Here is a 57700-nt window from a genome sequence, read left to right on the forward strand (position 1 = left end):
GATCTTCAACCCAGTGGCAGAATGAAAAGCAAAAAAGAACCTGGGCAGATAGGAACTGCACCAAAACTACATCTGTCTATTCCAGGATCTGTAGAAGCACAGGCCCTGCAAGAAATATCACCAGAAGATAAACTATACAAGGCTGTTATGCTTGGGCTTCCTGCTGTAGACAAAGGGAAGCAGCAAGAAGCTTTACCTCAAGTTGAATTTAGTTGCTCTTACTCAGAGTTGTTGAGCATCCCTGAAGAATGGAGAACAGCCCCATTGCCGTCTTCCAAAGTCAATGAAATGAGGCAGAGGTTTCCAGAGGAGTGGTACCAATTCATTTTGAGTCAGCTGGACTTTTTCCATCTGAAAGAAAAGCCTTCCAATTTACTTGAAGACCTTATGAAAGATAAAGCTTTGAAAGACTTATACATCCACGGAGTGTTGTCGTGTTGCTTTGGTTTGTTTGGACTGGATAATGCTGTGCCTGCCCCGAGCCACGTGTTCAGAGCCTACACTGGTGGTATTCCATGGTCTGTTGGTTTAGAGTGGCTAACCAGTAAACCAGAGCTATTTCAGCTGGCACTGAAAGCGTTCAGGTAAAAGAAAAACTTTCCCTCAGATTATAAAAATAACCCATAAAGAGTCCTGGCCTTTGACAAGATCATTTCACTAGTTCCTGTGCAGGGTGCTGCACTTTGGCTACAACAACCCCAAGCAGCACTACAGGCTGGGAACAGAGTGGCTGAGAGCAGCCAGGCAGAGAGGGAGCTGGGGAGGTACTGGTAGATAGTAGCTGAACATGAGCCAGCAGTGTGCCCAGGTGGCCAAGAGAGCCAATGGCATCCTGAGCTGTATCAGGAACAGTGTGGCCAGCAGGACAAGGGAGGTTATTCTGCCCCTGTACTCAGCACTGCTCAGGACACACCTTGAGTGCTGTGTCCAGTTCTGGGCTCCTTAATTCAAGAGAGATGTTGAGGTACTGGAAGGTGTCCAGAGAAGGGCAGCAAAGCTGGTGAGGGGCCTGTGAGGAGAGGCTGAGGGAGCTGAGGGTGTTTAGCCTGGAAAAGAGGAGGCTCAGGGGTGACCTCATTGCTGCCTACAACTCCCTGAAGGGAGGCTGTAGCCAGGTGGGGTTGGTCTCTTCTGCCAGGCAAGCAGCAAGAGAACAAGGGGACACAGTTTCAAGTTGTTCTGGGGGAGGTCTGGGCTGGATGTTAGGAGGAAGTTGTTGCCAGAGAGAGTGATTGGCATTGGAATGGGCTGCCCAGGGAGGTGCTGGAGTCGCTGTTGTCAGAGGTGCTCAAGAAGAGCCTGGCTGAGGCACTTAGTGCCATGGTCTAGTTGATTGGACAGGACTGGGTGCTGGGTTGGACTGGATGCTCTTGGAGGTCTCTTCCAACCTGGTTGATTCTATGATTCTGTGTTACAGCTGTATCATTTGAATGTGTTGGAGCTTCTTTCTACATAATATTGTATGTAACCCCAGGCAGTGAAGACTCTGGCAGAGTGATCCATTCATAGAATTATAGAATCAACCAGGTTGGAAGAGACCTCCAAGATCATCCAGTCCAACCTATCCCCCCAGCCCTATCCAGAATTCCTTTTTCCCTTCCCCACAACAGTTGGCTCCAGCATTGAAAATTCACTTTGTGAAGTACAGAAAAGGCCATTTTCACTGTCCCCATGATCTGAGAGAATTGTGATGGAGTTAGATGTTTGGCACTTCCAGTACCAGGCAGCAGGAACAGTGTTTGAGGTGGATGAAGGATTTTTAAGCTTTACATCTCAATGAGCTACACCTGTCTAGTGACTCAACCGTCAAGGAGTAACTTACAGAGCTGCTGGTGCTTTATAACATCTGATGGTGCCTCTGCACCTTCTGTGGCCTGCAGAGGCTTTCTTCTTGTCTTTTGCTGCACTACTGACTGTCTGGCTTCCTGTACCTTTCAGATACACCTTTAAACTTATGGTTGACAAAGCAAGCCTAGGTCCAGTTGAGAACTTCAAAGAGCTGGTGAACTACCTGGAAGAATATGAAAATGATTGGTACATTGGACTGGTGTCAGATTATGAGTGGCAGCAAGCAGTTCTGCAGGAAAAGCCATACCTTTTTTCACTGGGGCATGACCCAAACATGGTAAGAGGAAAATTTACTAGCAAACAATTTAGGAAATGGACATTAGGAAATGTTTTTTTGTTTATTACCTCAAAAAGGTTGTCAAGCCCTAGAATAGGCTGCCCAGGGAAGTGGAGTCTCCATGGTCTTGTTGACTGGACAGGGCTGGGAGATAGGTTGGACTGGATGATCTTGGAGGTCTCTTCTAACCTGGTTGATTCTATGATTCTATATATAGGTGTGGTGCTGAGGGACAGGGTTTAGCAGTGACTTAGCAGTGTTAAGTTAATGGTTGGACCCAATAACCTTCAAAGTGTCTTCCAACCTAGATGATTGTCTGATTTAAGCAAGATGAAAGTTTGGGTTTCTTCTCCACTGTTTTTTAATTTGAAATTGTCTTCCAAAACATGAAGGCTGTGCACATAAAAGTTTATGTTTGTATTGGCTCAATTCTTGTTGAAAAATCACACTGCATTGTTCTTCAGATGCATCAAAATTTCCTGATTATCTTCCTAGAGGGAAGAATTGAACCAAGGAGACTGCTTTATACACTGCTGTTTTTAAAGGGCAACAGCTCTAGAGTGTAGCCCCAAAGCTTCATTTAGTGCTTTGTCCCCAAAGCCCCTGTGAATGTTCCTGGGGAACATACTGAACATTCTGATCTGTTTGTTCTTAAAGGGAATTTACACTGGGAGAATCCTTACTCTTCAGGAATTGTTAGTACAAGTGGGAAAACTTAATGACGAAGCTGTCCGAGGTCAGTGGGCAAATCTGTCCTGGGAGTTGCTATATGCTACAAACGATGATGAAGAACGCTACAGCATCCAGGCACACCCAGTGCTCCTAAGGAACCTTACTGTGCAAGCTGCAGACCCACCTCTTGGCTACCCTGTGTATTCATCTGAGCTTCTGCATCTGCCTTTGCTGTAGCATGTCAGTAGCTTTTTTGGTTGATTGTTATGTTGTGTTTTCCATCTGCATGTTGGGAATCAAGGAGGTGAGCTACGTTTCTGCAATACAGGTAAGATCCTACTCTTGAAATGGTGTTGGCTGGGCAGTGCCAAGCCAGCATCTGTGATGTGCACAGAGATGGTGCTAGCCAAGCATGCAGGGAGTTTTGTGCTGTTTCCTTGCTGCTAAGACATGTGAGACACCATTGACTCTGTGGCTGACGAGCCAGGAGATGCTGAAATTCTTTTCTCCAGCATGATTCTGATAATTTACTTTTTTTTTTTTGTTGCATTCCAATGTTGATTTTATGTTGTTTGGTTTTTATGTTTTCTTGGACAGGTGACTTGCACTGACAGGTTACAGCTCACTTCAGTACCCTCAGTAACAGAGTTAGTAACCAAAGTGTACATAGGACTATTTATATGTTTGGGTTTCTTTTTTATTGTGGCCATTTTGTATTGGACCAAGTTCAGGTTTAGCATTTAGGACTTCCACTGATCTTCCTTAGCTGTAGTGAGTTACCAGCTATGCATTAACAAGGCTTTAAGGCACAGTTGTACCAAAGGACTTGTTTTGAGGGCCAAGAATTTCTGTGAAGCATTGTGCATTCTGGCACATTATTAGTGTCTCTGACTTACTGGTGAAAGAAATGAATGTGTAATTGAGGGAGAGAAGGAATTTAAGTCCAAACAGAGTAACTGTATCTTCTTCTAACATTCATATATATTGCATATGTATATGTTGCTTGCAACCTACATCCATATCACTGACCAGTCTTCCACAAATACAGTGATGGCCTGAGGAGGAGGAGAGAGGCAGAAATCCAGCTGCCTGTGCCATGTTGTCATGGTTTGAGGGGTTCTAGGTTATCCCAGGCTCCCTAAAAAACCTGCAGAGACCAAAATCCACCCCAGGGGGACAAACTGGATCCCTCAAACTACTACTGACACATCTTTTTGCTTGTTTTAAACCTTGCCACAGGTTAAAGGTGTAGCATTGGGCAATTGGATTGTAATATTACAGGTTTCCTTAAGAACAGGTCTGGGTCATCTCTCTAGTAGCTTATCTTGCTCATTACCACCAGTCATTAGCACAGATATCTTTATCTGTAGATTGGTGGTTAGTGTAGTTCCTGCTGGCATGAGCAGGGTGTCTGCCTTTAACCTGTAGCATCAATTTAAAACAGATGTAACTGAATTAGTACTGGCTTAGAATAACCAGCACCTTATGTTTTGGAGTATGTTGTCTTTTCATTTGGTCTCACTCTTTAAGACCTTTCTGTAGTAGGTAAAATTTGTCACGTGAGTATGTACTTGGCTCTTAGCTGCTTCCTTTGACCAGTGACCATAAATGCTTTTCAAGATGTATTCAGAAGGTAGAGTGGAATTCAGAAGTGGCAAGGAAAACACCTGTCAAATTCCAAAGTGTAACACTCTCTAACAGACAGGATGAAATTCATGCAGAATGTTAATGGAAGCAGCTTTTAGAAGATGGGTGGCTGGTGTGTAGGAGTGTAAATAAAGTGCTGATAACCTAAATTAGCTTGTTTGGCTCTCAGTTGTATCTGGAAGTACGGAGTTGCAGGAAGAGTGTGTCCAGCAGATGAAGGGAGGTTCTTCTCTGCCTCTACTCTGCTCTGGTGAGACCCAATCTTGAGTAATGCATTCAGTTTTGGGCTCCTCAGTTTAAGAGGGACAGGGATCTGCTAGAGAGGGTCCAGCAGAGGGCTATGAGGATGATGAGGGGACTGCAGGGCATGGCTGATGAGGAGAGGCTGAGGGACCTGAGACTTTTTAGTCTGGAGAAGAGCAGACTGAGAGGGGATCTAATAAATGTTTATAAATATCTGTGGGCTGGGGGTCAGGAAGGGGGGGACAGGCTCTGCTCACTGCTCCCCGGGATAGGACAAGGAGCAATGGACATAAGCTGCAGCATAGGAGGTTCCAGCTCAAGACAAGAGAGAACTCCTCACAGAGCACTAGAACAGGCTCCCCAGAGAGGCTGTGGAGTCTCCTTCTCTGGAGACTTTCAAGGCCTGTCTGGATGCGTTCCTCTATGACCTGAGCTAGATTGTATGGTCCTGCTCAGGCAGGCAGGTTGGCCTTGATCTCTGTGAGTTCCTTCCCACTCCTAACATCTTGTGATCGTGTGAATGGATCTGGAAGAGCACTGATTTTTAGCTCCCTCTCAGAAGAAACTACTCCTGACAAATGTATAATTCCATATAAAACTTTGAACACCAGGAGCATCATGAACTCACAAGTAGTTCACTCAGATTCTTGCAGCAGTTGGAAAGTTTGGGTTTTTTTTCCTCTATCTAACCAAGCATCCCTGCCTCATTGTTAGTCTCTTCCTGATTGTCTTCTGTATGGTCACAGAAAATTTAATTACCTGGGCTTTTTATTGCAGCAGCAGTCTTTTGTTTGAAGCTGGCTGTAATTTCTGCTCTCATTCTTCTGTAAGCTGAATAAACCAGTTGAGGAGAAAACTGCAGAGCGCTGTGATCCTTTTCCGTTGCTGTCCCCTGCTCCTCTCCATCTGCTACCCAGCCTTTTTCAAAGGTATTGCTGGTGACAGGCTCCAGCGTTCCAGCAGAGATCCCCATGGGTGCCAGATGGAAGAGCAGAACTGGTGATGTGCAGAGTTCTGTCTGCGTGCAGCAAGGTGGAGCTAGGCTCCACTGTAACATCCTGTCGCCTGCTAGGGCAGGCAGCGTGGCCACAGGCAGCGTGGCCACAGGCAGCGTGGCCGCAGGCAGTGCAGCCTGCAGCCCCTCGGTGGAGCCAGGTCACACATTGCAGCGCGTTTTGTAACAGCGTGACCCTGATTCAGGTTGTCATTTTCTGTAACGCTTTTCACATTTCGTGTTTTTGGCAGAAACATGAGTTACAGCCTCCTGTAGCAGATCTGTGCAGCCCAGCTCCGCCCCCCCCCCCCCCCCCCCCCCCCAATTAAGTGTGGTGTTTTGTCTGCATGCTCTTGAATTCTGTCCTCTGGTTTCCAGTGCGTTTCTGATTTGTTAGGAATTCAGAGCACCTTTGAAACCTGCTCTCGTCTGCAGCCCTCATAAACATGTAACAGAGGCTGCTATTTGGATTGCAGATGGAATCCTAGGGCCAGGCAGCGTATCTAGGACTGGGTTTACAAACATAGAATCATAGAAGCAACCAGATTGGAAGAGATCTCCAACATCATCCAGGCCAACCTAGCACCCAGCCCTAGACAATCAACCAGACCATGGCACTAAGTGCCTCAGCCAGGCTTTGCTTGAACACCTCCAGGGACAGCAACTCTACCACCTCCCTGGGCCAATGCCAGTGACTCTCTCTGTGGAGAACTCCCTCCTAACATCCAGCCTAGACCTCTCCGGGCGCAACTTGAGATTGTGTCCGCTTCTTCTGTTGCTGATTGTCTGGGAGTAGAGACCAGCCCCACCTGGCTACAGCCTTCCTTCAGCTAGTTGTAGACAGCAGTGAGGTCTGCCCTGAGCCTCCTCCAGGCTAAACACCACCAGGCCCCTCAGCCTCTCCTCACAGGGTTTGTTTTCCAGGCCTCTCACCAGCTTCATCGCAATGCTCTGCCCCTCATTTTTCCTATGTGACCACTGAACCACTCTGTCTTCCTAACCAGGTGTGTGCATCATCTTTAATTCTTGTCAACACCTGCTTGTTTTACAGACTGTGACCTTCATCACACAAAGGTAAGTATAGGACACCTTCACTGTGGTTTTGGAGAACCTTTATTTAACAAGGTCCATTTTAAAGAGTTTGAAGCTCTTATCAGAGGATTTTCATCCCCTTTTTTGAGCCTTTACCAAAAACATCAAGTCCTGGAGTCTGCCTCTGTCTCATTCATATACCATAAAGCAACAGGAATCAGTTAAAGGGAAGGAAGAGTTGGGGAAGTGGAAGTTAACAAATGGTAAATGCTTTGTCCTCTTTGGAAAGTTTCTGCCTTGGGCATGTTCCTAGAATCTTTGCTTCCTCTGAAAGTGCTAATTCCATCACCACCTGATCCCTATCATCTTTCCTGCTCCTCTTTCTGTGCTGATGGCAACAGCCTAATCCTCAAAGGTAGGTCTAGCAGCTGTTGCAGCTCAAGCAGAAGTGAACTTCTCTTTGAGCATGCACTCACAGGTTTCTCTGTCCCTACCACAGCAGTGTACATACATGGAGCGCAGGCTTTCTGCTGTATGCCATCATGCAGACTGCTGCTGCTGCTTGAGAACCTTTCACAAACAGCAGTGGGGAAACTCACCTGTTAGCAAGTGAACCTCCCCTTAGAATCACAGAATCAGTCAGGGTTGGAAGGGACCACAAGGATCATCTAGTACTGCAGAGTGAAGTAGAGGGGGAGAATCACCTCCCTGGCCCTGCTGGCCACACTTCTGATGCAGCCCAGGATCTGGTTGGCTCTCTAGGCTGCAAGTGCACACTGCTGGCTCATGTTGAGCCTCTTGTCCACCAGCACCCCCAGGTCCCTCTCCTCAGGGCTGCTCTCCACCCAGTCACTCCTCAGCTTGGATTTGTGCTTGGCATTGCCCTGACCCAGATGCAGGACACTGCACTTGGTGTTGTTGAACCTCATGAGCTTGGCTTGTGACCACCTCTCCAGCCTCTCCAGGTCCCTCTGGATGGATCCCTGCCCCCCCAGCCTGGCTGCTGCACCACACAGCTTGGTGTCCTCAGCAAACTTGCTGAGGCTGCACTCAATGCTTCTGTCCATGGCACCCACAAAGATGTTGAACAAGACTGATCCCTGAGGGATTCCACTTGTCACTGGCCTCCAGTTGGACATGGAGCCATTGACAGCCACTCTTTGGGTGTGGCCATCAAGCCAGATCTTTATCCATCTCGTGCTCCACCTATCAAACCCATGTGTCACCAGCTTGGAGACCAGGATGTGGTGCGGGACAGCATCAGAGGCCTTGCTCTGGTCTGGATAAATGGCATCAGTTGCTCTCCCCTCATCTATTAATGTTGTGACCTGTTCATAGAAGGCCCTTCTCCCAGAACAACATCAGATGAGACACTTCTCATTTGATTAGTCTTTGTTGTTTGTTTTTCACCTGGTGAACGTCATGTTAAAAATGTCACTCCTATCTGCTGTAAGCAGGAGGTCTTGATCAGTTATGAACTGGTTGTTGTTCTTTTATTAGCACTCAATACCACAAGTAAGAAATTTTCTTACCTGCATAGTGTGTGGCCATTGGAGCTTTTGTCAAGAGCAAGAAGATCACCAAGCTTTTAAGTACAGATGGGCTCCACTACGGAGGTAGAATCATAGAATCAACCAGGTTGGAAGAGACCTCCAACATCATCCAGTCCAACTTAGCACCCAGCCCTAACCAATCAACTAGACCATGGCACTAAGTGCCTCATCCAGTCCCCTCCTGAAGACCCCCAGGGACGGTGCCTCCACCACCTCCCTGGGCAGCCCATTCCAATGGGAAATCACTCTCTCTGTGAAGAACTTCTTCCTAATATCCAGCCTATACCTACCCTGGCACAACTTGAGACTGTGTCCCCTTGTTCTATTGCTGGTTACCTGGGAGAAGAGGCCACCCCCCACCTGGCTACAATGCCCCTTCAGGTAGTTGTAGACAGTAATAAGATCACCCCTGAGCCTCCTCTTCTCCAGGCTAAACAGGCCCAGCTCCCTCAACCTCTCCTCATAGGATTTGTGCTCCAGGCCCCTCACCAGCTTTGTTGCCCTTCTCTGGACATGCTCCAGCACCTCAACATCTTTCTTGAATTGAGGGGCCCAGAACTGGACACAGCACTCAAGGTGTGGCCTGAGCAGTGCTGAATACAGGGGCAGAATAACCTCCCTTATCCTACTGGCCACACTGTTCCTGATGCAGGCCAGGATGCCATTGGCTCTCTTGGCCACCTGGGCACACTGCTGCCTCATCTTCAGCCTACTATCTATCAGTACCCCCAGGTCCCTTTCCTCCTGGCTGCTCTCCAGCCACTCAGTCCCCAGACTGTAGTGCTGCTTGGGGTTGTTGTGGCCAAAGTGCAGAACTCTGCACTTGGCCTTGTTCAATCTCATCCCATTGGCTTGTGCTTTCTAACACACTGGCTAGGTACTTTCTAACTTGGTGCCAATGGGATGGTAAACAGTTTTTAACAGTCTAGTTCTCAGTTCCTTGTGGCTGTTGCTGTCCAGTATGTGGGGATTGGTCTCTGCTTTGTATGGAAGGGCCTGTTTCTGGCAGAGCTAGGAACTTGGCTTCTATTTCATGCTTAAATTGCCTATAATGCACTGTCTGCCTTAACTGATCTCTGCTGCCAGCACTGGTGTCTTGGCTGTAAGCAGTCTGCTGTGAAATGGGTTTCTCATTAATGCTGTGCCCCCTCTTGTAGCTAGAGGCTGTTATGCTACAGAAACATTCCCCTGCTCCTCTCTCTCTGATGCTCTACAGATTTAACATCTGCCAGGTTCACAACAAGGCTCACTACTCTCTACAACAAAGGCTGCAATTCTGCTATCGCAGAATTTCTTAGATTGGAAAAGGTCTTCAAGGTCATTGAGTCCAATCATGAGTTTCACACTGACAAGTGCTTGACTAATCCAAATCCCTCAGCACAACATCTAATCACTATGGTTGGAAAGGACCACCAGATGCTGTCATACTCTCCCTTCCTTACACTGCTGCTTTATGCACTGCTTCATCCTAGCCTTCACAAAACCAGAAAACTGAGGCCTGTGGTGCTAAGAGACCTGAAAATGAAGTACTTCTAAGACTTGTGCCAGTAGGTGAGGGATTTAGCCCTAAATACACCCGACAATGCTACACATTTTGTTCTCAGACCACCTCTACAGCAGCCTTGAGGCTGATGGTAATGCTGAAAGCCTGATCTAAGGTAGGGTATCCCTGCCCATGGCAGGGGGGGTTAGAACTAGATGATCCTTGTGGTCCCTTCCAACCCTGATTTTATGATTCTATGAAATATAATCTCCTTTTCCCAGAGGAACCCTTCACAAACAGAGATGATGCATCCTTACTCTTTATATCACAAGCTTCTATTTGTGGGTTTATTTTATCCAAGGTCCATTAGGAATGAAAGTGAGGGAAACAGGATCCCATGGGTATAGAATTTTTAGCCTCCTCACCAAGTGCTGACCAATGTTGTAGGAGCAGAAAAAGTAACACTGCTTGGCCTCTCCATCTCAGTTCTTCTAAGCATAAATAGTCAGCCTGCTGGAACTTGACATGAAACAGGTATGTTTAGAAAGCAATTTTTATTTACTCAAGCATGTCTACAGCTTGATAGATTTGTCAAGTTTCATGATGACAAAGATGCAACAGATAAAAAACCAAAGCTTGTCTTTTTGCAGTCAAGCATTATGAGAAGTTTCTCAGCCTTAGAAGAACAACAGCAGGATTTGGTACATGCTTGTCCTTACTTCTTCTTTCTTGAATAAGAGGAATCAGCATCCTGGAGTGAAAGGACATTAAATCAGCAATTTCCCCCTTTACTTAAGTCCTTTTCCAACATAGTTATTTTGCTTGAAAGAATCTGTGACAGCAGGTGGTTGCTGTGGAAGGAGGAAGTTTTAATGCTGCACAGGCTACCCCCCTTTTTTTTACTATTTCTTGCTTTTGGAGTGCTTTGATGTGGGGGTTTTGTACTGAGCTTGACAAAAACACAGCAAGAAAAACACCATCTAGCCTTCAGCACTGCAAACACAGAACTCTCGACATCTGTCTTCAGGGATAAAGATGTGAGTGAGGAGTCTCTGACAGCAGCATTGCTTAGCAGTTACGTGCCTGACAGAAGAACTAGAGACAAGCAAGGGAGGTGTTTTCAACAGCCTTCATTCCAAGCTGTATTAAATAATTTACACTCATGGCTTCTAGAACAGCTCCATGTTAATGCTGAGTTCTGAGCTCAGCCTGTGTGATGAAGATCAGAGCCAGACCTTTGGCACTACACAACGTTGTGACTTCACTGCGCTGTGATGTGACCACGCTGCAGTAATTCTAGACTACCAGGCATGCAGTGATGGGGTCTGACTTGGCATCAGCTGCTAGGGAAGCAAGGAGGGGAAAAAAAGAACCAGATCCAAAATGCAATCCCAACATTCCCATGGCTAAAGAGTCTGTCAGCAGAGTAAAAAAAGCAGCCAAGCAGAGGAGAGAGGAATAAACTTACCAGGCCACTCTTGAAGTTCTGTATCCTCCTCTTGCCCATCCTGTTCATCAGCCACCAAGCCCAGGTAGGTGCATACTGCCAGAGGTAGCAGACAGCCAGGTAGGGGTGGTCACTGATCCAGGCCTCCTTCAGGTCATTGGCTGTGCTCACCAGGGTGAGCCGGACACAGCGGTCAGTTGGCATCTTGTGAGACTGATCACCACTGTTCTCTATGGACTAGAGGGCAGAGAGAGCAAGGAGGGATCAGAATTGGATCTCTGTGAACCACAGAGGGAGAGAAAGGGCCAAGCTCTGGGCAGCAGGCATAAACCTTCCCAGCTTCTCCAGGATGCACAAATAGAGCATACCCAGGCAGTGCATCAGAGCCAGACTGGGGAACCCCATCCCACATGATCCTCTAGTGTTTGGTGTGGACCACCACCTCCCTCTAGCACCCCTGTGCATAAAGCATGGCTTCTACTTTACCCTGAAGGAGATTCACAGATTGAGTTGGGCTGGAAGGGACCTTGAAGATCATCTATTTCCAACCCCCTGGCACTGGCAAGGACACCTTCTGCTAGACCAGATTACTCAAAGCCTCATCCAATCTGGCCTTGAATATCTCCAGGGAGAAGGTATCTCATCTTGCTGGGATTGGTTAGCCTGGAGAAGAGGAGGCTCAGAGGAGACCTTATTGCTGTCTACAACTACCTGAGGGGAGGTTGTAGCCAGGAGGAGGTTGCTCTCTTCTCTCAGGTGGCCAGCACCAGAACGAGAGGACACAGCCTCAAGCTATGCCAGGGGAAATTTAGGCTTGAGGTGAGGAGAAAATTCTTCACTGAGAGAGTCATTGGACACTGGAATGGGCTGCCCGGGGAGGTGGTGGAGTCGCCGTCCCTGGAGCTGTTCAAGGCAGGATTGGACGTGGCACTTGGTGCCATGGTCTGGCCTTGAGCTCTGTGGTAAAGGGTTGGACTCGATGATCTATGAGGTCTCTTCCAACCTTGGTGATAGTGTGATCTTCCCTAGGCAAGCTGTTCAGCATCTCACCACCCTCACTTTAAAGAATTTCTTCCTAGTAGCCAGTCTAAATCTCCCTGATCTTCCATTTTCCAAAGCAAAAGCAATTCCAGCCTGGATTTGGCCTTTCTCCTGGGTCTTTTGCCATGCTGAATTGTGAAATGTTTGCTTGGCAAGCTTTCCAGATTACTCAAAAAGTCCCTTTTCTTTCTCAGAAGCATGAAGTTTTGTGAGCCAAAAATCATTATCAGAACTCAGTTCAACAGTGGGAGACTTTGCCTCTCCTTCTCTCGGCTTCTTCCTAGTGGGTCCTCCTGAGCTTTAAATAGATGGAATTTAGGACAGCTTACATTTTGATGTATCACATCAGCAATTTTTGCCAGCTACTTTGTTAGCCAGCTTTTATGAAAAGCAATTGTGCAGTTGGAAGGTTTTTCCTTTTCTCCTTGAACAATCACTAACAGGGAAAGAATGCATCAGCTGACTCCAGTGGCTTTGCCAGCAGCAGCGTCAACCAAAACAGGGACATTGTGGACACTGTGACTAGGGCAAACAAAAAGCTACCTGTGCAGAAAGAACAGCATTCTGCAGGCAGAACTGTGTCCAGAATATCCTGGCCTTTCCCCAGGGGTGGCTGGACAGTAAACCCGACTAGGCTTAGATTGTGTGTGTTAGAAACGTAGAATCAACCAGAGAGGAAGAGAGCTCCAAGCTCAGTCAGCCCAACCTAGCACCCAGCCCTAGCCAGTCAACCAGGCCATGGCACTAAGTGCTCCAGCCAGGCTTTTCTTGAGCACCTTCAGGGACAGTGACTCCACCACCTCCCTGGGCAGCCCATTCCAATGCCAATCACTCTGACAACTTCCTCCTAACATCCAGCCTAGACCTCCCCTGGCACAACTTGACACTGTGTCCCCTTTTTCTCTTGCTGCTTGCCTGGCAGAAGAGCCCAACCCCACCTGGCTACAGCCTCCCTTCAGGGAGTTGCAGACAGCAATGAGGTCTGCCCTGAGCCTCCTCTTCTGCAGGCTGCACACTCCCAGTTCCCTCAGCCTCTGCTCATAGGGTTTGTGTTCCAGGTCCCTCACCAGCTTTGTTGCCCTTCTCTGGACACCTTCCAGCACCTCAACACCTCTCTTGAATTGAGGAGCCCAGAACTGGACACAGCACTCCAGGTGTGGCCTGAGCAGTGTTGAGTACATGGGCAGAATAACCTCCCTCTTCCTACAAGATCACTGCCCTAGTCCTGCTTTAGGTTTGAAGGGCTTATCACAACAGAACTGAGTTCTTACAGGGACAAGATCACTGCCCTAGTCCTGCCTTAGGTTTGAAGGGCTTATCACAACAGAACTGAGTTCTTACAGGGACAAGATCACTGCCCTAGTCCTGCCTTAGGTTTGAAGGGCTTATCACAACAGAACTGAGTTCTTACAGGGACAAGATCACTGCCCTAGTCCTGCCTTAGGTTTGAAGGGCTTATCACAACAGAAGTGAGCTCTTACCTTTGCCAGGTTCTCCGTGAAGACATTCTGTATAATCTTGGACTGCACAGGTCCTGGGCAGATGTTGATAATGCTTATCTCAGGGTAGTCAGTCAGCTCAGTCCGAAGAGAATTAAAAAAACCCTGAAAGAAAAGACTGGAATGTGATGATCTTCCTGTGCCACATTCCCCACGGAGCACGGCTTAACCCATTACCTATTCTCCCACTGACTCTATGCTGTACGGGTAAGAGTATTACACTAAAAGCCACTCCTATTGCTTTGACTTTTTCACATTCAATGGCTAACTGAAAATGTTATCTGCAATTACAGACACTGATCTACAAACCACTGAGGAACCTCTCCCACACACAGCAGCTTCTCTAAACTGCAGCCAGATGCTGCTGCCCCTGTACCCAGCACAAGCCTTGCTGGTTTAGAACTGGAAGTGTCACCAGTTCTAAGAACTGCACCATCACATAAATTCTCTTTTGCAGGTGATTTGTTCTTTGTGCTGAGATGAAATACTTTGAATTGCTTCTATTAAGTGGTAAGTGGAGGAAAAACTTTCACCATATACATCAAAGGTGCACTCTAATATCTTACAGAGAAATTCTGCACCCCAAGATGCACTGCAGAGTTTGATGCAGACATAAATCTTATTTCAGCTCAGAAATAAGTTACCAGAGTATCTAAGGGAAGTTAAAATCACAGAAGCTGCAAGTATTTCTTTTATCTAATAGGACACAGCATTTTCATAGCTCTAACAATTTCAACAGCAACTACTCATGGGGAATATGACCAGTGCAGAAAGGTGTTCCCTCCCAAGGCTGATAGTGTAGAGCTATGATTTAGCAAACACAGCGTGTCTTACGTCCCTGTGTTTATTCTAATACATACTTTTGTGTCACAACAGTGAGCACAAGCTGGCAAACTTCTCCAGCTGTAGTACAAATTCCTAATTTTTGCTCCCATCTACTAGGGAAGAAGGCTGGCTCACTCTGAGGTCTGAACTAAATTGCAGCAGGGCTATGACTAGTCAGATCTGCTGCTCTGACTGCTGGGCCAGTCCACTAAAGCCAGTGACATGGGCTGAGTTGCACACCTATGAACAAGCACATCAGCTCTCACTTCCCAATTGCCAGACTCACTCCAGTTCAGACTGCCTGTGGGCTTTGCAGTTAGTTCTGTGGCAATGCTCATCGTGTACTGGAAGGTCTAAGTGCCTGCAGGCCCTGCATCTAACAGCAGACCTTCACAGCATGCTCAGTTGCAGCAGGGCTATGACTAGTCAGATCTGCTGCTCTGACTGCTGGGCCAGTCCACTAAAGCCAGTGACATGGGCTGAGTTGCACACCTATGAACAAGCACATCAGCTCTCACTTCCCAATTGCCAGACTCACTCCAGACTGCCTGTGGGCTTTGTAGTTAGTTCTGTGGCAATGCTCATCATGTACTGGAAGGTCTAAGTGCCTGCAGGCCCTGCATCTAACAGCAGACCTTCACAGCATGCTCAGTTGCAGCAGGGCTATGACTAGTCAGATCTGCTGCTCTGACTGCTGGGCCAGTCCACTAAAGCCAGTGACAGGGGCTGAGTTGCACACCTATGAACAAGCACATCAGCTCTCACTTCCCAACTGCCAGACTCACTCCAGCTCAGACTGCCTGTGGGCTTTGCAGTTAGTTCTGTGGCAATGCTGACCATGTACTGGAAGGTCTAAGTGCCTGCAGGCCCTGCATCTAACATTAGACTTTCACAGCATGTTATCAAAGCCTAAAGCTTTCCAACTTAGAACAAAGACACTTAAGTGCCTGGAAGTCTGTTCCTGGACACAGCAGAAAGCATCTCAGACCTGCAAACTACCCAGTTGTTCTGGATTAAAAACCGTGGCCCTCCCCTCCTGCCCTGAGAGGAGCCACCTCCACCCTGGTACACACCTTCAGGTGTGACACCAATACAGCTTTGCCTTATCCACCACACAAGGCTGACCCACAGCCCTGACCTGCACTTTCCACATCCTCTCCTATCCCTGAGGGGTTCTGAGCCCACTCATCTCAGAAGTCACTTAACCCCCAAGTTGTGCAGTCCCATCACAGAAGCTGTGCTGTCAGGTAACATGTAAGAAGACCCCAAATGGGAGAAAGCAGCATGTGGCATGGGCATGGCCAGGTGGGTGAGGGGAAGATTGGGACTGCTCCCTGTTCACACCTGTATCCTGTTCCCCTGGGCCATGATGGGAAGCCCAGGCTCTCCTAGAAATAGCTGCCTGTGCAGTGACCTTCCCTCCTCAGGGCAACCATGACTTCAGCAACACTCGACTGCATGGGCAGGGTTAAGCCAGAGCTCTCCCAGCCCACACTCCCTCACCACTCCCTTTGGAGTGGATTTGGGATGGTGAGGAATGGAGCTAACTCCCGCTCTGCCTGAAGGAGACAAAGTCAGGATGTACTTCCAGGAGTTGAGGAGATGGCAGGGTGTGTTTCTGGGTGTGTTATGATAGAAAGGGAGGGAAAAATACTGCTTGGTCATTTGTGATCAAGTGACTTGTGAGCAGCTGCTCAAGTGCTGGGAGGCTTCTGGGATCCAAGTTCTACCTAAAAATGGGCACCTGCCTGCAGGCCTCAGTAGCCTCACAAAAGCAGACAGCAGTAGCCAGTTCTGTTGGCAACTTCAGACACCTTCCTGCAGAAGACATTGTCTCTGGCACACTCCACTCAGACTGCTCCTTGTCTCCAAACACTATAAAGGGAGCCTTGTTGACCTAAGCAAGCTGCAAGATACCAAAAGCCAAGCACTGATCCAGTGAGTTTACATTATCTTTGGAGATCCTGTCTACACAGGGCCAAGCACAGGGCTGCTGAGGCTTTTCTCAGCCTGCTGTTCAAGTAGCACTGTCCAAGTCAGGCCTATTTCACTGATGGATTGCACAGGCCATCAGCATGAAGTACACACAACCAGAGATAACAGCAAGCTCCTGCTCTGCTCTGTGTCCATTTGGCTATACCACTCCATGCCAAGGTGTTTGTGTGGCACATCCTTCCCCTGTGCTGCAGTGCCAAGATTTTACACCATGGAAGATGTGTAGTTTTCACTGGGAACACAGGATGGCCAGGACACCAGCTCAGCTGAAATCCTGGCTGATGGGCACCCAGCAGAGCCTCCTGAAGACAGGAATCTCATATGCTCTGTCCTTTCTGGTGACTCTCACCTACAGAATGTAGAAGCCCTCTAATTCCACTATTTACCTTAGCTATCTAAAGGTAGGTGGTATGAATCATAGAATCATAGAATCAACCAGGGTGGAAGAGACCTCCAAGATCATCCAGTCCAACCTAGCACCCAGCCCTAGCCAGTCAACCAGACCATGGCACTGAGTGCCTCAGCCAGGCTTTTCTTCAACACCTCCAGGGACGGTGACTCCATCACCTCCCAGAAATTACTCCACTTCCTCCCAGAAGTTTAACATTCCTAAGTAAGAAGGAAGATGCTCTCTTTTCCTTAAATTCAGATAGAAGCAGACTCACATTTGAGGCAACAAAGAAACTCTACTGCAAGAGGAAGAATCTGAGTGTTTCTACCAAGCCCAGACTGAAGCCAGCTCTAACATATAGACACAAAAGGCATGGAACAGGAACTGCTTTAAGCCATCTCTGGGCCCTTCCAGATTAGTGACCTAATCATAGAAGATGCTGAAGAAGGTAAGGCTGAAATGACTTCTACTATGACAGAAGCATTTAGCAGTCTCTCAGCTAACTGAACAAAGAGAGCAGTGGTTGCTGCTGTGTGCAGCACATGTGCTTACCAGACAAGTTCTGGATTAAGCAATATTTTGAGGGCCCCACTTCCATTCCCCTCCACATGCTACTGTGAACTTCAGGCAGAGGAAAAGCACATAGTCTCCATGAGCACCATCACACCAGGAAACAAACTGCATCAGTCAGATGCAGACTTGTGGACTTGACTCCCACACTTAGCAGCACTCCCAGAACTGAAATAAAGGGTAACTTCATCAGCAGAACGTTGCTATGAAGAATTCCAACTGGCATGAATCAAAGCATGATTGTTTCCAGAGCAGATTTTCTTAGCATTCAGAATCCTTTCCTTCCTCCTCCTCCAATTGCCACTTACAAGCTTTGTTGTTTTTTTAAAGACAAAAAAATCCCCACACTGAACAAAAGGAGGGACATTTAAAAAAGGCATTCACTGAGATTGCAGCACAAATTGGAATGGGCTGCCCAGGGAGGTGGTGGAGTCACCATCCCTGGAGGTGTGAAGAAAAGACTGGATGAGGCACTTGGTGCCATGGTCTAGTTGACTGGCTAGGCCTGGGGGATAGGTTGGACTGGATGATCTTGGAGGTCTCTTCCAACCTGGTTGATTCTATGATTCTATAAAATTGTGTCAGCTGGGATAGACCCCAGGGCATGAATTTAAAGGAACAAACACAACAGATGAATTCATGTCAGACAGATTTAGTATCTGCTGGCCAAAGTGCAACCTTCCCTTCAAGAAGGTCTTAGAATGCAGGTTGATACAGGCTGGGCAAATGCACCAGAAAAATCATCTCTTCATGCCTCATTTTCAGTTTTCCTCTGCCCTTCCCTTAAGCTATTTCTTCTTGGTCACCATCAGACATGGGCTATCAAGAACTGGCTGGATGGCAGATCCCAGAGAGTGGTGGTGAATGGTGCTACATCCAGTTGGCAGCTGGCACTAGTGGTGTTCCCCAAGGATCAGTGCTGGGCCCAGTCCTGTTCAATATCTTTATTGATGACCTGGACGAGGGCATTGAGTCCTGCATCAGTAAGTTTGCAGATGACACCAAGCTAGGAGCAGGTGTGGAGCTGTTGGAAGGTAGGAGAGCCCTGCAGAGGAACCTGGACAGGCTGCATGGGTGGGCAGAGGCCAATGGGATGAGATTTAACAAGGCCAAGTGCAGGGTTCTGCACTTTGGCCACAACAACTCCAAGCAGCACTACAGGCTGGGGACTGAGTGGCTGGAGAGCAGCCAGGAAGAAAGGGACCTGGGGGTACTGGTAGATAGTAAGCTGAAGATGAGGCAGCAGTGTGCCCAGGTGGCCAAGAGAGCCAATGGCATCCTGGGCTGGCTCAGGAACAGTGTGGCCAGTAGGATAAGGGAGGTTATTCTGCCCCTGTACTCAGCACTGGTCAGGCCACACCTTGAGTACTGTGTCCAGTTCTGGGCCCCTCAATTCAAGAAAGATGTTGAGGTGCTGGAACATGTCCAGAGAAGGGCAACAAAATTGGTGAGGGGCCTGGAGCACAAATCCTATGAGGAGAGGTTGAGGGAGCTGGGCCTGTTTAGCCTGGAGAAGAGGAGGCTCAGGGGTGATCTTATTACTGTCTACAACTACCTGAAGGGGCATTGTAGCCAGGTGGGGGGTGGCCTCTTCTCCCAGGTAACCAGCAATAGAACAAGGGGACACAGTCTCAAGATGTGCCAGGGTAGGTATAGGCTGGATATTAGGAAGAAGTTCTTCACAGAGAGAGTGATTGGCATTGGAATGGGCTGCCCAGGGAGGTGGTGGAGGCACCATCCCTGGAGGTGTTGAAGCAAAGCCTGGCTGAGGCACTTAGTGCCATGGTCTAGTTGATTGGCTAGGGCTGGGTGCTAGGTTGGACTGGGTGATCTTGGAGGTCTCTTCCAACCTGGTTGATTCTATGATTCTATGACTGCCTTTCCCACAGACTTCCTTCATCTGACTTGTCCTGGAGAAATTCATAGCTCAAAAAAGATCTTATAGTTTTGGAAGGTTTCATGCCCATACTTAGCTATAGCTCCAGACTGACAACTCTTAGGCAGAGCCTCCTCAAAATCTACACTGCAAAGGACATGTTTTAACACATGCAATTAGTATTAGCAGAATTGCTGTGAAAGGATGAAGCAAGGAAGTTTAGATGCTGACCTGGCTATGGAGCCAAGGCAGAAGCTTTCAAAGATACAAGCAGTTTAGTCAGCTTGTTTTTAATTAATCCAGAAATTTCAGTCAACTGTCACTTTAAAGCTTCATCCATGTTCTTCATCTTGATGTGGGAGCCAGAGTTCTTTGCAGTTTTTTAAGCAACATGTGAATTCCTTGTGCCTTGCAGCTAATTAGCCATGCTTAGTCCAACTACACCACACCCAAAAGATAATTCAACTGAAAGAACACTTAATAAAGAACATCAAGAGAATTCATGTTCCTCCCTTGCATTCTTCTCATTTAAATCAACTAGACTTCACCCAGAAGCTGGCCTCTAACAGGCAGTTTCACTGCTGCCATTCAATCTAAGGGCAGCAGATCTCTCCCTACCACTAATGGAAAACTTCTTACTAGCAGAGGCCTGTCACTGTCTTCTACATCTACAGGCTGCACAGTCCTGGGAAGTCTGCTATATGAAGAAACACTGAGAGAATAGGGTTTCTTCAGCCTTCAGAAAATCAGGTTTAGGGAATACCTTATCACTGTTCTACTGTTTAAAGAGTGACTACAAAGAACATGTCACCCAGGGATGTCATGGATGCCACCTTCCTAGATATATTCAAGGATGAGGCCTTGAACAACCTGGTCTAGTGGAAGGTGTTCCTGTCATAGAATCAACAGGTTGGAAGAGACCTCCAAGATCATCCTGTCCAACCAATCCCCCAGCCCTATCCAATCAACTAGACCATGGCACTAAGTGCCTCACAGAATCATTGAATCAACTAGGCTGGAAGAGTCCTCCAGGAGCATCCAGTCCAACCTAGCACCCAGCCCTGGCCAGTCAACCAGACCATGGCACTAAGTGCCTCAGCCAGGCTTTTCCTGAACACCTCCAGGGACAGTGACTCCACCACCTTCCTGGGCAGCCCATTCCAATCCCAATCACTCTCTCTGCCAACAACCTCCTCCTAACATCCAGCCTGTACTTCCCCCGGCACAACTTGAGAACAAGTCCCCTTGTTCTATTGGTGGTTGCCTGGTGGTTGTTCATGGCAGGGGGGTTGGAACTAGAAGGTCTCTTCCAACTCAAACCATGGGACACACCTCTTTTACAAAGAATCACATGGAGAAGGGTAACAGATACAAGTTGGACACAGAGGAACCAAATGAGGTTCCACAAGGACAAGTGCAGAGTCCTGCACCTGGGAAAGAATAATTTACTCTGCCCTGGTGAGACCTCACGTTGAATAGTGCCTTCAGTTTTGGCTTCCCCATGTTGAAAGGGACAGGGATCTGCTGGAGAGAGTCCAGCAGAGGGCCATGAGGATAATTAGGGGACTGGAGAGCATGGCTCAGGAGGAGAGGCTAAAGGACCTGGGGCCTTTTGGTCTGGAGAAGAGCAGACTGAGAGGGGATTTGATAAATGTTTATGAACATCTGAGGGCTGGGGGTCAGGAGGGGGGGGTCAGGTTCTGCTCACTGCTCCCTGGGATAGGACAAGGAGCAATGGATATAAGCTGCAGCACAGGAAGTTCCACCTCAACACAAGGGGGAACTTCTTTACTGTAAGGGTCCCAGAGCACTGGAACAGGCTCCCCAGAATGGTTGTGAAGTCTCCTTCTCTGGAGACTTTCAAGGCCTGTCTGGTTGCATTCCTCTGTGATCTGTGCCACACTGTGGTCCTGCTCTGGCAGGGGGGTTAGACACAATCTCCTTGGGTCCCTTCCAACCCCTAATATCCTGTGTGTGTGTGTGATCTCAATTCTTTCAGAATCTGAGAAAATTACATATGCTGTGTGTGATTTCTGGTGAGACTTGTGTCTTCAGCACAGGACAAACTGATGCTGGTATCTTACACAAGGAGACTCATCCCAGAAATGTAACTTACCTGCAGGGCATGCTTGCTGGCACAGTACCCAGAGGCAAGAGGAGCTCCCATGATTCCCATCACGCTGCTCACAGTAACAATCTTTCCTTTTCTCCTTTGGATCATGTGATTCAGGACATGTTTTGTTAAGGAGATGGTACCCAGGTAGTTGAGTTCCATTATTGCACTGAAGACATCCAGGTTTGTATCCACAAACAAAGAGCGTTGGGAACGTCCACCATTGTTGATCAAAACATCAATCTTGGGAAAGATACAGTAATAAACTCATGTAACACACACACACTGCCACTTCCTAGGGCAATTGCTAAGCCTTCATTATTCTCTTCCCTCCAAAGAATCACAGAATCATGAATCAACCAGGATGGAAGAGACCTCCAAGATCATCCAACTCAGCCCTGTCCAATCAACCAGACCATGGCACTAAGTGCCTCAGCCAAACTTTTCTTGGATTCCTCCAGGGATGGTGACTCCACCACCTCCCTGGGCAGCCCATTCCAATGCCAATCACTCTCTCTGACAACAACTTCCTCCTAACATCCAGCCTAGACCTCCCCCAGCACAGCTTTAGGCTGTGTCCCCATGTTCTGTTGCTGCTTGCCTGCAAGAAGAGACCAATCCCACCTGGGTACAGCCTCCCTTCAGGAAGTTGTAGACAGCAATGAGGTCTGCCCTGAGCTTCCTCTTCTGCAGGCTGCACACCCCCAGCTCCCTCAGCCTCTCCTCACAGGGCTGTGCTCCAGGCCCCTCACCAGCTTCATCGCCCTTCTGTGGACAAGTTCCAGTATCTCAACATCTCTCTTGAATTGAGGAGCCCAGAACTGAACACAGCACTCAAGGTGTGGCCTGAGCAGTGCTGAGTACAGGGGAAGAATAACTTCCCTCCAGTGATGTCTCTGCCACATACAGACCAGATCTATCTGCAGTTGCTCTCCCACAATGCACTTCCCCTTGGCATCGAGGCTGGCCAACTTTGAGTGGAGTTTAAGCAGGTATACAAATGTTTGATGGCAAAGTTAACTCTTCACCCAGGAACACTGCCAGCTGCAAAGTTTGTTTTTTTAAGAACATTTTTAACCTTACTGCACTGTAGCAAACAACACTTCATGATCTGGTCCTGCAAGGTGACCTCTAAAAATATGTTTTGTGTAAAATCAGAAAACAATTGGGGGCACAGAATCACAGAATGTTTTAGGTTGGAAAGGACCTCAAGGACCACCCAGTTCCAACCCTCTGTCATAGGCAGGGACACCTCCCACTAGAACAGGTTGATCAAGGCCTCATCCAATCTGGCCTTGACCAACTTCCCTGGGTAACCTGTGCCAGTGTCTCACAACCCTCACTGGGAAGAACTTCCTCCTAACATCCAGTTTATATATCCCCTCTTCAAGTTTAAACCCACTACCCCTTGTCCTGCCATTACAAGACCTTGTCAGTAGTCACTCCCCAGCCTTCCTGCAGGTCCCCTTCAGATACTGGAAGGCCACTATAAGGTCTCCTCAAAGCCTTCTCCTGTCCAGGCTGAAGAGCCCAAACTCTTGTAGCCTGTCCTTATAGCAGAGCTGCTGCAGCCCTCTGAGCACCTTAGTGGCCCTCCTCTGGACTGGCTCCAACAGTTCCATGTCCTTCTTGTGTTGGGGGCTCCAGAACTGCACACAGTACTCCAGGTGGGGTCTGACAAAAGCAGAGTAAAGGAGCAGAATCACCTCCCTTGCTTCTCTTGATGCAGCCCAAGACATGCTTACTGTCTGGGCTGCACTCACACTGCAGGCTCATGTTATGCTTTTCATCACCCCAACCCCCCAGGTCCTTTTCCTCAGGGCTGCTCTCAGCCATTCGCCACCCAGAACAGAAATCTGTTACCAGTAATTTAGAATGAGAGGGAATTGCTTCAAGTTGCACCAAGGGAGATTTGGATTGGATGTCATGAGACATTTCTTTACTGAAAATGTGGTCAGGCATTGGAACAAGCTGCCCAGGGAAATGGTAGAGTCACTATCCCTGGAGGTGTTAAAAAACAACATGTAGACATGGCACTTCAGGACATGGTTTAATGGCCATGGTGGCATTAGGTCAATAGTTAGAGTCAATGATCTTAGAGGTCTTTTCCAACCAAAACAATTCTGTGATTTCACTGCACAACCTGAAGGGAGGCTGTAGCCAGGTGGGGGTTGGTCTCTTCTGCCAGGCAACCAGCAACAGAACAAGGAGGGGGACAGCCTCAAGTTGTGCTGGGGGAGGTCTAGGCTGGATGTTAGGAGGAAGTTGTTGGCAGAGAGAGTGATTGGCATTGGAATGGGCTGCCCAGGGAGGTGGTGGAGGCACCGTCCCTGGAGGAGTCCAAGAAAAGCCTGGCTGAGGCACTTAGTGCCATGGTCTGAGTTCATTGTTTAGGGCTGGGTAATAGGCTGGACTAGATGGGCTTGGAGGTCTCTTCCAGCCTGCTTGATTCTACAATTCCATAAATGCAGGGGTAGAGAAGGCAAAGGAGTTTAACTCCAGAAGTACATCTTACCTTGCCAAAATGCTTAAGCACAGCATTGGTTGCAGCTTCATGAGAGCTTCTGTCAGTCAAGTCAAGACGCAGAACAAAGATATCCTTTTCACTCAAGTTGCTGATCTCTAAAAACAACCACAAAGTGAACAGGAACCAGTGAGTCTCCTCACAAAGCAACCACGGGAAACTAACAGCTTCTAAACATTACATTACACCAAAAGGACACTAAAAACTGTAACAGCAAGCTGGAAATAAAATGCCTGCTTTGTTTTCAGTTCGATCTCCATTCTTAGGCTGCTCCAACTAAGCCTTTCTTTTCTTATCATTCTATTATTGGTTGTGAAAAGCCTGAGTTTACTAAACAGATGTGTAACAGTACAGACAATTCAACTCATAGAATCATAGAATCAAGCAGGTTGGAAGAGACCTCTAAGATCATCCAGTCCAACCTAGCACCCAGCCCTGGCCAATCAACTAGACCATGGCACTAAGTGCCTCAGCCAAGCTTTGCCTCAACACCTCTAGGGATGGCAACTCCACCTCCTCCCTGGGCAGCCCATTCCAATGCCAATCACTCTCTCTGACAACAACTTCCTCTTAACATCCAGTCTAGACCTCCCCCACCACAACTTGAAACTCTGTCCCCTTGTTCTGTTGCTGCTTGCCTGGCAGAAGAGACTAACCCCCACCTGGCTACAACCTCCCTTCACGTAGTTGTAGACAGCAATGAGGCCCCCCCTGAGCCTCCTCTTCTCCAAACTGATTTCAATCCAGGTGACAGGATAGTGACATTTTTCAGAGAGACACTCAGAAGCTTAGCATATTGGCAGCCTTGACACTTCGCTTGTATGTTAACAGGCCAAGCATGTTCCTTACTAACAAGAGGGCTACTACAATTTAGACCCAAAAGACCACATAGGTACACAAGTAGCTGTGAGGCAAAGTCTAGACAAACATGATTATTGGAGGAGGTAAAAGGAGAAGGTTGTTGTTTAACTAACAGCTTTTAACACATCCATCTCCTGAAATAAAAAGATCACCTGTCATCAAGTTCAAGCCTTCCTGGTGAGTGTTTCAACCACTGTCTCTTCAGAACAACTGACCTTTTCCATAGAAAGTATTTCCTGAGCAGTGATTTGTTACCCTGGGGGCAAATGCCTCCCAAAAATAAAATCTTCCATGTTCAGCTTTTCAGGGTTTTTTTAACTCCATGATTTTGTTACTTTATTTATATTAGCCTGATTGTACTGGGTTTGTTTCTAAATTGATTCCTAGCCACAACTAAGTGTTCCTGCTCCATTTTAACCAGAGAGCCTAAGGCTCTGAGATTTTTGTTACTGCTTCTTGCATATACAGGCAAGGTTGAACTTTGTTTTTATAATGATGGGCAAACAAGGAGGTCACTGAAGTCCATAAGCTGCCTCTGTTCAAAGGTCACTAGTACTCAGGTGAGTGGTTAAAATAAACCCATCTGTTTGGTTTAAAGCTACCACTGTTTCCATATACTGCCTCCTCCAGTCCCTCTGGGTGCATCTTTCCCTCCATTTCTCCCAGAAACAGAGCAGTGAAATCGATGCACTTTAAACTATCAGAGACACACCTCTATCTTGTGCTCTTTTAAGCAGCTTTGCAGAGTTGAAACCCACTGAGATATGGAGTGTTTCTGCCATGGATTAGCAAGACCACAGAGTCACCTCAGCCAAGAAAGCTACACAAGAGGGAAAGGAGGATGTTAGGAGGAAGTTCCTGACAGAGAGAATGATTTGCATTGGAATGGGCTGCCCAGGGAGGTGGTGGAGTTGCCATCCCTGAAGGTGTTCAGGAAAAGCCTGGATGGGGCACTTAGTGCCATGGTCTAGTTGAATGGACATGGCTGGGTGCTAGGTTGGACTGGATGATCTTGGAGGTCTCTTCTAACCTGGTTGATTCTATGATTCTGCTTTCTCCATTTCTTTCACTAATAACTCCTCATACTCCATCTCCTTTTTTGCCTGGTACCATAATGATGGTTTTAAGGCTAAAAATTTCCTCTCAATTACAGTATTTAACTTTGGGAGGATCCTGCCAATGTTTATCAGTATCTAAAGGACGGGTGTCAAGAAGATGAGGGCAAACTCTTTTCAGTAGTGCCCACAGGACAATGGGCAATAGGCACAAACCAAAACACAGGAAGTTCCACCTAAAAAAATAAGGAAAACCTTTACTTTGAGAGTGACACAGCACTAGAACAGGCTGCTCAGAGAGGTTGGAGTCTCATTCTCCAGAGACTTTCAAAACCCACTTGGATGTGATCCTGCGCAAGCTGCTCTGGGTGACCCTGCTTTAGCAGAGGAGGTTGGACTAGATGATCTCCAGAGGACCCTTCCAATCCCCATCATTCAGTCATTCTATGAATTAAAATGACACAGAAAAACACTTGGGGGGGGGGTGGGAGACCTAAGCTTACAGCTCACAATGCTAGCATGTGTTAGTTATCATCCTTTAGTGAAGTGTCTCCAGCTCCAAAGTGAACTGCACAGGGTGACCAACCTTTAGATGTGCCACATCTACAACAGAGCACTCAAAGCTACCCAGAACAGAGATCACTTTTCACAGCTATGGAACTGTGAAACATTATCTTCTGGAGGGCTTTTAAAGTCTCCTTACATAGAAGACTTTACACTCTGTGGCTTTTCATTGGGATCAAATGGCCCAAGCAGAAGGTCTTCCAACTGACATTTTATTATCAGTCAAGCATGGGCTTCCTCTTCCCTGTTGGCAGTTCATTAAGTTCAAGTTACTTTTTAACTAAAACACAGTTAAAATCACCCAAGGCCAACTTGTTTTTCTTTGAAAGACAGCTGCCTAATTAACACTGTCTCAGAGCAGTATTTTGTTGTTACATCAAAGGTTCACCTCCTTTCCCCAGCGGGTTTCAGATCAACTCTTTCCAATACATGTTAATCCAAACCAGCAGTTATCTCCTAACACAATAAAGACTATTACTCAGCCCTTCAGCAATTCCACTTCTTTTATCTCCATCTAGTATGATGCCATTTAAAAGAACATGACCTTTTAGCAGAGGCTGAACAACATCATCTCCTAAGCTCCATCCCAACCTCAACTACTGTGTAAGTCTGTAAGTTATAGATTGTTTGGCCTGTCTATATTTAAATCATATTTGAACCTTTTCAAAGCAAGAAATATGCTCTCCATCTCCTTTTTAGTTTTTCCTCTTCAAAGAGGCCAAAATTACTGGTGAAATTCCACTCATGTTGCAGAATGTGGTTGGAGGAAGTACAGAAGCCACTTGCAGGAACCATGCAAGTTATACAAGTTGTTTTCTCCTACAGAGAAGTGCTGAGCTGCCATATGCATGACTCAACAGGTATTGCCATCACTTTTATGATACCTTCCTTCTCTCTCCCTCTCCTTTAGCTTTAAAGCAGTGTAAAAATGCATAAACAAGTGTTGTAGGGTGGTGCCTCTGAGTTCTGAACAAGATAAATGTGCTTGCTTCTGACATGACCATGAAAATTATCCGGTTAAATTGCTGGTGTAAAAAGCATCTACAGCTGGCACATTGAAGTCTATTAGCTCAAATTGTGCCATATAATTCAGCCAAATTCACATCTGTGTCATGTCACATGTTGCAGCTCAATCTCAATCCACCCCACGCTAATCAAACCTCTTGAACCCAACTGTGAAAAGCAGACATGCAGGTGGCAGCAGCAACAAGACACCCAAGAAGCAGGTGGACCCAACTGCTGAAGCACGCAGGAGAGCAATTGGGAAGATCAATGCACAGGTGGAGTGGAAACTGGTGAGGAATGTGAAAGGCAACAAGAGCTTCAGCAACAACAAAAGGCAGACCAAAGACAGAGTGGGCTCACTGATGAACAGAGACAGTGAAAAAGTGATACAGGGCACAGAAAAACATGGGGTACTCATTGCCTTCTTTGCCTCAGTCTTCACCAGCAAAATCTCCTCTAAGGTGTCCCACACTTCTGAAGCTAGACTCTGGGGAAGAGAAAGTGCTACCAACATTGGGGAAATACCAAGTTAGGGAAAAACTGCAAAGATAACCAGGGCAATATATACATCCAAGACATAAAAAAGCCAACCTCACACCTCTTTGGAAAGTACCTGGTAAATGGACTAGCTCCCCAGCAAATAAACCAACAGCCATATAGCCTAACCTCAGTCCTTGGGAAAATTAGGTGGCAATTCCTCCTGAAGCCATTTCCAAGTACATGAAGGACTGTGAAAAGCCAGCAGAGATTTAACACAGACATTTACTGTTTGACCAACTTAATTGCTTTTTGTGATGACTGGCCCTGTGGACAAGGGGAGAGCAGGGGATGATGTTTATCTTGACTGCATAGCTCTCTGTGTTGTCTTCCCCAGCATCCTTGAGGCTATACTGGGGAAATACAAGGGGTCTAGATGACTGGATTACAACCCAAGTGACAAATAGGCTGGGCTTGAAGAATAGCAACCAACCATTCACAGTCTAACTGGTGGCCAGTTACAAGTGGTAACCCTCCAATATCAGTATCTTTTAATACCTTCTTTAATGACTCAGATGATGCAACAGAACACAAGTTTTGAGTACATTTCCAGTTAAGATGAAGTTCAGTGGAGCAGCTGCTATGCTGGAGGGGAGGACTGACATTTAGAGGCATCTCACCGAGCTGAATGCACAGTCAGACAAACCTCAGCAAGCTCAACAAAGTCAAATGCAGAATTTCACATCTGTGACAGAACAGTGCCATGCAGTACTGCCAGCTCATGTCCAAATGGCTACATATCAGCTCTCCAAACAGGACTTAAGGTCCTAAAGGAAGGACAACAGCCAGCTGCTAGAACTCACTGATGAGTTACATTTGATTATCATTGCTAGTGGGCTACACTAGCAAGAGCAGACTGAGGGAAGTCCCTTTTAAGAGCCTACATCTAGAGTACTGTGTGCAATTTTGGACCATCTTAGTTCAAGGCAAATACCCATAAACTGGAGATAGTGCAACACAGGATCACCAAGATGGTTAGTGGGTCTAGCACACATGATAACCTTCTGCCAGGCAACCAGCAACAGAACAAGGGGACACAGTCTCCAGTTGTGGTGGGGGAGGTCTAGGCTGGATGATAGGAGGAAGTTGTTGACAGAGAGAGTGATTGGCATTGGAATGGGCTGCCCAGGGAGGTGGTGGAGTTGCCACCCCTGGAAGTGTTCAAGCAAAGCCTGGCTGAGGCACTTAGTGCCATGGTCTGGTTGACTGGACAGGGCTGGGTGCTAGGTTGGGGCTGGATGATGTTGGAGGTCTCTTCCAACCTGGTTGTTTCCATGATAATCAAGCAAAAGGGTGGAAAGCTGGGTTTCTATAGCTTTGAGAAAAGTGTAAGAGGGAAAAGGGGCTCAATTATTCCCAAAAGTTCTATAGTGAACCTATAAATAGCGGAGTAGCTGTGTTGCTAAAGAGTTTCCAAACTTCCTAACTCATTTGACCTGTATTTCACTAAGTGTGTATTTGCAAAACACATGGCTATGCAAGACTTCAAAGCCAGCATGGTTGTAACCAGGTGGGGCTTGGTCTCTTCTGCCAGGCAACCAGCAATAAAACAAGGGGACACAGTCTCAAGTTGTGCTGGGGGAGTCATAGGCTGGATGTCAGGAGGAAGTTCTTCACAGAGAGAGTGATTGGCATTGGAATGGGCTGCCCAGGGAGGTGGTGGAGTCACCATCCCTGGAGGTGTTCAGGAAAAGACTGGATGAGGCATTTAGTGCCATGGTCTAGTTGACTGGATAGGGCTGGTGGATAGGTTGGACTGGATGATGTTGGAGGTCTCTTCCACCCTGGTTGATTCTATGATTTGACCTGTATTTCAGTGTGTACTTGCAAAACACATGGCTATGCAAGACTTTAAAGCCAGCATGCACCACAGCTAATACATTCAGAGGGTTACTTCAAGCTGGCAGAGGCACAAATTCTTGTATAAATCTTGCTTCTCTTCATTCACATCGATGGCAGTAATCTTGACTATTCCTTAGCACATTTGGAAATGGATGTGCAGGGTTACAGCCCCAGACAGTGTTATCAGTTTTGCAATGGCAGCAAACGGCCACGGACGCAAACGCAGTTGTATGTTTTCGCTGAAAACTAAACATTGCATCATTCAGCAGGGGAATTTTACCATGAACCACACTGTCACCACAGGGCCTTTGCTTCCTTTTGAAGCTTATCTACACAGCTGATTCTCTGAAGCATGAAAAATAAGTAGCTGTGCATTTTTTTAAAGCTGCTTTTAAGAGCAACTTCTGGCTCCTAGAAATGTTTAGGTGCTAAGCCAAGGCACACATTTCATTTTTCACCAGCATTCACTCCAAGTAAACTGTGGACATTCTGTCAATATGTGAGTGTCACAATATACTCAGTATGCAATATGGCACACTGACCTACAGAGGATATAAAGTCCAAGAAGGACATAATGTAAAACACGTCCAAAACTTCTATTTATCAACATGGATTAACCATCTACCCCACTTGCTATCAAGCCAGAAAACAGAAGAGGATGAAGCCAAACTACTGACTCAGCAGGGATGTGAAAGGTAACTGGAACAGAAGCACTGCACTTTATATTTGATCCTCCTGATCTACAGAAGATCCTCTTTCTTGGTCTTGCCCTAAAAAACTTTTTCTGAACATTTCCATTCATTCCTTTCCAAAGAGGAAAGTCAGTTGTCTGTCTGCCCATAAGATGCACATGCCTGAAGGAAGAAGAGTAACATGGAGCAACATGGTTTGGTTCTTAATAGGATGATAACCCTCAGATTTCTGCCTTCATTCCCCACAGTATTTATGCTTTTTCTTAATCTAGTACCTTACAAAGCACTTGAAATTGGTAATTAGGTTTTTAGGTAACACTAGCTTAAGATGCAATTTGTAATTCAAGTCTAGACAATGGCTCACAAAAAGAAAATACTAGATTCAAACACAGAGTGGAGTTATGTATGAAGTTTACTTTCATCATTAAATTTATTCCTGTGATATGCAGGTTAGCATCACAGTATCACAGTATCACCAAGGTTGGAAGAGACCTCACAGATCATCAAGTCCAACCCTTTACCACAGAGCTCAAGGCTAGACCATGGCACCAAGTGCCACATCCAATCCTGCCTTGAACAGCCCCAGGGACGGCGACTCCACCACCTCCCCGGGCAGCCCATTCCAGTGTCCAATGACTCTCTCAGGGAAGAACTTTCTCCTCACCTCCAGCCCAAATCTCCCCAGGCACAGCCTGAAGCTGTGTCCTCTTGTTCTGGTGCTGGCCACCTGAGAGAAGAGAGCAACCTCCCCCTGGCCACAATCACCCCTCAGGTAGTTGTAGACAGCAATAAGGTCACCCCTGAGCCTCCTCTTCTCCAGGCTAACCAATCCCAGCTCCCTCAGCCTCTCCTCGTAGGGCTGTGCTCAAGGCCTCTCCCCAGCCTCGTCGCCCTTCTCTGGACATGCTCAAGCATCTCAATGTCCCTCCTAAACTGGGGGGCCCAGAACTGAACACAGCAATCTCCAAGATCATCCAGTCCAACCTAGTACCCAGTCCTGTCCAGTCAACTAGACCATGGCACTAAGTGCCTCAGCCAGGCTTCTTTTGAATGCCTCCAGGGATGGTACTCCACCACCTCCTGGGCAGCCCATTCCAATGCCAATCACTCTCTCTGACAACAACTTACTCCTAACATCCAGCCTAGACCTCCACCACCACAACTTGAGACTGAGTCCCCTTGTTCTATTGCTGCTTGCCTGGCGGAAGAGACCAAACCCCACCTGGCTACAGCCTCCCTTCAGGGGGTTGTAGACAGCAATGAGCTCTGCCCTGAGCCTTCTCTTCTCCACCCTAAACCACCCCAGCTCCCTCAGCCTCTCCTCACAGGGCTGTGCTCCAGGCCCCTCCCCAGCTTCATCACCCTTCTCTGGACACCTTCCAGCACCTCAACATCTCTCTTGAATTGAGGAGCCCAGAACTGGACACGGCACTCAAGGTGTGACCTGGCCAGCATTGAGTACAGGGGCAGAATAACCTCCTTCTTCCTGCTGGCCACACTGTTCCTGATGCAGGCCAGGATGCCATTGGCTCTCTTGGCCACACGGGAACACTGCTGGCTCATGTTCAGCTACTATCTACTAGTATCCCCAGGTCAACCACTCCAACAGAGCACAAGTGGAACTGCTTGCATGAAGTAGCAAGCCATACTTACGAAGGCACTTCTTCTTCACTCTTTCCAGTTCATCCTCTCTTCTTGCTGAGATGGCAAGCAAGGCTCCTATCTTGGATAGCTGGTAAGCCAATTCTTCTCCAATTCCACTTGAAGCTCCTGTCACCCAGACAACTTTGCCACGCAGCTCAGTTTCTATCAAAAGAGTTGAGACAGCAGTTCACACATTGCCAGTGCTAGGGTAAGCATTTAACTCGCTGCTGGATTCTCATCTGATACCATTTAAGAAACATGCTCACTTTTTTGGCTATTACAAAATCCTGACTTCTTTCCTTTTTTTTTGTCACATGCAGTTATGAAATCATTCATAGTTCTTCATTTGCCATTTGAACTTTGTTCCAAAGCTAAATAAACCTGAATAAACACTGTTTATCAACCTGATGAAAGAAATCTTGATTGCATTTCTGCAAGCCATCCAGACAGAGCCTTGTCAGAAGGAGCTTCAGAAGAGAAGGGAGAATTCTTGGAAACAACAGGAAATAGTGTTGCAAATCCAAACAAAAACCTACGCAAACCTTTCCCAATACTGCTCCACTTCAAAAGTGTTCCAAAGTAATTGTCAACAGAAGAAAATTCTCTGAAGAAAGACAGCTAATCATAACAAAGCAAATGGGTGTTCATCCCCTCTTCTTTCTGCTTCTGGCTAATTCCTGTACTGGCTGGAGTACAGCACGCAGAGTTCCTAAGGTGTAACCTCATGTATAAATTTCCTGCCCAGGCATGCTTTTTAACCTGTAGTAAAAATAATAGTGTCTTACTCCTCTGCTTATATGCCTGTTTCCCTTTGTTTGCAATCATCCCTGCTCCATGATACACCTGGGTACTGGGAAAAGGCTGAGCTTTCCAGATACACATCCAAAATCATCAAATACAACAGATGGATGAAAACCACCCATTTAATTCTAGAATATGATTTTAGGATGAATGATCACTAATATCAGAGCACTTTCCAGAACATAACATTGCCTAATACCTGCATGTGTTCTTCAAGATTAGTTTTAGTGAGTATTAGTCTCGGCAAAAATCTGACCCACGTATTCAGAGCACTGACAGAATTCTTCCTTTTGTTTCTCATGTTTGTACAGAAGAATATTCCATCAGTATCTAGCCAACCAAGAAACATTCCATGGTACAATTCAAATGGCAAAGCCAAATTCAGTTCCTGAGACTTAAAAGCCTGTTCCAAAAAAGGCCAGAACAGCTTTTTCCAGCTCACCCATTTGTTCAGTGTAACAAAAGCACCTCTATTTCACTGCAGATAGTACTGGGACTGCTTTTGCTTCCTGATTTACTTCCTGGTTCTCCCCAAGCCACTGAGTTTTAACTTTCTCCTTTCAGAGTCTTAGTGACATAAATCCCATGAAGAGATCAGCACCAAAACTTTCCACCCTTGTGGCAAGAGCAAAGAGCACTCTTAACTATCAGAGCTCAGTCCGAGTCTGTGAGACTGGCAGTGGCTCTTATTTGTCCTCTTCTTAAGCTGGCTCTATTTTTGCCAAGGAAAAATCCCTCCTAAAAGCATGCTTTGGTAGCTTTGGGTTGTTTGGGGGTTTTGCTTGCTTTTAAAAACATTAACAGCAACAACAGTCACTTTCCAAAACAAAGATGTATTCTAGGGAGATGCTGAAGTTGTATTAACCGTTACATCAAATGGCTGTTGGCTCCAAAGCTTCTTTGCACTCTTTTCCTACAGTTCTTTTTTTTTCCCCAAAACATTACCAATTCAGTGAATTAACCCCAAGAAACACAGGAGTTTATCTCTCCTGTTACACTTTGTTTTGGCAGAAAACCTGTGTAGACAGACACTACATGAACAAAACAACACACAGACATGCTTTCAACCCTGCTTACCACACTCCTCTCCTCTTGCTACTGAAAACAAATCCGCTTCCTCCTACCACTCAGTTTCCCTGTTCCAAACCTGTCTTGGGCAGCTTCACTGCAGTTATTCAGGATCTTGTTCTGTGAACAGAATAATTAGCTGAGATAAAGAGAGTTTTCTACTGATTCCCCAGTTACTAAGCAGTGAGCTACTGGCCGTTAACACAATGGAAAACCTAGCTCAAATGCCACTGCAGAACAAGTATCAGACCAGCAGCTTGCTCCAGAATAAATGTCCTGTTGGTACTGGAAATAAGTTTAAAAATTAACTATGACAAATTAAAAAATGAAAGCAGATTATACTATTACTAACCATTAACCTCTGTGTTACAAGGCGTAACAAATACCACGTTGAACAGAGCGGTACTTGGACTAATCCATCAAGTGCCTTTGTAGCTCTGTTTAGGATTTTTGACCCAACATTTTGTAACTCCTGGGGCACAAGGTTGCCATGCCATTCAATTTGTGAAAACATTTTGAAGTGGGGAGGTTTAGAGCAGCACATCCTCCATACAGCCCTGAAGAATGATATGACTATTGCCAGCTTTAAAAGGAGGATTTCACAAACAATGGCTTTCATATGCAAAAGGATTCCCCTTAGCTTGATAATATTACTCTGCCTGTGAAGAACTGTTTAGGGTGGCTGCTGCTCAAGTTGGTAATATTACTCTGCCTGTGAAGAACTGTTTAGGGTGACTGCTGCTCAGCTTGGTAATATTATTCTGCCTGTGAAGAACTGTTTAGGGTGACTGCTGTTCAGCTTGGTAATATTATTCTGCCTGTGAAGAACTGTTTAGGGTGACTACTGTTCAGCTTGGTAATATTACTCTGCCTGTGAAGAACTGTTTAGGGTGACTACTGTTCAGCTTGGTAATATTACTCTGCCTGTGAAGAACTGTTCAGGGTGACTGCTGCTCAGTTTGGTAATATTATTCTGCCTGCGAAGAACTGTTTAGGGTGACTGCTGCTCAGCTTGGTAATATTACTCTGCCTGTGAAGAACTGTTTAGGGTGACTGCTGCTCAGCTTGGTAATATTATTCTGCCTGTGAAGAACTGTTTAGGGTGACTGCTGTTCAGCTTGGTAATATTATTCTGCCTGTGAAGAACTGTTTAGGGTGACTACTGTTCAGCTTGGTAATATTACTCTGCCTGTGAAGAACTGTTCAGGGTGACTGCTGCTCAGCTTGGTAATATTACTCTGCCTGTGAAGAACTGTTTAGGGTGACTGCTGCTCAGCTTGGTAATATTACTCTGCCTGTGAAGAACTGTTTAGGGTGACTGCTGTTCAGCTTGATAATATTATTTTGCCTGTAAAGAACTGTTTAGGGCGACTGCTGTTCAGCTCATTAAACACAACACATGAGGAAGTCACCCAGCAGCCCTGTCTCCTGACCACACATCTTTAGAAGATGGGATGCAATCCAGCATCTACCAGTGACAAAATCCAGAAGTGCATTCGCCCCACAGAATTGAATCATTGGAATGGAACCAATCTTACCTATATTAAGGCCTTTCTTCATAATTATATAGTGTACAGCACAAAAGAAAGAAACATGAGATCAGTCTGGTTTCTGGCAAGCACTTTTATGTCCAAAAACTTTGGCTTCCATAACAATGTTGTAGAAGTGGCAACACAATATAATGACTGCAGAAATGACAGCTCCCATAACAGCTTTAAATGAAAATCAATGTTTGTTTTTTTCCACAGGATCCACACATTACATACCTAAGCAAGTTATATTATGTGCACAATATGGGAAGGAGAAAAAGGGAGGGCAAACATCTGTTCTAGTGTTTGCCCCTCCTGTTTTTCTCCTACCTGGGCCACCACCACTCCATATGTATATGCTGGGACCATCAACAAAATGCCACTTAAATGCTAGCATTTCAGCTACAGATCTTAGCTAATTACATGCACTGAGGCTGGGAGACAGAGGTGGGGGCAAAGTAGTTTCTTGATAAAATTCTGCCTGATTCTTCTTATTAAAACAACTACATCAGAAAATGACTACATTGCTCCTTAGAAGGGAATCGAGCTAAAAGGTTTCCAGGCTTGCAGAAAGACTGAAGTTAACATTCAAATAACACTATGTTGACCTGACAGCTCCTACATCTTGATGTGCATTGCACATAGAACCCTCAAGACAAGCTTCAGTTCTGTTTGAATTAGTCAAGATTTACCTTGTTTCTTTGCCTCGAGTCTTTCCATGATCTTTGCAAAGTCCACAAACAAAGCTTTTTTGTAGCTTTCTTACTGGAAGGGAGCTACAATAAAATATTGGGCTGCATATCCAAAGAATTACAGAAGATTGCCCATATAGACTCAAATTTTCTTTCTTGGAGATGTATTACTTGTGCGTGCTCTTCTGTTCTCTTTTCCACTACATCAACAGGCAACTTCAGCAGTAGGCTTATACCAAAAGCAGAAGACAGAGATGTCCTACTCTTCTCTCAAGCCCTTCCTAAGGTTGACCCTCACTTGCACCACCATCCCCTACCAAATCAGGGTCTCACAGCTAAACTCTCACACCGCGTTCCTCCCAGTGGCACTTTCATGATCCCACTTCATTCAATGCAATTCTATCTCGCTCAACCCAATATCCATTTTCATTTTCCACACAGGACAGGTTTATCACAGTGTCACAGTGTTATTAGGATTGGAAGAGACCTCACAGATCAAGTCCAACCCTTTACCACAGAGCTCAAGGCTAGACCATGGCACCAAGTGCCACGTCCAATCCTGCCTTGAACAGCTCCAGGGACGGCGACTCCACCACCTCCCCGGGCAGCCCATTCCAGTGCCCAATGACTCTCTCAGGGAAGAACTTTCTCCTCACCTCCAGCCTAAATTTCCCCTGGCGCAGCCTGAGGCTGTGTCCTCTCGTTCTGGCGCCGGCCACCTGAGAGAAGAGAGCAACCTCCTCCTGGCCACAACCACCCCTCAGGTAGTTGCAGACAGCAATAAGGTCACCCCTGAGCCTCCTCTTCTCCAGGCTAACCAATCCCAGCTCCCTCAGCCTCTCCTCGTAGGGCTTTATAGTGCCCTTTGTCACAGATCAGCCTCTTCCCCAGAGCAGTCAGATGCGAATGTGAGCTCTCTGCTTTCATCTCAACCGCCCCCACTAAACGCAGCTCCCAGCAGCCCCACGTCACCATCGCTGGCTAAGCTGAGGGGGAAGTCTGTGGCTCTCCCGATGAAGCCTCCACTAAGCAACTAAACCCTATGGTTTTTAAAGATCTTTGTCAAGCACGAGGAAGAGTCGCAGCCAAATTACAAAGGCCAACAGGCACAAGAGTTGAAAATCTGGCGGCATTTTATCGAAGCCTTGTACCCAGAGGTGTCACAGGCAGCACCTTACGGAACGAGGGTAGAACCGGTGTTCCCTTGCGCCTCTCACGGCACAGCTCTCGCTAGAGGAAGCCCATTTAATCCAAACGTTAATATTCATATTTACCTCATTGGAAACACCTCCTGCACTACTGTGAGGCTGAGATCTGCTTGAACACGCCAGAACAAAGTGCCAGAAGCTGCTAAAATCATTCGCCCTGGCCACATGCGATCCCCCCTCCGCCGCTGGCCCTGAAGCCCACATTCACCAGCCGGACTCGGTTAGCCCACACAGCGGTGACAGGCTCGGCCTTCTGCCCACGAACAGACCGGCTGGAGCTCGCCGCTGCAGTGAAACTGCTTCCAGAGAGCTCCTTCACTGACACGGGTCCTGTACTACCACACACCTTGCTGGATAAGGGCAGGAAAATTAAGCTATTAGGGTTTCTCTTTTCCTGTGGACAAGCCCGTGAGGCAGCTGCCGAAGAGGCTGATTCCACCGTGCTGAGGTGTTAGCTCAGCCCCGTCCCTGGGGTCCCCTCTTCTCCCCGCAAGCCACCAGCCCATCTCCCCTCACGGCGCGCCCCTAGTGACACCATTTCGCGCTCCGAGCCCCCACCCCCGCCACCACGTCCCTTTCTGGCGGCGAGTCGGCAGCTGCTGGCAGGCGACTTTACCTGGCTTCTTCCCCTGCCACTCGGCCCACAGCACCGTGAGATCGCCATCGGCCCGCAGCCAGCGGAACAGCTGCACCAGCAGGGCGACGAGGGCGCCGCCCGCCAGCGCCAGGCACAGCGCGCAGCCCCACGCCATGGCCGCTCGCTTCCGCTCTCGCCCTCGCCCCGCCGCTCGCTTTTATCGGGGCCGCGGCCCGCCGGGGGCCGCCCCCGCTTTGCCTGCAGCCAAGTCCCTGCCCCACGGCAGGGTAGCGCCGGCCTCCTCCACGCCTCCCGCCGCCGCGCCGCTCCGCACCCCATCCCGCTTCGCCGCTGCCTGCCCCGCGCTGGCTGGCTGGCCCAGCGGCCGCTCCCGGGGCCCCGCGCTGCCGGGGCTGACACAGTTAAGGCTGCAGCAACAGGCGTGAGGTTTGCTGGGGAGAGAGCAAACATGTGACGAAGGTGAAGGTCGTGGTTTTGGGAGCGAGGCCTCGTATTTTCCCTCCTCGATGTATCCCCGAGGGGAGAGGAAGCCGCCCGGGCTTCTGCAGCTAAACAGCGCTCGCTGCTGCACGCCCTCGGGCGCTTCCACGGCGAGTTTGGTTACGGTGTTCTGAGGTGAAAGCCCAGTGCCCACCTTCCTGAGGAGAGGACCAGCGGTGCCTGCTCCACCTGCCCCGCAGCATCTGTCCAGCAACCCCCAGCCCAGCTGCAGTCACCCCCGGCCCTTGTCACAGGCCAGGTGCAGGAGGCAGCAGATCGTTTCTCAGCTAGGTCGTGCTAACCTGGGCTCCCCCCGTGAGTGCTACCTTTGGCCATGCCTCCAGCTGCCAAGGCAAATCCAGTTCTCGCATACACTCATTGTGGCCAGAGTTTCAGACCTTGGGTTTAACCTCACAGTATCACAGTATCACCAAGATTGGAAGAGACCTCACAGATCATCAAGTCCAACCCTTTACCACAGAGCTCAAGGCTAGACCATGGCACCAAGTGCCACATCCAATCCTGCCTTGAACAGCCCCAGGGACGGCGACTCCACCACCTCCCCGGGCAGCCCATTCCAGTGTCCAATGACTCTCTCAGGGAAGAACTTTCTCCTCACCTCCAGCCTAAATCTCCCCTGGCGCAGCCTGAGGCTGTGTCCTCTTGTTCTGGTGCTGGTCACCTGAGAGAAGAGAGCAACCTCCCCCTGGCCACAACCACCCCTCAGGTAGTTGTAGACAGCAATAAGGTCACCCCTGAGCCTCCTCTTCTCCAGGCTAACCAATCCCAGCTCCCTCAGCCTCTCCTCGTAGGGCTGTGCTCAAGGCCTCTCCCCAGCCTCCTTGCCCTTCTCTGGACACGCTCAAGCATCTCAATGTCCTTCCTAAACTGGGGGGCCCAGAACTGAACACAGCACTCAAGGTGTGGTCTAACCAGTGCAGAGTACAGGGGCAGAATGACCTCCCTGCTCCTGCTGACCACACCATTCCTGATGCAGGCCAGGATGCCACTGGCTCTCTTGGCCACCTGGGCACACTGCTGGCTCAAACCTCCCAACATCGGTGGTGGTGTACACTCAGGAGGGCTAAAACCACAGGGACTCCAGTGCTCCTAAACTTTGCATCACTCTCCTCTGCAGCTCTGCACCATAGATTTGCTAGTGCTTATGTGCAGAGGTGAAAAAACGTTTGTAACTGCCTTGCCTTACAAACTCTTTGACAGCAGGAGATACAGAATGGAAGGGGAGCCTGTTTTAATTCCTGCCTCCTCGCCACAAGTGCATGCAGAGCTCCTGCATCACAACCCACACAGTTGTTCATCCTGTTTCCACAATCTCACAGGCTAAGCCCCCTCGTCTATCAAAAAGCTTAGAATCATAGAATCAGTCAGGGTTGGAAGGGACCACAAGGATCAGCCAGTTCCAACCTCCTTGCCATAGACACGCTACCCTAGAGCAGGCTGGCCACAGCCTCATCCAGCCTGGCCTTAAACACCTCCAGCCATGGGACCTCAACCACCTCCAGCCATGAGACCTCAACCACCTCCCTGGGCAACCCAGTCCAGCCTCTCACCACTCTCATGATGAACAACTTCCTCCCCATTTCTAACCTGAACCTACCCATCTCCAGCTTTGCTCAATTCCCCCTTGTCCTGTGACTCTCTCACAGCCTAAAAAGTCCCTCCCCAGCTTTTTTGGAGGCCCCCTTCAGATACTGGAAGGCCACAAGAAGGTCACCTGGGAGCCTCCTCTTCTGCAGACTCAACAGCCCCAACTCTTTCAGTCTGTGCTCACAGCAGAGCTGCTGCAGCCCTCTGAGCATCCCCATGGCCCTTCTCTGGACACACTCTGGGCACTTAGCAAGAGATGGCCACGTTTACCCCAAACAGCTGCCTGCTTTGGCTCAGCTCCACACGGGTGACTGAAGGATTCATGAATCAACTCCTGAATTGCCACAAAAATTACCACGACAGCTTTCTGCAGCAAAACACTGCCATGCTCCACCTTTAAACCTCTAGGTTCTGACTGATTTTTCAGCAAAGCAGGCAGAACCTCATCCATACAACCAGGGAAAGGTGACCAAAAAGTACAACTACAACATCAGCAACATAGTTTGTTTCTGTCAATAGCACCAAGGCTCAACTGTGCCTACATCTTTTGTTAATTAAATGGGGTTTGTGTTTCAGAATAGACACAGGCCTTTGGAGGTTATGGAGACCATCACAGGAATTATGACTGCTTACAGTTAGATGTCACAGCTCAGATAGTCTTTTTTTTCTCCTGCTTTAATGACTTGACACCTATTTTCTGCAAGTGCAAAGCATAGTGTAATGGGACTTTTTAATGCCACACACAAAGCATAAATAATATACATAAATTACAAGTAATTCAAAGTATTTCCCATACCTTTCAGTGGAAAATTAGGACACGATGAACACATTTTCATGTTGAAGAATTTGGCTGCCCATCCCTGCCAGGTCATTGATAAAACAGTTTCTGGATCTTATTGCTTCCTTGTGCTAAGTGTGGGTGGTGCACATGCAATTGTGGAGCTTTGCAGCACAATACAGCAGAACAGGCAGGATGAAGATGGAAGAGGATGTACACTGTACCATATATTCCTAGTAGGGATTTAACCACCTATCCTTGAAGAGACAGATGCACAGCAGCTTGGGCTCAGTGCAGAGAGGATGCACAGTAGAAGCTCACAAGGTCCCAGATATATTCCTAGTAGGGATTTTCCCACCTATCCTTGAAGAGACAGGTGCACAGCAGCTTGGGCTGAGTGCAGAGAGGATGCACAGTAGAAGCTCACAAGGTCCCAGATATATTCCTAGTAGGGATTTTCCCACCTATCCTTGAAGAGACAGGTGCACAGCAGCTTGGGCTGAGTGCAGAGGATGCACAGTAGAAGCTCACAAGGTCCCAGGTATATTCCTAGTAGGGATTTAACCACCTATCCTTGAAGAGACAGATGCACAGCAGCTTGGGCTCAGTGCAGAGGATGCACAGTAGAAGCTCACAAGGTCCCAGGTATATTCCTAGTAGGGATTTAACCACCTATCCTTGAAGAGACAGATGCACAGCAGCTTGGGCTGAGTGCAGAGGATGCACAGTAGAAGCTCACAAGGTCCCAGATATATTCCTAGTAGGGATTTAACCACCTATCCTTGAAGAGACAGATGCACAGCAGCTTGGGCTGAGTGCAGAGAGGATGCACAGTAGAAGCTCACAAGGTCCCAGATATATTCCTAGTAGGGATTTTCCCACCTGTCCTTGAAAAGACAGGTGCACAGCAGCTTGGGCTGAGTGCAGAGGATGCACAGTAGAAGCTCAGAAGGTCCCAGGTATATTCCTAGTAGGGATTTAACCACCTATCCTTGAAGAGACAGATGCACAGCAGCTTGGGCTCAGTGCAGAGGATGCACAGTAGAAGCTCACAAGGTCCCAGGTATATTCCTAGTAGGGATTTAACCACCTATCCTTGAAGAGACAGATGCACAGCAGCTTGGGCTCAGTGCAGAGGATGCACAGTAGAAGCTCACAAGGTCCCAGGTATATTCCTAGTAGGGATTTAACCACCTATCCTTGAAGAGACAGGTGCACAGCAGCTTGGGCTCAGTGCAGAGAGGATGCACAGTAGAAGCTCACAAGGTCCCAGATATATTCCTAGTAGGGATTTTCCCATCTATCCTTGAAGAGACAGATGCACAGCAGCTTGGGCTGAGTGCAGAGGATGCACAGTAGAAGCTCACAAGGTCCCAGATATATTCCTAGTAGGGATTTTCCCACCTATCCTTGAAGAGACAGATGCACAGCAGCTTGGGCTGAGTGCAGAGGATGCACAGTAGAAGCTCACAAGGTCCCAGATATATTCCTAGTAGGGATTTTCCCATCTATCCTTGAAGAGACAGATGCACAGCAGCTTGGGCTCAGTGCAGAGAGGATGCACAGTAGAAGCTCACAAGGTCCCAGGTATATTCCTAGTAGGGATTTAACCACCTATCCTTGAAGAGACAGGTGCACAGCAGCTTGGGCTCAGTGCAGAGAGGATGCACAGTAGAAGCTCACAAGGTCCCAGCATCCTGCACCTGGTGAGTAGTAAGAATTTATCCTGTAAATCTGTGCTTCAGCCCTTCTTTTGCAATAAAACTGAGTAAAATAGATTTCTCCTGTTCAAAATGTTCAGTGACAGAGTTCTTGTGCATTTATACAAGTGCACAACTGCTTGTCCCCAAGATTCCAATGACAGGCATGAAGGGCTTGCTTAAGTGCATTAAGGCATGCTCAGTGCCAGACTGAGCAGGGGAAGGAAAGTTCTGGAAAAAAATGCAAGGTCCTTTACAAGGTAATGTCCATTCCTGCTGTTTTCCAGCTTATAGAAAGGAAATACTCTCATCTCATTAGTATTATCCTAATGACAGATAAATATACTTAAGGAATTACCTTAATTATACATCCCCAAGTCTATTAAAAACATTCAGGATTCCCACCAGACAAAAAGCAGGACAGCTACATGCTGCAGCTGCTGTAGAAAAAGCCAAATCATGCCAGACTGTGACATATCTTCTCAACCTGGTGAGGGGCCTGGAGCACAGCCCTATGAGGAGAGGCTGAGGGAGCTGGGGGTGTGCAGCCTGGAGAAGAGGAGGCTCATTGCTGTCTACAACTACTACAGGTCACAACATTAATAGATGAGGAGAGAGCAACTGATGTCATTTAACTGGACCTCAGCAAGGCCTTTGACACCATCCCACACCACATCCTGGTCTCCAAGCTGCTGACACATGGGTTTGATGGGTGGAGCATGAGATGGATAAAGAACTGGCTTGATGGCCACACCTAAAGAGTGGCTGCCAATGCCTCCATGTCCAAGTGGATGCCAGTGACAAGTGGAATCCCTCAGGGATCAGTCCTGAGACCAGTCTTGTTCAACATATTTGTGGATGCCATGGACAAAGGCATTGAGTGCAGCCTCAGCAAGTTTGCTGAGCACACCAAGCTGTGTGGTGCAGCAGCCAGGCTGGAGGGAAGGGATCCATGCAGAGGGACCTGGACAGGCTGCAGAGGTGGGCACAAGCCAAGCTCAGGAGGTTCAACATGAGCGAGTGCAGTGTCCTGCATCTGGGTCGGGGCAATCTCAAGCACAAATTCAGGTTGGGCAGTGACTGGCTGGAGAGCAGCCCTGAGGAGAGGGATGTGAGGGTGCTGGTGGATGAGAGGATCAACAGGAGCCAGCAGTGTGCACTTGCAGCCTGGAGAGCCAACCAGAGCTGGGCTGCATCAGGAGTAGTGTGGCCAGTAGGGCCAGGGAGGTGATTCTCCCCCTCTACTCCACTCTGCTGAGACCCCACCTGGAGTACTGCATCCAGTTCTGGAGCCCCCATTACAAGAGGGATGTGGAGATGCTGGAGTGTGTCCAGAGAAGGGCCAGGAGGATGCTTAGAGGGCTGGAGCAGCTCTGCTGTGAGCACAGACTGAAAGAGTTGGGGCTGTTCAGTCTGCAGAAGAGGAGGCTCCCAGAGGACCTTCTTGTGGCCTTCCAGGATCTGAAGGGGGCCTACAAAAATGCTGAGGAGGAACTTTTTAGGCTATCAGGGAGTAACAGGACTGGGGGGAATGGAGCAAAGCTGGAGGTGGGTAGGTTCAGGCTGGACATGAGGAGGAAGTTGTTGAGCATGAGAGTGGTGAGAGGCTGGACTGGGTTGCCCAGGGAGGTGGTTGAGGCCCCATGGCTGGAGGTGTTTAAGGCCAGGCTGGATGAGGCTGTGTGCAGCCTGCTCTAGGGTAGGGTATCCCTGCCCATGGCAGGGGGGTTGGAACTGGCTGATCCTTGTGGTCCCTTCCAACCCTGACTGATTCTATGATTCTGTTCAGCTACTCTCTACCAGTACCCCCATGTCCCTTTCTTCCTGGCTGCTCTCAGCCACTCAGTCCCCAGCCTGTAGTGCTGCTTGGGGTTGTTGTGGCCAAAGTGCAGAACCCTGCACTTGGCCTTGTTAAATCTCATCCCATTGGCCTCTGCCCACCCATCCAGCCTGTCTAGGTCCCTCTGCAGGGCTTACTACCTTCAAAGAGCTCCATACCTGCTCCTAGCTTGGTGTCATCTGCAGACTTACTGATGCTGGACTCAATCCCCTGGTCCAGATCATCAGTAAAGCTTTCCACATGAGAAGCTAATATTCAGTCTCTGAAGAAGCAATTACTGCTAACTCTTTTTAAAGCAAGTCAAACAAAGTCAACCTGAACATCAACAGAATGAGCGACAGTTCTGTTGCACTTTGCCCTGTGGCTGATGCAGACAGCGCTTTGGAGTTCAGCAAACATATTCTCATATCTATGCAAAGTATTTCACTGTGGTTGTGAAGTGCAAGAGCCAAGGTAATGCTGAAATACAAGGCTCTGAAAACAAGAAGAGAAATGGTTACCAGTGTGGGAGGTCAGTCTTGCTTCCCACCTCGCTGATGTTCCCTGCACTGGTTCTGGGGCAGCACATAAGAGAGCAATTAAACTCTGCACTTAACATGGTAATGTGCCTTGTTCTGGAGAGTTACACAAGTTAACCTGACCCATTTTCATGTAAATAAGAGCAGGATGAGCTGCCTTCCCTCTCCAAAGCCATAGCATAAATAAATGTTCGATCAGATGGATGCTTCTATATGGTTTTTTTTTCTCCAGCTGTGCAGTATTGAAAAGCCTGGATGAGGCACTTAGTGCCATGGTCTAGTTGACTGGCTAGGGCTGGGGGACAGGTTGGACTGGATGCTCTTGGAGGTCTCTTCCAACCTGGTTGATTCTATGATTCTATGATAAGACCCTGTGCATGAGCACAAGCCCTATGAGGAGAGGCTGAGGGAGCTGGGATTGTTTAGCCTGGAGAAGAGGAGGCTCAGGGGTGACCTTATTGCTGTCTACAACTACCTGAGGGGTGGTTGTGGCCAGGAGGAGGTTGCTTCCTTCTCTCAGGTGGCCAGCACCAGAACGAGAGGACACAGCCTCAGGCTGTGCCAGGGGAAATTGAGGCTGGAGGTGAGGAGAAAGTTCTTCACTGAGAGAGTCATTGGACACTGGAATGGGCTGCCCGGGGAGGTGGTGGAGTCACCATCCCTGGGGCAGTTCAAGGCAAGGTTGGACGTGGCACCTGGTGCCATGGTCTAGCCTTGAGCTCTGTGGTAAAGGGTTGGACTTGATGATCTGTGAGGTCTTTTCCAACCCTGATGATACTGTGATACTGTGATACTGTGAAGAAACTGCAAGCTGTCCCGAGGAGAATAACTTGGAGGTACTGGTATGGCATGGGTGCTTGCAGCCCACATTCTATCCATCTACTTTGCTCTTATGAGACCCCACCTGAAGTAGTGCATCCAGCTCCAGCACCCACAGCACAGGAAAGATATGGACCTGTTTGAGTTGTCCTCTCCTATGAGGACAGACTGAAAGTTGGGGCTGCTCAGTCTGGAAAAGAAGAGGCTTTGAGGTGACCTTCTTGTGGCCTGCCAGTACAACATATACTAAATTTATCCTAAGTAAGAGGCATCCATTTGAGCCTTTTAAATGGGGGAATCATTTTGATTTGAGATACAGTTCTGCTGTCACCATGTCAGTGAAAAGTTTCCTGTTGCTTACAAAGCACACACCTGCTTTCTGTGTCAGAACTACTTTTATGAGTTGGAAGTCTCTTGTGCACTTAAGCCTCTGCATTCCAGGGGTGATCTTATTACTGTCTACAACTACCTGAAGGGGCATTGTAGCCAGGTGGGGGGTGGCCTCTTCTCCCAGGTAACCAGCAATAGAACAAGGGGACACAGTCTCAAGTTGTGCCAGGGTAGGTATAGGCTGGATGTTAGGAAGAAGTTCTTCACAGAGAGAGTGATTGGCATTGGAATGGGCTGCCCAGGGAGGTGGTGGAGGCACCGTCCCTGGGGGTCTTCAAGAAAAGCCTGGCTGAGGCACTTAGTGCCATGGTCTAGTTGACTGGCTAGGGCTGGGTGATAGGTTGGACTGGCTGATGTTGGAGGTCTCTTCCAACCTGGTTGATTCTATGATTCTATGATTCCTCTCATTTTGGCTTTTAGCCTGTTGTTCTATCTTTATGTTTACTCACATGTAGTTCCTTTTGCCTGCTTCCCTATGCAGGCTACTTAGAGAGATGCTTGAAGCAAATAACTTTCATCTTTTTTTTCCCCTTCAACTCTCTTTATTTTACTTGCATCCACTTCATTTCAGTTTAGTTAAGGTTTTGTATATGAGCTCCCATCAATTTAAAGCTTGGGAGTCTAGTTCTAATTAGGGCAAGTTGAACTGCTGTGTCATCTGCCTGCTTTTGAAGCAGTAAATGAAACTGTTGGTGCTGTCTTCCTGGCCACTGCATCACAGATCAGTACCACCTGTTCTTCAGCAATACAGAGTAAACCAGAGAAATGGCTTTTTTTTTTTCCAGAGTAAACTGCATCTGACTCAGTAAGTCTTAGAATCATAGAATCACAGAACCCTTTGGGTTGGAAGGGGCCTTCAAAGGTCATCTAGTCCAACCTCCACACAGTAAGCAGGGATTTCTTCAACTAGATCAGGTTGCTGAAAGCTCTGTCCAACTTGACCTTGACTGATTTAAGGGATGGGGCATCAACCACCTCTCTGGGTAACTTGTGCCAGTGTCTCACCACCTTTAGTGTAAAAAACTTCTTCCTTGTGTCTAGCCTAAATCCCCTTTTTTAGCTCAAAATCATCACCCCACATCTTGTTGCAACAGGCCTTGCTAAAAGAAGATTGTCCTCATCAGGGCCAAAGTGTGGACTCACACACTGGCACCTGACTGCCCATACTTTTCAGCTGTTATTGTGGCTCAAGGTACAGCTTTGCCCACGCTCCCAAGGAATGTGGGACATGTCTGAAGGACATCAGCTACAGACACAAGCCAGGTCAGACCAGTTTGTCTCAGTCTAGAAAGTAGAGATTGTTTTACTTACTAGCAAAGACATAGCAAAGATGATTACTCAAAGGTTTGCAGCTGTTCAGTTAAGTAAACCCTAAGCTAAAGTGGTGTACCTGTGAGTAAATCATTATTTCCTCCTCTCTCCTTTCTTCTCCCTACACCTCACTGTTTCCTCTCTCAGAAATAACTATATAGGAAAACATCTGATAACAACAGAAATAACTATATAGGAAAACATCTGATAACAACAGAAATAACTATATAGGAAAACATCTGATAACAACAGAACACCACAAAGTTAGGAACCTCTTCTGAATTCTGCACTGAAATATTTACTTCTCCTCCATCTCTTTACACAGAAGTAGCTTATGGAGAGAAATGTCTTCCAAAATCCATAGAAAGACACTCCAGGGATCCAGGCTTTGGTAGCTGTTAGCACAATCAGATAACTAAAATTCCTTTTCTAATTCCCAAATCATTTTTTTTTTCTTAATTATTGAACCATAGAATGGTCTAGGTTGGAAGGGACCTCAAGGATCATCCAGCTCCAACCCCCCTCCATAGGCAGGGACACCTCCCACGAGAGCAGGTTGCTCAAGGCCTCATCCAACCTGGTCTTGAACACCTCCAGGGAGGGAGCAGCCACAACCTCCCTGGGCAACCTGTTCCCCTGTTTCACCACCTTCACTGTAAAGAACTTCCTCCTAACATCTAGTTTAAATCTCCCCTCTGCCAGTTGAAACCCATTACCCCTCATCCTGTCATTACAAGACCTTACAAATAGTCCCTCCCCAGCCTTCCTGTAGACCCCTTCAGATACTTGAATCCTTCTCTTCTCCAGACTCAACAGCCCCAACTCTCTCAGTCTGTCCTCACAGCAGAGCTGCTGCAGCCCTCTGAGCATCCTCATGGCCCTCCTCTGGACTAGCTCCAACAGTTCCATGTCCCTCTTGTGCTGGGGGCTCCAGAACTGCACACAGGACTCCAGGTGGGGTCTGATGAGTGCAGAATAAAAGGGCATGTGATGGCTTGGGTGCTCCCTGCCCCCCCCACACTTTGTAAAATCACCCAGATTAGACTCATCTGGCTCTGGAAATTGAATGAAGCTTATTATTTACAGCTTAGCAGAATATACAAGCAGATAGTTACAGTATATACAGTTATAGACAGAAATAGACAAGATAAAAGGTAATGCAGAAACACAACAGCCCTCCCAGAAAGCTGAGTCCCCAGGAGGGGCTCCCAACCACTCCCTCACCTTCCCCCTACCCCTCTCAACCTTACCCCAGTCCCAAGGAAGAATGGAGGTTCAGCCAGGGGGGTTAGGAAGCAAAGTGGATTAACAGAAGAAACGGCAGAGAGAGACTAGAGAGAAATGTAGCTCAGCAGAAGTGGAAGCAAGTGCCTTTATGTTTTGATTCTTACTCTTATTATCTCAGCAAGCCTATGAGTGCAGTAGGCATCACCATTGTTTTCCTTTCACAACCTGTAATCTAGTCCTTCTCACCAAAACATTCTAGCTAGCTTCAAACTAGCACAGGGCAGAATCCCCTCCCTTGCCCTGCTGACCACACTTCTCTTGCTGCTACCCAGGACACAGTATTAATACTACTTTTCTAACAGCCTCTTAATAGTGCATTTTTTTCCTAAAGCAAGTAGTTTCCCTTAATTTTCATTAATATAGTCCTCTTTGGCTTTAATAGAGAAGCAAATTAAAGCTTATTTCTTTGTTGTTTTACACTTGTGATGTTAATAGTTCAGCCGAATTCTGGGCTGGGGGTTTGCACTCTAGCTCAGACACCCTCTGCTGGCCTTGCCCAAGAAAAACACAAACCAGAGAATTTTTAAGAGCAACCGAATTTTTTAAGTCAAAAAAACCCCAAAACTCCAGATTTCTGCTTCTAAACTTTTTATTACCGTAAAATCATAGAATCAAGCAGGTTGGAAGAGACCTCCAAGATCATCCAGCCCAACCTAGCACCCAGCCCTGCCCAGTCAACCAGACCATGGCACTAAGTGCCTCAGCCAGGCTTGGCTTCAACACCTCCAGGCACAGCGACTCCACCACCTCCCTGGGCAGCCCATTTCAATGCCAATCACTCTCTCTGTGAAGAACTTCCTAACAACATCCAGCCTAGACCTCCCTCACCACAACTTGAGACTGTGTCCCCTTGTTCTGTTGCTGCTTGCCTGGGAATAGAGCCCAACCCCACCTGGCTACAGCCTCCCTTCAGGTAGCTGCAGACAGCAATGAGCTCTGCCCTGAGCCTCCTCTTCTGCAGGCTGCACACCCCCAGCTCCCTCAGCCTCTCCTCACAGGGCTCTGCTCCAGGCCCCTCACCAGCTTTGTTGCCCTTCTCTGGACACCTTCCAGCACCTCAACATCTCTCTTGAACTGAGGAGCCCAGAACTGGACACAGCACTCAAGGTGTGGCCTGACCAGTGCTGAGTACAGGGGCAGAATAACCTCCCTCATCCTACTGGCCACACTGTTCCTGATGCAGGCCAGGATGCCATTGGCTCTCTTGGCCACCTGGGCACACTGCTGCCTCATCTTCAGCTACTATCTACCAGTACCCCCAAGTCCCTCTCTGCCTGGCTGCTCTCAGCCACTCAGTCCCCAGCCTGTTGCACTTCTTGGGGTTGTTGTGGCCAAAGTGCAGAACCCTGCACTTGGCCTTGTTCAATCTCATCCCATTGGCCTCTGCCCATCCATTCAGCCCATCCAGGACCCTCTACAGGGCTCTCCTACCAGAACCTAAATTATGAGGAAGATCATCTTTTGGGCTGTAAAGTGAGCATGGGGGGGAGGGGTCAGTTTTAAAGTGAATTTAAGACAATAATTGCATAATCAAGCATGTAAACCTGTGGAATTTCTCAGACAAAAAGTTCAAAAATGAACATGGCCTAAAAAAGCTGCTCACAGTCTGATCTGGCTCTTTGCAGAAGCCTGTGATTGGTATTTTAATGAAGATATTATGTAAGGAGCTTTAGAAGCACACAGTACTGGGGATGGGTTTTTCCTGTGTATCTGTTAACAAAAGTCTTAGGCAATGGTCCTGTTTAGCTAGTAGCTATTTTAAGGAGGTAAAGAGGTAAGGAGATACAGTGGCTAAATATTAGTTTCCATTCCAGCAACAAAATGAAGCAGAGAGCTGATCTAATTATTTATCTGGGAAAATCCCTGGCTGTCAGAGAAGTAAATTAGAGCATAGCACTCTCTTAATCAGCTGACTGATAGGACATGCTGGTTGGAGAAGGTAAGTTTGATGCACCTGATATTCCAACAGTCACTTTCTGCTAATCAAATTGAAGAAAAAGTATCACAGAATCAACCTCCAAGCTCATCCAGTCCAACCTAGCACCCAGCCAATCAACTGGATCATGGCACTAAGTGCCGCATCCAGTCTTTTCTTGAGCACCTCCAGGGATGGCAACTCCACCACCTCCCTGGGTAGCCCATTCCAATGGCAAATCACTCTCTCTGTGAAGAAATTCCTCCTCAAGTTGTTGTGAACTTCCTCCTAGGTAGTTGTGAAACTGGTCTCACTACTGTTAGATGTGAGTCTATCAGCAAGGTGACCCTGTTCCTCTTCCAAGCTGTATAGGATAGTTTACTGCAAGAAGTTGTGATTAAGATCTACAGGAACACAAATCCAAGATATGTTCATGATCTATGAACATTTTCACCTATTCTGCTTTTTGAAGTCAACTCATATTTGGCATTGAGCCTCAGTGTATGCACCCAGATGCTTTGTTGAGGATCCATCAGCTTCCTCTGTGTCAATGTGATACCCATCCACGTGTGTGGTACCACAGGTGTCAAGCCAGAGAGGTTCAGGAGAGTTGCAAAAGATAGTAATGTTTTAATTGGCATAGCTAAAACTTTTTGATGATGTTAAAAAAGCAATTTATATGTCACAGCCACAGGCAACACCATAAAATCAAGCAGGTTGGAAGAGACCTCCAAAATTGTCCAGGCCAACCTAGCACCCAGCCCTGTCCAATCAACCAGACCATGGCACTAAGTGCCTCAGCCAGGCTTTGCTTCAACACCTCCAGGGACAGCGACTCCACCACCTCCCTGGGCAGCCCATTCCAATGCCAATCACTCTCTCTGACAACAACTTCCTCCTAACATCCAGCCTAGACCTCCCCCAACACAACTTGAGACTGAGACTGTGTCCTCTTGTTCTGTTGCTGCTTGCCTGGCAGAAGAGACCAACCCCACCTGGCTACAGCCTCCCTTCAGGTAGTTGTAGACAGCAATGAGGTCACCCCTGAGCTTCCTCTACTCCTGGCTGCACACCCCCAGCTCCCTCAGCCTCTCCTCACAGGGCTCTGCTCCAGGCCCCTCACCAGTTTCCTTGCCCTTCTCTGGACACCTTCCAGCACCTCAACATCTCTCTTGAATTGAGGAGCCCAGAACTGGACACAGCACTCAAGGTGTGGCCTCACCAGTGCTGAGTACAGGAGAAAAATAACCTCCCTTGTCCCACTGGCCACACTGCTCCTGATCCAGGCCAGGATGCCATTGGCTCTCTTGGCTACCTGGACACACTGCTGCCTCATCTTCAGCTACTATCTACCAGTACCCCCAGGTCCCTCTCTGCCTGGCTGCTCTCCAGACACTCCGTCCCCAGCCTGTAGTGCTGCTTGGAGCTGTTGTGGCCAAAGTGCAGAACCCTGCACTTGGCCTTGTTAAATCTCATCCCATTGGCCTCTGCTCAGCCATCCAGCCTGTCCAGGTCCCTCTGCAGGGCTCTCCTACCTTCCAGCAGATCCCCACCTGCTCCTAGCTTGGTGTCATAGATGTCAGTATTGAAATCTACAGCTATGTAAGCAGCATCCTATTACCTTTCCTAAGTCAGTTCTTCAGCATACTGGAGAAAATGCAGTGGAGGGCTGCTAAGATGAACAGAGATCAGGAGAGCCATCTTTGTTTAGCTGTAAGAAGAGAAAGATAAGGGTAGATGTTATTGTTGTCTTCAACTGCAGATTCTTTTCAGAGGTACATCATGATGAGACTTGAAACAAAGGATGCAAACTGCCACACATGAAATTCTGATCTGAAACAGAGAAACAGGTGCCCAGGATGTGGAATTTCCATCCATGATCAGAACTCAGCTGGACAAAGACCTTAACAACATGATCTCACTGAAACATGTCCAAAGAACACCTGGAGGTGTTCAAGAAAAGACTGGATGAGGCAACTAGTGCCATGGTCTAGTTGATTGGATAGGGCTGGGTAATAGGGCTCGGTAATAGGTTGGACTGAATGATCTTGGAGGTCTCTTCCAACCAGGTTGATTCTATGATTCCAAGAGCAATTCAGCAGGTGAAAGGTCTAGAGAACAAGTCCTCTGAGGAGCAGCTGAGGAAATGTGAGTTGTTTGGTCTAGAGAAAAAAAGGATCAGGGGAGACCTCATTGCTCTCTACAACCACCTGAAAGGAGGTTGCATTAAGGTAGGGGTCAGCATCTTCTTCCAAGTAACAAGCAATAAGATCAGAGGAAATGGCTTCAAGTTGTGCCAGGGGAGATTGAGATTGGATATTAGAAAACATTTCTTCACCTGAAGTTCTGCCAAGCTCTGGAATGGGCTGCCCAGAGACATGGTGGAGGGATTAGAAAGATGTGGAGATGTTGTGCTGAGGGACATGGATTAGTGGTGGACTTGGCAGTGCTGAGATCGTGGTTGGACTTGATGATCTGAGGTGTCTTTTCCATGATTTTATGAGTCTATGACTGGGCCTGCTTGACCTCCTGAATTCCCCTCCAAACCAAATTATGATAGGATTTTATGATAAATGACTCCTGTATCATTAATCCTGGTTAAGCTGATGAAATTTATTTTGATGGGACTAATACTACTCTCAGCAAATAAGGAATTTAAGCCCCATCCAAACTTTCTAAAGTCAGAGAGAATCTTGTGCTTAACTTGAAAGAAATTGGATCAACTTCAATGTTTTTAGGATTCATGTTCAGAAAAGATCCTGAACTTTATTTTTGTAGGCAATGCTAGAAATTACATCAGGGTCAGACTTGAATGTGGGTTTCTTTCACAGTAAGATGAGAATGAAGCATTCCACAAACACTGGTTTTGAGTATTCACAAAGCCTACCTAGAGAGTTAGCAGCAGAATGAAGGCTTTGCTCAGTGCTCTGGGGGTACATAACTGTGCTTATTGACCTGCAGTTGCAGTAAGATTCCTGTTTGCTGTTACTGGTAGTGAGTCTCTCATGTAACTTAGGTTCAGCTCAGGTCAAATGCTGCTTGCATGTTAAGACACATAAATCTCTTAATTGAAATTTATGTCACAGAATGGCACTCAGTAAAGTGAGTTAATGATTCCAATCCCTTTTTTCAGCAGGCTGCTGTGGGTTAACATCACCAGGGCTTTCCCTTTTTCACCTCACTGTTTCTCTCATTTCATCAGGCAAGCTTCTTTCCTTGGCCTTCTCTTGCCTCTTAAAAGCGATTAAGCTATTTATTTCAAACATAAATCAGAGGAAAACCACCCAAGGGAGTAATTAGAATACACCATGATAAATGCCAGGTACTAGTCAATGATTTTGATTATTTCTGTAAAGGTTAAAAAATGCAAGAATCAAATGTCTTTGTAAAAACAAAATGTATGCTTTTACACATACAATTATCATGGAATCACAGAATCAAGCAGGTTGGAAGAGACCTCCAACATCATCCAGGCCAACCTAGCACCCAGCCCTAGCCAATCAACTAGACCATGGCACTAAGTGCCTCAGCCAGGCGTTGCTTGAGTACCTCCAGGAATGAAGACCACCACCTCCCTGGGCAGCCCATTCCAATGTCAATCACTCTCTCTGACAACAACTTCCTCGTAACATCCAGCCTAGACCTCTCCCACCACAACTTGAGGCTGTGTCCCCTTGTTCTGTTGCTGCTTGCCTGGCAGAAGAGACCAACCCCACCTGGCTACAGCCTCCCTTCACGTAGTTGCAGACAGCAATGAGGTCTGCCCTGAGCCTCCTCTTCTGCAGGCTGCACACCCCCAGCTCCCTCATCCTCTCCTCACAGGGCTCTGCTCCAGGCCCCTCACCAGCTTCACTGCCCTTCTCCGGACACTTTCCAGTATCTCAACATCTCTCTTGAATTGAGGAGCCCAGAACTGGACACAGCACTCAAGGTGTGGCCTGAGCAGTGCTGAGTACAAGGGAAGAATAACCTCCCTTGTCCTAATGGCCACACTGTTCCTGATCCAGTAACATATAAAGGAAATGGAGATTTATCTTAATAAATAGATGAGTGATACAGTGCAAGCAGGCAGATGAATGACACACTGCAAGCAAATAGATGAGCGACACGAATGCCAGCAAGCCAGAAAACAAACACTTCAAATCCTTAAAAGACATCACATTCCCAAATCTCTCAAGAAGCAGTTGGTCTCCTCATGCATCAGATGAAGTGAAATTTCCTCAAGAGGAAGGATAACTTTCTGTTTAGGGTGGGGACTCAGATTATCTCCAATTAGCATCCATGTTTTGAGCAGTACTCTTGTATTAAGTTGCACCACATTACTTGCACTTACATATTCTAAAGAAGAACTTATGCTAATGTGACCTGCAATGTGAGATTCTCCTTCCCTGATAGGTTCCTTCTCCTGAAACTAGGAGCTTGAACTGCACAAGAAGCAGTTTCATTTCATAATGGCCTTTATTGCTTTGCTAAGCATTTGCTCTGCACCACCCCCAGAGAAACACAAGGCCCTTGTGAGGCAGTGAGGCTTGGGATAAAAATGCTGCAAATCCAAATTACTACTTGTTTTGCTTTTCTAAGGAAACCATCACACACAGCTGCTGATCTCATATCCATTTTTACCATGTCCCTTATGCCAGCAGGCGTGAAACAATGTCCTTACTTCTTACAGTCATACCACACTAGAGCCTATGTAATTAAACTGAATTTAAAGTCCAGTTATATTGTCAACTTAATAAAGGCAGAAAATCCATCTTTGGAACAGGATTATCTTTTAAATCCTGGACTCTCCAGAATCCTTCCTAAACTGAAAAAAACTCTTTTGCAAAATCATTGAAGAATAGAATCATAGAATCAAGCAGGTTGGAAGAGATCTCCAACATCATCCAGCCTAACCTAGCACCCAGCCCTGGCCAGTCAACCAGACCATGGTGATAAGTGCCTCAGCCAGGCTTTGCTTCAACACCTCCAGGGACAGCAACTCCACCACCTCCCTGGGCAGCCCATTCCAATGCCAATCACTCTCTCTGACAACAACTTCCCAACAACATCCAGCATAGACCTCCCTTGGCACAATCTGAGACTTTGTCCCCTTGTTCTCTTGCTGCTTGCCTGGCAGAAGAGACCAACCCCACCTGGCTACAGCCTCCCTTCAGGTAGTTGTAGACAGCAATGAGCTCTGCCCTGAGCCTCCTCTTCCACAGGCTGCACACCCCCAGCTCCCTCAGCCTCTCCTCACAGGGCTGTGCTCCAGGCCCCTCACCAGCTTCGTTGCCCTTCTCTGGACACCTTCCAGCACCTCAACATCTCTCTTGAATTGAGGAGCCCAGAACTGGACACAGCACTCAAGGTGTGGCCTGACCAGTGCTGAGTACAGGGGCAGAAGAACCTCCCTTGTCCTACTGGCCACACTGCTCCTGATCCAGGCCAGGATGCTATTGGCTCTCTTGGCCACCTGGGCACACTGCTGGCTCATATTCAGCTACTCTCTACCAGCACCCCAAGGTCCCTTTCTTCCTGGCTGCTCTCAGCCACTCTGTCCCCAGCCTGTAGCATTGCTTGGGGTTGTTATGGCCAAAGTGCAGAACCCTGCACTTGGCCTTGTTAAATGTCATCCCATTGGCCTCTGCCCACCCATCCAGCATGTCCAGGTCCCTCTGCAGGGCTCTCCTACCCTCCAACAGCTCCACACCTGCTCCTAGCTTGGTGGCATAAATGTTACACAATACCCAGACTTCAAATATCTCCACACCTTGACAAACAATTGATTCTGACATCTTGCTTTTAGTTTAACTTTTAATTGAGACACAAACTATCTCCTCAGCTGTGCTGCAGCCAACAGGCTTCTTAAAAGACAACTGATTCAACAGATTTCTATGAATGAACCTAGCCAAAAGCGAGTTGCGGTTGATTGTACAAAGAGGGCGACTAAATCTGGCTAGTCAAAGAAGGAAAGGGCTAGCACCAAAAACTGGACTTTGCAGAACAGAAATCTCATCCTCTCATCAGAACAAATCTCCTTCACATCTAGAAATTCAAATGTCAGAACCTTTGCTTCAATGTTAATAATTATAAATCTCTAAGAGCATCATAAGACTCCTGATGACTCAGTATGAAGTATTCTTAGGCATCAGGAGTCTGACATGTAATTTTTCTGACATGTAATTTTAGCTGTAATTTGCTAAGCTAATTTTTAGGTTAAACAACTGACTATTGTAGGCAGGTCCATTAACAATGACTGGGATAAAAGTTGTTCTTACAACATGCTAATGATCATAGAATCATAGAATCAAGCAGGCTGGAAGAGACCTCCAAGATCATCCAGGCCAACCTAGCACCCAGCCCTGGCCAATCAACCAGACCATGGCACTAAGTGCCTCAGCCAGGCTTGGCTTCAACACCTCCAGGCACAGTGACTCCACCACCTCCCTGGGCAGCCCATTCCAATGCCAATCACTCTCTCTGACAACAACTTCCTAACAACATCCAGCCTAGACCTCCCCTGCCACAACTTGAGGCTGTGTCCCCTTGTTCTCTTGCTGCTTGCCTGGCAGAAGAGACCAACCCCACCTGGCTACAGCCTCCCTTCAGGTAGTAGTAGACAGCAATGAGCTCTGCCCTGAGCCTCCTCTTCTGCAGGCTGCACACCCCCAGCTCCCTCAGCCTCTCCTCACAGGGTTTGTGTTCCAGACCTTTCAGCAGCTTTGTCACTTGATGAAGGTTTTGACCCTGCCACACTGAGATCAGTGGAAGCTTTGACACTGACTTCAGTAAGGATAGAGGCTTTCATTCATCGACTACTACTAGCAAATGACAACAGCAGCAACTTATATATATATATACACACCCTCGTATTTTTGAAAGAGAAGAACCAGCTAATGAATGGCACAGGCTAAAGCCCAGCTTGTTAAAGATTCTAGCTGTTCCC

General features: G+C 47.5%; 2 protein-coding genes across 5 annotated transcripts in view; one reads left to right on the top strand and one right to left on the bottom strand.

The window, feature by feature from the left end:
- PCNX4 (pecanex 4) overlaps window positions 1-4593 on the top strand; it is a 22702-nt gene extending 18109 nt beyond the window's left edge. For all 3 annotated transcript variants that reach the window (XM_064153348.1, XM_064153515.1, XM_064153435.1), the window contains exons 10-12: window positions 1-584; window positions 1939-2125; window positions 2783-4593. The exon at window positions 1-584 is cut by the window's left edge and continues 444 nt beyond it. In XM_064153348.1, coding sequence (XP_064009418.1) covers window positions 1-584; window positions 1939-2125; window positions 2783-3034 — 1023 coding nt within the window. In that variant the 3' untranslated portion in view covers window positions 3035-4593. The remainder of the gene's footprint in view (window positions 585-1938; window positions 2126-2782) is intronic.
- A 5693-nt stretch (window positions 4594-10286) lies between these two features.
- DHRS7 (dehydrogenase/reductase 7) lies at window positions 10287-38321 on the bottom strand. Of its 2 annotated transcripts, XM_064153920.1 has the most exons (7): window positions 38145-38321; window positions 32240-32392; window positions 24022-24128; window positions 21510-21749; window positions 13719-13841; window positions 11218-11433; window positions 10287-10500 (listed from the first exon to the last, which is right to left on the bottom strand). In XM_064153920.1, exons 1-7 carry the CDS (start codon window positions 38278-38280, stop codon window positions 10465-10467), a joined length of 1011 nt encoding a protein of 336 aa, XP_064009990.1. In that variant the 5' UTR covers window positions 38281-38321; the 3' UTR covers window positions 10287-10464. The 2 variants fall into 2 exon arrangements, with proteins under 2 accessions (XP_064009990.1, XP_064010028.1); XM_064153958.1 differs by lacking the exon at window positions 21510-21749.
- Between the last annotated feature and the right edge of the window lie 19379 nt (window positions 38322-57700).

The sequence above is a fragment of the Pogoniulus pusillus genome, chromosome 1 (genome assembly GCF_015220805.1).
Source record: "Pogoniulus pusillus isolate bPogPus1 chromosome 1, bPogPus1.pri, whole genome shotgun sequence".
Classification (NCBI taxonomy): Eukaryota; Metazoa; Chordata; class Aves; order Piciformes; family Lybiidae; genus Pogoniulus; species Pogoniulus pusillus.

Excerpts from the sequence above, each read along its gene's own strand:
- DHRS7 (XM_064153920.1), bottom strand. The coding sequence starts at position 38,280 with ATGGCGTGGGGCTGCGCGCTGTGCCTGGCGCTGGCGGGCGGCGCCCTC. Across the intron at positions 24,129-32,239 it reads AGTGAAGAAGAAGTGCCTTC|AGATCAGCAACTTGAGTGAA; the intron begins GTAAGTATGGCT and ends GGTTGTTTTTAG. Across the intron at positions 10,501-11,217 it reads AGAACTTCAAGAGTGGCCTG|GATGCTGATTCCTCTTATTC; the intron begins GTAAGTTTATTC and ends CTTTCACTCCAG.